The sequence below is a fragment of the Nicotiana tomentosiformis genome, chromosome 4 (genome assembly GCF_000390325.3).
Source record: "Nicotiana tomentosiformis chromosome 4, ASM39032v3, whole genome shotgun sequence".
Lineage (NCBI taxonomy): Eukaryota > Viridiplantae > Streptophyta > Magnoliopsida > Solanales > Solanaceae > Nicotiana > Nicotiana tomentosiformis.
In genome coordinates, this window is record NC_090815.1 from 125,316,466 (window position 1) to 125,388,554 (window position 72,089).

A 72,089-nucleotide genomic window follows, 5' to 3' on the forward strand; every position below is an offset into this window, starting at 1 on the left:
TTGAGAGGGTTTTTGAAGAGATTACTCAGGTGAGCTTCTTGTATTCATTTTTCTTCAATAATGATGTTTCCCCACTGATTTCTCACCCAGTTGGTGTATTTTTTAGGTGAAATTTGGGGGTTTGAGGCTAGGGATTTGGAGAGTGAGATTTGGGGTTTTGAAGGGCCATTTGGTGTCGGATTTTAATAAATTTAATATTGTTAGACTCGTGAGTGAATGGATGTTCATATTTTATGACTTTTACCCGATTCTGAGATGTGGGCCCGGGTTTACCTTTTGGGGCGATTTTTTAAATTCTTGCTTTAGCTTTGATTTCATTAATTAGATTATTTTTTTATAATTGTATTTATGGTATGTAATTGATTTTGGCTAGATTTGGGCCATTCGAAATCGGATATTCATGGAAAAGGCATTGTTACCGATTGATTGAGCTTACTTCGAGGTAAGTGGCTTGACTAACCTTGTATGGGGGAAATCCCCTTAGGATTTGGTACTGTTGTGCTATGTGAGTGTCGTGTACGTGAGGTGACGAGTACGTACACAGACTATTTGTTGTAAAACCCGATTTATTTTTACTGAGTAGCAACTTGTTTTCCTTTAATTTGAGTTATACCGTTTAAATGAGTATTAGTCTGTTTTCATTCTTAATCGAGTTATACCAATATGTGTAGTTATCCTGTTTAGTCTAATATCGCATGTCTACATGCTTTAACTACTTATTTGAACTCTGTGAAGCATGCCTAGTTGATTTCCTGTTTTTCCTTGTTCTTTATCAATATAACTGTAAAAATCTTGTCGTTAGCTGTTGTATTTATCGGTTTGAGATGTGTGTTTACTTTCGAGACTACGAGGCGGTACCTCGAGAGTTCTCCCTATATATTTACTTTTGAGACTACGAGGCGGTTCCTCGGGAGTTCTCCCTGTACATTTACTTTTTAAACTACGAGGTGGTTCCTCGGGAGTTCTCCATGTATATTTACTTTTGAGACTACGAGGCGGTTCCTCGGGAGTTCTCCCTGCATATTTACTTTTGAGACTATGAGGCGGTTCATCGGGAGTTGTCCCTGTATATTTACTTTTGAGACTACGAGGCAGTTACTCGGGATTTCTCCCTGCATATTTACTTTTGAGACTACGAGGCGGTTCCTTGGGAGTTCTCCCTGCATATTTACTTTTGAGACTACGAGGCGGTACCTCCAGAGTTCTCCGTATATATTTATTTTGGGACTACGAGACGGTATCTCGGGAGATCCCCTGCTATTTACCCATGTGTGTTGTATTGTTGCCTTGCTGTATTTTCTTTTGTTAAATTCTAGTCTCTTATTATACTGTATATTCTTCTGCTTTATTTATTATAAAAAAAACGCAACTACGTATATGTAACCTGAATAGAAAACAATGAGTTTGCCACTCGCTACTAAAGATATGTGAACCTGCCTATGCGTTCAAGATGCTTTAATACAGACTAATTTCATAAATCCTCCTCGTCTGTTTCAATTTATCTAAACATATTTTATTTTTAATTCGTGTCAAAAAGAATGATCTATTTTCTTATTTGGAAACAATTTCCCTTTATGCAATGATTTATAGCACACAAAATATATGTGCTTCAATTTACACCACAAGTTCAAAAGTTTTCTATCTTTTCTTAAACTTCATGCCAAGTCAAATTGGTTCACATAAATTAAAACGGAGGGAGTATTATAAGATCGAATATTTTAATACAATGTCAAACTAATACTAGTCATCAAAATGAGTCACTGCACTAGTAAATATAATTGAAACTATACAATAATTCTAGCTCATATTAAATTTCGAATATTTAATTCTCTAGCCTTTTAGCATCTTTGGGTTGTGAGAGAGTTTCTACGTGTTTCTTTTTTCTTTTTATTACTCTCTCAGTCTCATATTATTCGCCGTATTTTTCTTTTATACGCCCTTAAGAAATATTAATTAGGAAAGAGATTGGACTATTCTATCCTTATTTATGTCATAAGATATAATTTCTATTCATTTAATATTTTTTCTATTTATGTGTTATCTCCATCTTCAAGAACAATTATTACTAAGGGTAAAAAAAAAAAAATCAATTTTATCTTGAACTTTTAAAATAACAAATAATTTGAGACAACTATTTTTAGTAACCACGACTGTTAACATGAGACGGAAGGAGTATATATATTTTCAAAGTATAGTTAATTTTAAAGGAATACGTACACAAATATTTGTGGTATTTCTTTTTCCAGATTCCTGAAATCAAAGAATGGATGATGTGGGACCTCTTAAAAGAATAAATTGCAAAAAAGGAGGGTCCGAAATATTATAAATATATATAGTGGGGTCCTCAGTTTGTTGAAAATACATGAAGCTGGTGGCAAATGCAGATGCAGTTAGCATTAGCACCTAATTTTTCTTTCCCCATTTTATTTAAATTTTTTTTTAGATCCCATACAACATATAGGTCATGGATTCCAATAGTGGAAGTGATCATTAATAATCGTATTAGATTAGACTGTACACATTATATCCCTTAAGATGCAGATCCTTTACTGTACCCTACACGAATGCAAAATATTTTATACAACCGTGACTCTTTTTTTGGGTCCCCTTTTTCAGTACATATATGTGTGGGCGCCGTGCAAGCATTTGAAATATCTACCGATTAATCATCACATTTTATTATGACAGTTATCTATATATTAATAATACATTATATTAATATATGTATGCATAGGCCAAAGGCTAATCTGATGTTATTCCATACATATGATAAAAATAAGAAGTTACAAAAGAAAAGGAACAATTTTATGACAGAGTGATGTGTCATTTATATGTATAAAAAATAATTACCTAATACTTGTAATATTTACTCCACACCTTAATGGTGTAGGGTTTGCACCGTTAATGGAAGTCCTCTCTTTTTCCTTTTAATCTTTATATTTAAGGGCACATCGGAACCCAACAGATAGTACTAGAAGGAAAAAGGTAGGGATTGTGGTTTAAGGGGGTAGTACACAAAATAGTCCTCAAAGTGGACCATCTTAAATTTTTGGCCCGCGTGCCTCATTGGCATAATTTCAAGTTTAACAAGTGTTGTTCCTTGCATGCTCAATGGATAATATTTTTAACTTTTGACCTTGAAATTTTACCCATAAAACAAGCACAGGTCAAAAGTTAAATATAAATAATAGTTAGAAAGGGATCAAACGTGTAAAAATACTCTAAAAATTTTGGTGATTTAATACCATGGGGCACTTGAAAAGCCAGAAGACACTAGTGATGATTTGGGTTGGATTTCAAATGGGCTTGTCTTGCTTGAAAGAGCAATGAGCCCACTTCATAATAGTTTTCCTAACTAGCTAAACAAAAGAAGCAATGTCAAAATTACGAGAATAAATGGTCATATTTCCTTTACATGATTTGGGCTCTAGTTATTTTTTTTTTGGGCTGCTGGCCTGATAGTTTTAACATATGCAAGCACCTAATGTACCTTAGTCCTTACGGGCAGTCGGTAAGTTGAATGAATCTAGTTTTATATTCTTGAAAGCTCTTTCGAACGAATGAATGAATCGAGGATTAGGCTAGCAGGTAGTTGATCCTTTTTTTTCCATATCTATATTTCTTTTCCATACTTATAGTACTAGTATTAGTTTCATTATTACTATATGTTGTTGTTTTTAATTCGGTTATCTTATTTTTATGGCTATTCTTTTATTTCTATTTTTTTTAGTTGAGGTTCTACCGAAAACAAGCTTTCTACCTTTACAAGGTAGAGTAAATTTTGCGTACATATTACCCTCCCCAAACGCTACTTGTTGAGCTATACTGGGTATGTTATTATTGAAAACTTGTTAGACATATATTCATACTATATATATTTGCATATAACGCCATAAAAAAGTAATGGATACAGTGTTATTCTGCAATCCTCGATCCAACACACTGTTGGAAATTCAGCAATAAACGACCAAATTAACCTAAATTTTCATAGTTTAACCTTACCTGCAAGCCTAAAAGCCTAATAGACAACAGACCTAACCAATTTAGACCCTCCCCATGCTATCTCAAATTCTTTAACCAACTTTTCTGGTAACATATCCACCCTTTTTCCTTAGCAGTATTAATTGCTGACCAAGACTTGAGCCAAGCAAAAAACCCTTCAAATGACATCTCCTTTTGCATGTCAACAGGAATTGGATTACCTTCTGAACCTAACACCACACTCTCAAAAGGAAACGGCAGTGTTCTGTACCTATCGAACAGGAATTTAGCATTTGGGTGCCAATAAGCAAGTGTTGAATCAAGAAAACTCTTCATTTTTTGATCAAATTCAGAGCTCACGCTCATCGTTGTGTATCCCCATACTGCTATTATACCTCCTGGTTTCGTTAGCACACGATTTGCAATTGAGTAAAACCTGTTCGAAAGATTTAAAGCAAATTTAAACAGACGTTTTAAGAAATCTTTAATGGGATGCTCGAAAGGGAGCCCTGGAACAACGTACAGCAGTAGAGTTGTGTGCATGTTACCTATGGTTTACGGGTTTGAGCCGTAGAAGTAGTCACTAATACTTGCATTAGGGTAGTCTGTCTATATCACACCCTTAGGGGTGCGGCCCATGCTTTGTGCCCCGGGCTACATTTTTTTAATGGGATGCTTTGATAGCTGTATAAATGTCTGTTATTATACTGTATTTGTAAAATATTTCTGGAGAAGAAAACAACGTATAGACAGAAATGTAGAAGAAGTAAAAATTAATCCGAGCCTACTAAATTCACATTGTTTCCCTAAGTAACTTAATCTTCTCCTAATACCCGAGGTTGTGGATTATTTCCTCTCAAGATAGAACGGATTACACCCTGGTGTAGCAGTACTTCAAACCCCACTGTTTCGATGAACACAAATGGCGGCAGCAAATCACACTTACTGTTACTTTGTTGTAGTTAAAATAATGCAGAAAGGAAGAGGAGAATTCGGAATTTTCGTAAGGAAAATCTGAGGGAATGGTCTTCTATTTTTAACCAACAGGTTGAGTTTAAATGAAGAGATACAACTCTTCAGAAAGTTTGTCATGACTGTTTACGTAAAACGGCTATAACATAAATGGCTATTTACGCAAAATAAAACAGGAAATCAAAACGCGGAGGAAAATTAATTTTCCGTTACAAAAATGGATAATTTGGATCAAATAATATTACATTAATATTTAATATTAACAAATAAATTTGGTCCAAAAAATTAATCAATCAATGGATCTGTTTACGTAAAACGACCATAACATAAATGGCTATTTACGCAAAATAAAACGGGAATTCAAAACGCGGAGAAAAATTAATTTTTCGTTACAAAAACGGATAATTTGGATTAAATAATATTATATTAATATTTAATATTAACAAATAAATTTGGGCCAAAAAATTAATCAATCAATCGATTTGACCGAATCCGAAGCCGAAGCCGAGCCGAGCGACGACGACGACGCGAGGCTTGCTTTCTTCTCAACTTTTTAAGAGCTAGAAGAAGAGCAATTGTATATATACCCATCAAAAGTCTTTTCCTCCTCCAATATGGGACAATGTCCCTCTATCAATGAGGAAAAATCAAAATTTTATTTTTCCCTCCATTTCTCATTTACCCTTTTTAAGCTAAAATAAGCTTAAAAAAATCCAACAATCCCCCACATGAATGGGGAATGGCTATATCACGAAAATATGCATGAAAAACTGTGTGATTCGCAAGTAAGGATTAATCGCATCTGGATAAGTAGGATTCCCTTTAAACTTTTCGTAGTGAACTTATGTCGGATATACTCGGTCAATCGGTAGATTTGATATCTTTGAACCGTCGAACTTTGGTGTATACCTAGACAACAATAAGTCACACAATCAACCATTTACCGTCTTTGGTTCTCATTGGTGTTTTCGTTTCAGCAATGAACACCGTTTGGTTTCATAAGCACGTAGAGAACTGGCCTTACAAAATTCTCCTTGAAGTGGCTAACACTTCACCCTTAACATAGGTGATTTCTAAATGTGTCATCTCGTAGATACACTATTTGATATACCCCGTATCAAATTTAGAAACCATTAAAAAGCCTTAATACTTTATCCTTGGTATTGAACATTTTCTCATCATGAGAATGGACCAAAATTTTAGTTAACAATGTTGAACCGTCATTAATGACTTTGTTTGATCTCCTTGAACCTAGATCTTGGGATCTCCAGTCTTCTAGGTAGAGTTACCGCCACAATGACTTGTCCTCGGCCATAGTCTCATTCCCCTCGATGACTTCTCAACTACCTCTTTAATTAGGCATTTCGTAAGTGGGTCCGACACATTATCACTAAAAAATTTTGGTGGTTTAATACCATGGGGCACTTGAAAAGCCAGAAGACACTAGTGATGATTTGGGTTGGATTTCAAATGGGCTTGTCTTGCTTGAAAGAACAATGAGCCCATTTCATAATAGTTTTCCTAACTAGCTAAACAAAAGAAGCAATGTCAAAATTACGAGAATAAATGGTCATATTTCCTTTACATGATTTTGGCTCTAGTTATTTTTTTTTGGGCTGCTGGCCTGATAGTTTTAACATATGCAAGCACCTAATGTACCTTAGTCCTTACGGGTAGTCGGTAAGTCGAATGAATCTAGTTTTATATTCTTGAAAACTTTTTCGAATGAATGAATCGAGTATTAGGCTAGTAGGTAGTTGGTTATTTTTTTTCCATATCTATATTTCTTTTCCATACTTATTGTACTAGTATTAGTCTCATTATTACTATATATTGTTGTTTTTGATTCGGTTATCTTATTTTTATGGCTGTTCTTTTATTTCTGTTTTTTTTAGCCGAGATTCTATCGAAAATAAGTTTTCTACCTTTACAAGATAGGGTAAAGTTTGCGTACATATTACCCTCCCAAGACGCTACTTGTTGAGCTATACTGGGTATGTTATTATTGAAAACTTGTTAGACATATATTCATACTATATATATTTGCATATAACGCCATAAAAAAGTAATGGATACAGTGTTATTCTGCAATCCTCGATCCAACACACTGTTGGAAATTCAGCACGACCAAATTAACCTAAATTTTCATAGTTTAACCTTACCTGCAAGCATAAAAGCCTAGTAGACAACAGACCTAACCAATTTAGACCCTCCCCATGCTATCTCAAATTCTTTAACCAACTTTTCTGGTAACAAATCCACCCTTTTTCCTTAGCAGTATTAATTGCTGACCAAGACTTGAGCAAAGCCAAAAACCCTTCAAATGACATCTCCTTTTGTATGTCAACAGGAATTGGATTACCTTCTGAACCTAATACCACACTCTCAAAAGGAAACGGCAGTGTTCTGTACCCATCGAACATGAATTTAGCATTTGGGTGCCAATAAGCAAGTGTTAAATCAAGAAAACTCTTCATTTTTGGATCAAATTCAAAGCTCACGCTCATCGTTGTGTATCCTCATACTACTATTATACCTCCTGGTTTCCTTAGCACACGATTCGCAATTGAGTAAAACCTGTTTGAAAGATTTAAAACAAATTTAAACAGACGTTTTAAGAAAATATTTAATGGGATGCTCGAAAGGGAGCCCGGGACGTACACCAGTAAATTTGTCTCTATATTTTACTGGTCCGAGCCGTGAAATTAGCTATTAATACTTGCATTAGGGAAGACTGGGTATAATATCACACTCTAGGGATGCGGGCCATACTTTGTGCCTCGGCTACATTTCTTTAATGGGATGCTTTGATTACTGTATAAATGTCATATGTTTAAGATCATAATAAGTTAGTTAAACCTTGGGAGGTCGAACCAGTGAACTGCAGTAGCAACTGTGATCAAATCAACAGAGATTTCACTTCTAGCTATAGTCACAAGTTCCTCGTCAGAGATGGAGAGTGGAGTGTGAAAATAGTGAACCCGGGGGTGTTGTAGTGCATGATTTAATTGGGCTTGGCTAACATCTGTTGCTATAACTTTTTTGTAATCCTCTGGGAAAAATAATAATCTCGCACATGAATAATATCCACGACAAATAATAATAACACAAGAGAGTAGCAAAGACACTAACTCTTTTAATGGGTAAAATATAATACCCGAGCGGAGTAATATAACCACTATAATATTACAACTTAGTAGTGTCAAGAGACAACTACAATCTTGAAATAAATAACACTCTTTATTTAAAACACTTCACTACAATATTACTCACACTCACTATTTAAATATTTATCTCACAGACTACAATCTGTGGATTACTCTCTCTAACTTCTATTGCTTCTCTCTTATTTTGGTGTGATTGAAATGAAAAATGGAGGTCTCTATTTATAGTAAGAGATGCCATTCAACTACTACAAAGAAGATGTCTTGTTGTTGATTTAGTCCTATAATTTTTCAACAAAATTAGGTACCTCTCATTTTCTTCAACAAAGTTAGGCACCTCCCATTTTCTTCAATAAAATTGTCAACAAAGTTAGGCACCTCCCATTTTCTTCTTTGTTTTTATTTAATATGAGCCCCACAAATCTCTCCCTTAATTTTAATTTTTCTTTTTCATTCCAAGACTTGATCTCAATATCTTAAAATCCTCAAACTTAAGAGGTTTTGTAAAGATATCTGCAACCTGATCATGAGACTTCACATATTTGAGTTTGACTTCCTTCTTGGCAATGCACTCTCTGATGAAGTGATATCTTATATCTATATGCTTGCTTCGATCATGATACACCAAATTCTTGGCGAGTGCCTATGCAGATTTGTTATCAATACAAATCTCTGTAGCTTCAATTTGTGGCAAATTGAGCTCATTCAATAATCTTCTTAGCCAAATAGCATGACAGGTACATGATGTTGCTGCTATATATTCGGCTTCACAAGTCGAGAGAATAACTATGGATTATTTCTTTAAATTCCAAGAAATAACAGAATCACCCAAAAAAATACAAAGCCAGTTGTGCCTTTTCTATCATCAATATCTCCCGCATAATCACTATCACAAAATGCCATAAAGTTAAAATCATTAGAAGAAAAATTAAATAACCCAAAGTCGATCGTACCTTTTAGGTAACGAAGAATTCTTCTAGTGACTTTCAAATGGGTGGAGGTAGGAGATTTCATGAAGCGGCTTACTACTCCAACTGCAAAGAGTATATCTGGCCTGGTACAAGTCAAGTACCTCAAACTTCCTACAAGACTTTTAAAAAATATGGGATCCATATTTTCTCCTTCATCAAACTTGGACAATTTTGTCCCACTCTCCATCGGTGTGTTCACGGGGTTGCAATCGAGCATGTTGAACTTCTTCAAGATCTCTTTTGTATAGCTTTCTTGAGAGATGAAAATTCCATCCTCCATCTGCTTCACTTCTAGGCCCAAGTAGTATGACATGAGCCCTACATTTGTCATCTCGAGCTCACGAGACATATCTTTCTTAAAAGCTTCTAACAAACTTGGGTTATTACCTGTGAAAATAAGATCATCAACATAAAGACAAACAAGTAAGATATATCCATTAGTATTAACTTTAAGGTAAATATCATATTCATAGAGACAACGAGTAAACCCATTGTCTTGAAAATACTTGTCGATGCAACTATTTCATGCTCGTGGGGCTTGCTTTAATCCATATAAAACTTTCTTCAACCGCAACACTTTATCTTCGTGGTTTTTTACCACAAAGCCCAATGGTTGTTCAACATAGACTTCTTCTTCAACATAGCCATTCAAAAAAACTAACTTGACATCTAGTTGATGGATCTTCCATTTTATTTGCGCCGCCAAAGAGATAAGCAAACGAATTGTCTCCATGTGGGCAATAGGTACATAAACTTATTCATAGTCAATGCCTTGGCTTTGCTTGTAGCCTTTATCCATAAGTCGTACCTTGTATCTCTCTATATCTCCATTAGTATTCTTTTTTACCTTGTATACCCATTTAACTCGAATTGCTCGATGACCCTTGAGAAGTGTTGTTAACTCCCAAGTGTTGTTCTTCTCTATTGACTCGATCTCCTCCTGCATGGCCTGTCTCCACCTTTTGTCTTCAACAGCTTCATCAAAGTTCATTGGTTCACTATCAGCAAAGAGACAATATAAAAAATCAAAATTAGTAACTTCCTATGTGTCCTCATAGAGTTCTTGAATACTCCTTGTCCTTTGCAGTTGTTCATTTGAACTTTCTTGAGAAGAGGGAGATGCAACATTTGTTGGAGAAGGAGATGGAGTTGTATCCTGCACAGGTTCCACGGTCTCTAGTTCTTCTTCATCACCAAATTATGGAAGAAAATCATATGAAGTTTCTTCCTGAGCTTCCCAGTTCCATGCCAATTCTTCATCAAATTCAACATCGCGACTTACCACCATCTTGCCGCTACTTGGGTTGTATAGCTTGTAGCCTTTTGAACTCGTATCATAGCCAACAAACACATGCTTGACACTTCGATCATCAAGCTTCGCTCTCCCTTGATGTAGCACATGAGCATAGGCTATGCTCCCAAAGATTCTCAAGTGCTTGACACTTGGCTTTCTTCCACTCCATGCTTATTGAGGGGTTTGAACTCTAACATTCTTTGTTGGAGACCTATTGTTTAAATAAACTGCACAAGATACAGCTTCTGCCCAAAATTCCTTGGGCATATTTTTAGCTTTTAACATACATCTAGCCATATTAAGGATCGTTCGATTCTTTCTCTTTGCAACTCCATTTTATTGGGGTGAATAAGGTACAGTTAGAGGGCGACGAATTCCATGAGATTTACAAAAGTCATTAAATTCTTTTGAAGTGAATTCGCCTCCTCTATCGGACCTTAAAGCTTTTATTTCATAGCCACTTTCTTTTTCTACAAGTACTTTGAAATTTTTAAAAGTAGCAAAAGCTTCAGATTTTTGGTTCAAGAAATAAACCCAAGTCTTTCTACTAAAGTCATTAATGAAAAGTAGAAAGTATTTACTTTTACCAAAGGAAGGTGGATTGATTGGTCCACACACATCGGTGTGAACAAGCTGAAGCGGCTTGGTTGATCTTGACATGGCCTACTTTGGAAAACTCCTCCTTGCATGTTTTCCAAGAAGACAAGCTTCACACAATTAATTGGGATGGCTTATTGATGGTATCACATGCACCATGTTTATTTCTCCCATTGATTTGAGCGCTTCAAAATTTAAGTGCCCAAATCGCATGTGACAATACCATGATTCATCTTGCACATTAGCCTTCAAACACTTTGCATCAATTGTCTTAAGATTCAGAGAGAATAATCTATTCTTAGTCATATGCACTTTAGCAATTAGAATTCCACTTGAATCCCTAAGCCAAAGATGCATATTTTTCATGTGGATGTCATATTCCTTTTCAAGAAGTTGGCCCAAACTTAAAATATTACTTTTTAATTTTGGGACATAATAAATATCTTGAATTAACTTGTAACTACCATCTTTACAGGAGATTAGAATCGTACATATCCCTTCAATTTGAATCTTTGAGGTATCTCCAAAGGACATATTACCTCTCACCGTTTTATTGATCTCCACAAACTTTTGTTTGCATCCACACATATGATTGCTTGCTCCATTGTCCAAATACCACGATCTGCAATCATCCTTGTCTTCTTCCTTGAGTGCCATCAACAGCATTGACTCAACTTCTTCTTTCTTGTTGTCAACAAGGCTAGCTTTTTTTTTAACATTGCTACGATATTTTCAAGAGTAATGGCCAAATTTATGATAATTATAGCACTCAATTTTTGATTTGTCATACCTTTGTCCATTATTTTCTTGGTAGTAGCCACGTCCTCTTCCTCCTCTATGTCCACGACCATGACCTTTGAATGTCTGGTGGATTTTAACTTCATTGTTGAAGTTGTTAGCGTTGCTTCTTCCTCTTCCATGACTGCCACGACCTCGTCCCTGTCCATTCCCTCGATAGCTCTTTTCACCTCCATAATCTTTGAAGGATGCCTGAGTTTTAAGAAGTTGCTCCAATGCACTTCTTGTCTCCTCTTGATCTTTTCTTCATAGGCATGTAAAGAACTCTCCAATTGCTCTACCATCATAGAGTCTAAATCTTTAGACTCCTCAATAGCACACACCACAAAATCAAATTTAAGTGTTAAAGTGCGAAGGATCTTTTCTACCACACGGACATCTTTTATGTCCTCCCCATATCTTCTTAATTGATTTACAACAGCCTTCACTTTTGAACAATAATCTGAAATGCATTTGCATTCTTTTATTTTTAAAACTTTAAAATCAGCCCTTAGAGTTTGAAGTTTTACCTTTCTCACCTTGTCAACTCCTTGAAGAGAATTTTGTAAAATCTCCCAAGCTTACTTTGAGGTGGTAGCATCTGTCACCTTCTCGAACATGGCATCATCTAGACATTGATGGATGAGCGTGAGGGCTTGTTGATCCTTCCTCCTTGTCTTTGCAAAGACATCTTTTTTATTTTGTGGCAGAGCTTCTTCATTATCGGGTTTTGCATACCCTCTATCTACGATTTTTCACACATCCTGAGAGCCAAGAATGGCTTTCATACTTAGACACCATTTCTCATAATTATCTTTTGTGAGACGGGGGTACTGAAAAGACAGCGTACCATTATTTGTCATGGCTCTGATACCACGTTGTTGGAAAAAATAATAATCCCGCCCAGGAATAATATCCACGATAAATAATAATAACACAAGAGAGTAACAACGACACCAACTCTTTTAATGGGTAAAATACAATACCCGAGCGGAGCAATATAACTATTATAATATTACAACTTAGTAGTGTCAAGAGACAACTATAATCTTGAAATAAATAACACTCTTTATTTAAAATACTTCACTACAATATTACTCACACTCACTATTTAAGTATTTATCTCACAGACTACAATCTGTGAATTACTCTCTCTAACTTCTATTGCTTCTCTCTTATTTTGGTGTGATTGAAATGAAGAATGGAGGCCTCTATTTATATTAAGAGATGCCATTCAGATACTACAAAGAAGATGTCTTGTTGTTGATTTAGTCCTATAATTTTTTAACAAAGTTAGGCACCTCCCATTTTCTTCTTTGTTTTTCTTTAATATGAGCCCCACATCTACTACCCGAAAAATAAAATAAATTACTTGCTACAACAAGTTAAAATATATTGATAATTTAAATGAGATAGGGAGGGAACTGACTCCGATGGCAGCTTGGCCGTTGCTGGGCCGACATCCCAAACAAGACAGTGGTGGGTGGAGCGTTGAGCCAGCATTGAAAACCATTCGCCGGGATAAGTTGGCCGTACATCGGAGTAGACCTGCGCAATTTGGATTAAGGGTGTGTTTGGTACGAAGTTTTCAATTTTTTATGTTTGGTTGGCTTAAATATTTTGAAAATCCTTTTTCTCGTGAACTCATTTTCCTCCTATGGGAGGAAAATATTTTCTCTTCTCTTGATAGAGAAAATATTTTCCAAAGCTATTTTCCAACCTTACTCCCATTCCCCGTTCCCACAAACTCCACTAACCCACCCCATACCCCCACCCCAACTCCACCCACCCTAACCCTACCCCCACCACAACCCACCCTAAATAGAAATATTATTAATAATATTTTCTTTTCATGTTATAGATAGAGTATTTTTTTTTCATTTTAACAAATGAGTATTTTTCTTTTCATGATATAAAAAAAAGTTTTTTTTTATTTTAACAAAAAAAATACTTTCTTTTCATGATGTAGAAAAAATATTTTTCTTTCATTTTAACAAAATGATGTAGTAAAAAGTATTTTCTTTCATTTCAACAAAATGATGTAGTAAAAAGTATTTTCTTTCATTTAAACAAAATGATGTAGTAAAAAGTATTTTTTTTTGTTTCAACAAAAAAAGTATTTTCTTTTCATGATGTAGAAAATTATTTTCTTTCATTTCAACAAAATGATTATTTTCTTTTCATGATGTAGAAAAAGTATTTTCTTTCATTCAACAAAATGAGTACTTTATTTTCATGTTATAGAAATAGTACTTTCTTTTTTTAACCAAAAAATAGTATTTTTTAGTTATGGAGCACAAATTTCAACGTTGTTTTTGTGTAAAAAAGTAAAGCAACACATTAGTTTCTTTGGGTTTGTATGACTTTTTAAAAGAACTAGTTTTAGGGTACGTGCATTGCACGTGTGTATTACGTCTTGTAGTACGAATTTTTAAAAAGCACATAAATATTATAAAAGCATGTGTATGAAGTATTTATACAGATTTGAAGGTTAAAAAATGCAAGATCAATTATCAAAATATAACTAAATTTTAAGTGTTATGCTATCACAACTTGTTAAATATCATTTGCTCTGTTATAAACGGGTTAAAACAAAATAATTAGCTTGAACTTTTTGCTTTCATAAAATGTTTAACCTTATTTTAATATCAAGACTAAAATCTATTGTGAAATATACTACAAACATGAAAATATTACTAAAAATCTGTCTAGTGTCAACAAATGTTAGAGACCATCAAATGTCTTACTTGTTTTATTTCTTAAAATGACATCAGGTAACCGCCTGTAGTACTCCTATAAATTAAAACCATCCATAGTACTCCTATAAATTAAAATCATCCATAGAAATAAAATACCAGAAATAATTGGGGAAGATTTTTTTTATATGTAGAACCTTCAACTACTATCCATTACATGAGAATATTAAGAGAAAAGAAAAATAAATGGGCAAAATAAAGTATTCTGCCAACGAATCCTCCCCAAGTTGTTTTCACTATTGAAAAATCTAGATGCAACATAAAAAATAAATATGACATGTTACCAATAGATTCTATTGCAAGTTATTCTAATTACAACAAAAAAGAATCTGATCATAGGGGTAGCAATACCAGATAAATTGAAATAGTTACTAATTTTTTTAATTCTTTCACTGGTAAATACGTTTTTACAATGATAGTCTAGCTTTTTTGTCCTTTAGTATCTCGCCAATTTATCTTTTAAACAATCCGTATAATTTTATTTTTCATTTTCCTTTGTCGCCAATTTGTCCATATTAAAAAAATAAGAAAAATAAAATTTTCACCCATTAGAACTATTTGCTTCACAAATATCGGCAGATAACAAATGTTGAAACTTTAAGTTTCTCTTATCACATGTTCATTTTATTATTTCAAGATTTTTGTGGTTGCTTCTTCCTTACATATTACTTTAAGAATGCCAATAAATTGAGAAGTGACATAACATAAACATATACTTCGATGCTATAGTAATACGAAACCTCATATTGAATGTCACAAATTAGATAATTTGACAAAGAACATTCTAATTATCAAAAATTGATATTTATGCCAATATAATCACCAATTTTAGTATATAAATGACATAATGTGGCATGAAGGCTAGGGGTATCAATGGATATTCGAAAACGGACTAAATCGACCGAACTGTACCGCATAGAACCGATTTTTAGGTTTCTTTTAAAGAAATCGTAGGTTTTTATATAAATCTATAATCGCACCGATAATTAGGGTAATTTTTTTATTTTATGAAAATAAATCGAAAAAAACTGAACCGTACCGAATAAATTTTACATGTAAAAAATATATTTATATAGTAAGTTTAAAAATAATAATGCATTAAATTTTTCTTTGGGCCTTAGAATTATGAAAACTGTTACAAGCGAACAAGTAATTAAACTCAAAATACTAATTTCTAAAACCTATTATGCTACTTCTACTTAAACTAAGTTATTTCAAGTATCTTCATTAGCAAGACACAAAGTATTCTAGCGATTATGAGTAACAAAATATAATGTATCGAATATGTTTCCTTTCATATAATTTAGATTTATCTTTTTGAATATTTAATCTTCTATAGACTTTATTGTTGAGTCCCAACTTGGTTAATATCTTTCCACTCGTGTGATATATATTTTCTTTGCCTTTGCTTGCTTTCTTTTACGTTGTTGTAGAATAGTTGATGGATCTATACTCTAACCATCTTTCATTTTTTTTAATTCATCACCCTTTAAACAGTAAAAATATCTAGAGAGTTTTGCTAAGTCCTATAAAAGAACATATGTTATTGCATTCTACTTCTACTGGTAAATTTTACATGATATTTAAAAAAATACCGAAAATTAACCGAACCGTACCGATACCGAAGAGAAACCGACATGATTGTGACGGTTTCGAAAAGTCTAATTTGATTATACATAATAGAATAACCGAAAAATTTATATGATACAAATTTTATAAAATAATCGGCTGAACCGAACCATTGACACCCCTAACGAATGCAGAGATAAAAAGTAAAAAATATATGAAAGAAATTAGATCAATTAGAGAGATTTACTGCTCTATAATTTTTCTTGCTATCCATAATGGTTTCCGACCTATCATCACTCTCATGAAAACACACATAAAGATAGAATTAGCAATTTAAAATTCATATTGATTATCCAAATAAAGTTCCAGTGAAAGAAACGGTAAGATATTTTGTCTACCTAAATAACGAACATAACCGGATAACACGCAAGAAACGCATAAAAAAGGAACTTGAAATAAAGTTTAAAAAAAAAGATTTTTCTATATACACGCATGCTGGCTATGAATGGAGCTTTAGGGATATCAGATTGATATTCATGTCTAATAGAAAATAATCATCTAACTCCTCTGAATACATATTCTTCATATCACAACCACCTAGTTATCCAATATTCTACCACCTTTCTTGTATGGACAAATAATAAAAATCTGTTTGTACACAAAAGAACATAATTAGTTTGTTTTCAAGATACAATAAATTAAATTATCATACATTATTTCTAAAATCAAACGCAAAAACTCACAAAAAAACTCAAAACAAACTAAATGTACATAAACGGAGAAGATTTGAGGAACAAATGAAGTACCTAGGCTAATTGGAATATGACCAGAGGGGAAATCCTTCAAAAGAATAGTGGTTGGTTAACGCAATTATGCAACTAAATCAACAACTTAAAAAATAATACTCCTAGACCGAAAAGGAGTTGAAAAGTTATCAAAATTTTGACCTAAAATATTTAGGACGTTGTATTCAACCTATAAATATATACTCATTACATGATGTCTATACAAGTAATTACCGTATCAACTTATACCTCAGTTTCAATATTTTTCCCTATTTAAAGAGCCCTAAACTTTAGTAACCTAAAATATCTAGAAAGACTTACTCGGTTAAAACTGTTATTATCTTTCTTTAAAATATTCAATACACAAAATTTAGTAGATTTAAATGACTAAATATTAAGAAAATAATGCAATAGCTATTCCTAAATAATAGAAAAATATTTAAATAACTATTTTGTCTAGTATGAAATATATTTTTAAAGGATAAAAAAGACGAACAATATTTCGTTAATGGCCTTCATGCTTTTAATGTAATATAGATAAATGAGAAGATAGAATCTGCATTGGTGCCCAGATTCAATTGGAAAAGTGAAAATTGTTTGTAAAAATGATTGTTAAAAAATGTTTATTTAATGGAATATTCTAATTCTTAAGGATATTGAAAGAAAAAGCAAAAAAGAGAATGTGTTTAGGACAACTAAGATACTGCCGAATATAAATGTTGTGAAAAGTGCAATTAAATTTGATGTTATGACTTTATAGTTCAAATAAGGAAAGATTTAATAATTAAAAGTTTAGTTAATTTCAAACACCTAAATATTAGGAAAATGATTTAAATGACAATTTTGTCTAGTATAAAATTTATTTTTAGGGGGTAAAAAAGGCGACGATATTTCGCTAAGAGCGTTCATGCTTTTAATATAGTATAGATAATTAAATTTTGAAGAAAATTCATGAAAATATTGGGTATTTAGGGGAAGGGGGAGGGGAGATCACATAAAACATATGGACTTGCGGGAATGGGGGGAGAGCGGGAGGGGAGACCACATAAAACATAGGGACTTGGGGGAATGGGGGAGGGGGAGGGGGAGGAAGGAGGAGGAGGGAGGAGAATATCATAAAAAATTATTTTCCTAAAAAATATTTTCTACTCTCTAACCAAACACTAAAAATATTTTTCCGGAAAAGTTTTCATTCACCAACCAAACAAGAAAAAATACGTGATAAAACCACTTATTTTCCATGAAAATATTTTTCTTCGTACCAAACACACCCTAAATCTTCTATTTGATTTATTTAACGGATTGATTATGTGATTTTCAAAGTTTGGTGATTGAAAAAATATAGGCCACAAGTCTATATATTGAGGATGTCTCTACAAATTATATTAATCTTTTCTAATTTTACAAATTTTAAGAATTTAAGTTATGTTTTAGAAAAACTTATTCATGTTCAGAATTTAGCTTTGATTGTGCTTCTACACTTGTATGACCCTTTGATTCTTAATATTATTCTAACCCTTTTTACTTTGTGTTCTAATTTTTTTAATCTCTAACCTTTTTTACCCTAAGATTTTGTTTTAACTTAGAAAAATAATTTTACCCATATGATGAATTTAAAAAATAATTGAATTGGATTCTCTTGCTAAATAATTAATTGAAAGATTTAATTATTTGGTCTTAACAAAAAATAATTTATTTTATGTTGATTCAGATTCGTAATATTATTTCATCTCTTGTTTTGAATATTTAATCGTAATATAATTTTATCCAACAAAATTTTTATTTTTAAAGAGTAAAAAGATCGATACGACATTCCACTTTTAGATCTTTATGCTTACAGAATCATTGGTGGTATTGACTCTTACCAAACTTTTTCCTTTCTCTTTGTCACACATTTATATTCTTAAATATTTTCTTACTTGTTCATTAATAATTGGGTATATTTTTTAATATTACATAAAAAATTAATTAAAAAAATATTATTTGAATAGGAAAGTTGTTCAAATATAATATAAAAATATATTATCATAGGGATATATTTTTTTTTCTCAATTTCAACGGTTTATGCAGTCTATTTAATATTATTTTTATTTTTTCTTGGTTTGGACACTATGGAGTGGTAATATATTGCTAATACGGAGGGTTCTACTGAAATTAATTTTAATAAACCTTCCTACATATTTTTAACAAGAATTTAATAGATAAAAATTTATTAATATCAGAATCTTAAATATTAAAAACAATTAACATAGAAGGTATTTAGTCCAAAATATAGGCTATTATAGTTAGTCATGTCCCTATGAGTTTTTCTATTTAATGTTTAGGTCTATTTTGATCTATCAATATTGTATTCATGCTTTTATAATAATATAGGCTCTCCTTTTTTTAAACGGATCTGGACAATATAATACATTCTCAAATTAAATTACTAATAGGACAATACGCTATTTTCAAATTAAATTAGTAATATAAATTTTTAAGAAGTATATCCTAAAAGTAAAAGGATTACACAACTTAAAATATGTCTCTATCTCGAAAGTAATTATACTAATAGAAAATGTAACATGTTACTAAAGATATTAAGTTTATATGCTAACACGTAATATTATATGTGTAAGCCCGAAAATAATTATATACTTTCTATATTTGGGTATCTTGAAGAGTTTGTGGGGAAAACAATTTCCTGTGCAAACGATGATTCCCCAACCACACTTTATTTTAGACTTTAAATTTTAGTTAATTTCAAATTCTAAGATTTTAACGTTTGACAATTTTATCCAACATAGAGTTATTTATCAAAAGATATCTTAAGGATATTTTGGTCCACTAACATTGTACTTGTAAATATTGCATTGGAATCTTGTCATGTAGGATTACTAACGTGTAGTATTATGTCCTAAAACTAATATGATTATAAGGCTAATGTCTAGAATTTCTGTTATGTCCTTTCATTATGAGTTATTATACTTAATATTATAATGTTATTTTTGTAAACCAATATTGTATATGTGTGTATATATATATATATATATTAGTCTTGAGGTACGCCTTTACATGTGTGCCCATTTCAGCAAATACATAGTTTTTAACTACATAAACTATTATTAAACAACGTTTATGAGTTATAAAGCGTGATTTAAAAGTTTAAAAAGTGTAAGTGTTGAAAATAATAGATATTAATCCCATTTTGCTAGCTCTCTATAAAGGAAACAACTATGCAAGCAACATATGATCTTGATAATATCACCACAAAGAAAAAGAAGACATGAATTAAAAATATTAACTAACGGAAGAAGGATTATAAGAAATTGTGAATGCTTAATTAAAGCATCCTATTAAATAAAATTATTAAATAATATTTTGACCCATTTATTACTAGATGAACTATTTTAAGGCTTTGCGAATAGCGGAAATTGAGATTGGAGAATAAAAATGTCAACATTCAATTTTGTGGGAGGTTTTTTGATTTTTAAGGGGAACTTGAGGGATGACAATAATTGTTATCCTATATAAACTAATAAACACTACGGTGAAAATTACAGTGTTGCCTAAACTTAAATACAAAATTGTAATTCGAACGTTCTTATATTCACATAAATCCTCGTTAAACCCTAGTACAAGAACGTAGACCAGCATAGATCCGACTGTACATAATTTGCTAAATATCGAATTATCATATCGAAATCAAAAATTTTAATATTTGGTATTCGATATTTTAATATATGATATAGTATTTGGTATATTTTTATTAAAAAAATTGGTATTTTCTGTATTTAAAAATAAAATACCGAAATACCAATACCGTACTGAAATATATACTAAGCTACATAACACACATATTATTAATTATAATATAACTATTAAAGTTCTAAATTTTACTTTCCATTATTTTTTTCTTTAACCTTTACCACCTTTTTTCCACTATACTTGTCTTTTTCCCTTTTTTTAATTGCCTACTTATGCTTCAACTTTTTTTTTTTCGTTTAGGTTTAGTATTTTTGATTTCTAGCTTTTAAAAAAATAAAATTATATTACAATATTTTATTTTCATATTTATGAGTATCTTACTTGGTCTATGGCTTTATGCACTATTTAATATTCCAACCTAACAAATCAAAGTTATAGAATTTTAAGAAATTAAATACCGAAAATAGGCAAGGGAAATGTATAAATATACCAACGGCAGACAGAAACATAGCAGTCCTAAAAGATATTACTAGCAGTTGAGCTAGAAGAAAACCCTTAGTAGAAAACAAAGAAAACCCTTAGTAGAAAACAATGAGGATTAGAGTGGATGAACACATTAGAACCCTAATAGAGAATGGGGTTAGAAATCGTCACCGTTCTATGTTTGTCATGATTGGTGACAAATCCCGTGACCAGGCATGCACTTTTCGTTCCTCCTTTTTATCTGCGTAAATGTTGTTAAAAATTTGAACTTGATTCTGATTCTTCACTTTTTTATATAACAGATTGTTAATTTGCACTACATGTTGAGTAAAGCTCTAGTGAGGTCACGGCCTACTGTGCTTTGGTGCTATAAGGACAAACTTGAACTTAGTAGGTTGGTTCTCTACTTATTCCGATTTTTTTTTTTAATTATGGATATAGTCGTTTTTGTTAATTTTTGCCTTTATTAAAATGTGAATTTGTTAATTCTATATGGAAGTTAGATTAAAACAATCCCACAAGTGTGGTCTGGGGAGGCTAGTGTGCACGCAGCCCTTACCTCCTGCCTTTAATAAGTCAGAGAGGCATAGATTAAAATTTGTAATTTGTATAAACTGCCATGGATTTTATTTGACATTAAGAAACTGTGAAAAATCTATGGAGCTGCTTGACCAAAATTCTTGACTTTGTTGTAGCAGTTATTCTGCATAGTCGAAGTTTGATGTTAGGGAATATTATTATTAAATATTGGAACTTTAGTCACTGCATCCTATGCTTTTATTGGAGTTGTTTAGCCTTTCAGAGATTTATATGTCAATATAATGCATTCTAGTACTTTTTATTATTATTATTATTATTATTATTATTATTATTATTATTATTGTTATTTTGGATAATATTGCCCTGCCATGAGTTTATATGGAGTAACATTGTCAGTGACGATTCATATAGTTGACCCCAACTTGTTTGGATTGAGGCGTAGTCGTTGTCTTGAAACTTTAGTCACTCTATTTGTTGCATGAAAAGTTAGTTTCAGCTTTATATCTGGAGTAAATTTACTGGCAAATTTTCAGGCACTGGAAGGAATGCTAGGGTCATTCTTTTGTGGAGGTTGTTATATTGGGTTGATTATCTTGCAAGTGATTAGTGAGGACTTTGTTCTGTGTTTTTTTCTCACTGCGTTCATCTCAGTTTGCCAGTGGATGTTATTTGTCATTTAGACAGTTTGTCAGTGATAGAGGCAATCGTCTTTTTGCAGTCACAAGCAGAAGAGAAAGAAGCAAGTGAAAAAATATATGCAGAGGGGACTACTGGACCCTGAAAAAGTAGAACCTTTTGAACTTTTCATTGAAACGGGAGGCGTCAGCTATTGCTTGTATAGAGATTCAGAAAGAATTCTAGGAAACACTTATGGCATGTGTGTACTACAGGTAAATGAGAGGTTTTAAATCTCCATGAACTATTTGCAGCAAATCGACTTCCTATTTCCTCTTTTAAGCCTCTATGTAAATGTAATCATGATCTTTTGGAATATTTCATTTCTTTTCCTCTATGATGTTCTAGGATTTCGAGGTTTTGACACCCAATCTTCTTGCGAGAACAATAGAGACAGTTGAAGGTGGTGGGCTAATTTTATTGTTGATTCGCACTTTGTCCTCTCTTAAGAGCCTCTACGCCATGGCCATGGTACACTCCAGTCCCAACTGCTCTGCTTTCTAGGCCGGAAAACTTTGAATAAGTAGTAGATTCATGATGTCCCTTCCCTTTTTACTTCTTATTTGTTTTTTTCTTGCTCTTTATTGTAAAATAAGATTTCAACTGATCTCTCTCACACACACACACAAGAAGAAGAGTATTTGAATGAAGAAGCTACTACTGGCTTGCAGATTGCTAATTGGTTTTCAATGCGTGCTTAATCGTAAGACTCACTGTAGTTTTGTGAAAATGCAGGATGTTCACAACAGATTTCGTACGGAATCCCATGCACACGCTACCCCTCGCTTTAATGAGCGTTTTATACTCTCTATTGCATCATGTGAAACATGTATTGTCATGAATGATGAATTACAAACTCTACCAATCTCCTTCCACATGAAGAATATTACTGCTGTTCCAATTCAAGAGGTAAAGTTCTTCCTGGATCGGTTCGATCATGAGTCGTACTATTTACTGTTTTCTATATCTTAGATGATAGGCATTGATTTAGATGATAGTCCATATAAATTATAGTTCTCATATATAATTACACCATATCAGATGTTGAACTGTGAAAGAATTACTATTTCCGGAGTCACTTTTAGTACAAGGTAACTATCTTTGATAATCTCTTGATATAAGCATTCATGATTCTTTCTTTGATAAAGGATTCTGAGGGGCTTTCAGAAGCAGAAAGGGAATTAAGGAATTTAAAAGAACAATTGAATGAAGACTTCCCTGTTGGTCCTCTTATTCGTAAATGCTGTACCTTGGACCAGGTTAGTTACTTGAACTGTAAAAGTTGGCATTTGTTTTTTCAATTGTTCTCTGAATATGTCATTCGTAGCCATTTACTAGACTATGTGGAACTAACCCCAGGATAAGAGTTACTTGCATGCAAGGTAGATGTTTAACTGAGTTATTGTATAGAACACAAGATTTTATTTTCTTGATAAGGTTGTATAGAACACAAGATTAACAGGAGATAATGACTTGATAATTGGTAAAATTTACATTTACGGTGGACACTTTGTCCTTTTCTTTTGTGGCGTAATGTTGGATTGGTTGCAACCACTGGTAACTAGGATCACTAAGTAATCAGACAATACGCAGTTAATAGGAGGATTTTTAAAAAAAAAATAGATAGCATAAGGGGATAGTTCTTTGGGATTTGAGATTTCGGAGGAACCTACAACATTGGGAGATAGAAGAGTTCCACAACTTGATCGAGTTATTGTATGGGTGGGATTCGTCAAATAATATATCCGATATGTGGAGGTGTCGAGAGGGTAGGGAGGGTATTTTCTCTGATAAATCTTTTTATAAGAGGCTGCTAGAGAGAGAGAGAGGGAGGAGCATATTTTTCCTCTTCGCTCTATTGGGATTCCCAAAGCACCTAGAATGGTGTGTTTCTTCGTGTGGTTTGCAGCAAGGGGTTTGATTTTGACAGTAGAAAATCTAAGGGGAGGATTATTCATGTTATTTGGTGTTTCATGCGCAAGAGCTTGGGCGAAGATGTAGGTGATCTCTTATTGCATTGTCAAGTGGCTAATCGGTTGTGGAAGTTGGTCATTACTTGTTTGGGATACTATGGGTGATGGCAGGCGCAGTGAAGGAGGCGTTGCATATTTGGGTTCGCATGAGGGGGAGTAGGAACCCTAGGTCATGGAGCGTTGCCCCCTTAGCAATCATGTGGGTTATTTGGGGAGAGAGGAATAGGAGGTCATTTGAAGAGGTGGAACAAGATTTTAGAAAATTGCAATATAGTCTTTTGTTTCTCGTTTATTTTTGGTGTAATCATGAGGTTCCGGTTTGTATAGAGGATTGGGCCTCTTTTGTGGAGAACCATATTTTGGTATAGGTTCTCTTCTTTTGGTATATGGCTTGTATACAGGGTTCACCCCAATTGTTAATAAAATTATTTACCTTATTAAAAAAAAAGTGGGTGCTGTAGTAAGTACAACCATACATAAGAACTTGTCCAAAACTTTGAGCTTGTTGATTTAAAGCTTAATCATTATTGGTGCTTGTACCGGTTTTTTTCCTTCTCTGTTTGAATAATTCTTTTCCTACTTTTTTGGATTGAAAATTAACTGTCAACAAGTCAAAATTGTGAGAGTTGTCAGCACTTAAAAGATCTAATATGATTTTTTCTTAATTTTTGATGAAATCACCAAAAGTAGATTTCTCCATCCAAAGTGTTGATAATGAATGCAGACTAAAGAAGCCGCTGGTTGAATTGTGCAAATCCTTTTGTTGTAGAATCATGCAGTTCGGTTGGGCCAATCGCTCATAAAATAAAGCTTCACGACTTTTGATAAATAGAACAGAGCTTCACTCACTAAGTAAAAGAATATGACTTGCTGATAAAGAAATATCGCTTTGTGGGCTTTGAATCTTGAAGTTAGTAATTTTATTAGCATGTTAAGTCCTCCTTGCGTCAATTATTATCTGTTGGAGTTCCTACATTTCCCTTTCATAAAAAATGACTTCTTGTTCTTCCATGCTTTCATTAAATAAATCTTTAAGTCTTTTCTAATTGTTTAGTAAATTTTTGAAAGAACCATTTTTACTAGCTTAAATGGATGGATTCAATATCTAACTTTGTAATACCGAGTTCAACATAAATAGCAGTTGTCTGTCCACCGCAATTTAAACTTTTTTGTCCTATTACTGTAAGGTGCTATTAATCAAACAGTATGAAATAGGGAAAAGCAGTGATCACATTTCTTGACGCTATCCTGGATAAGACGCTCCGAAGTACTGTTGCTCTGCTTGCTGCTCGTGGCCGGGGGAAGTCAGCTGCTCTTGGGTTGGCAATTGCAGGGGCTGTTGCTGCAGGGTAAATCTGGTTTTGGTTTCAATATTCATTCCTCTCTGTGATCCTACCTTTTTATTGGATAACGGTGGTGTCCGGGCTAGCTTGCGCGGACCTCGATTAAATACACCAGATACCCGCTACCCCCACCCGCAACAGGTACCGGGCAACTCTGTCCCTCAAGGCTTAGACAGATGGGAAGAAGTAACCTAGTATTTTTTGTCTCTACTGGGGTTTGAACCTGAGATCTCATGGTTCTCCGCCCATTTCATTGGCCACTAAGCTACACCCTTGGGTTCCTCTGTGATCCTACTTTGTGCTTTACTAACTTCTATAGTTCGCTATTTCAGGTATTCCAATATTTATGTAACAGCGCCTAGTCCTGAAAATCTGAAAACTCTGTTTGACTTTGTCTGCAAGGGTTTCGCCATGCTCGAGTACAAGGTAAGAGGCAGATATATCTGTTTGAGCAGGGTCGATTTTCAGTCTCTATGAAATCTATCTTTTCCAGGGATGTTATTTTTCCTTTCGAGTCAGCCATTTGGCCCTTCAAGTCCTTTTAAGTGAGAAAATGCTTCCCCTACTGAAATATGCGTAAAAACATAAACATGGTATAAGATTTTCTTAAAGTTCTCGTGTAAGGGATTTTTCCCTGTCTCACATATAGTTGGTATCTGTGATTGATTTCACATTCTGCTGATGGTATATAGAGATGTTGTAACTTACTATATGCTTATTTTACAGGAACACCTTGATTATGATATTGTGATAAGCAATAATCCGGAGTTTAAAAAATCTATCGTGAGGATCAACATCTATAAGCAGCACAGACAAACAATTCAGGTCAGTAATATTGGGGAAGAGTTATATCATGATAATGGCTCTTCCATTTCCCAAGCTCATTCGTGCGGGAATAATCCTGGAATCTGATATCACTTTCTGCACCTTCTGTTGTCCCTGAACATTAGATGGCATTTTGAAAGCTTGCTCTAATTTAATTCCTCTTGGTGGTGATTTCTGTATGCTGGCTAGATTTCTTGTATTTCTCTCTTGTGCTACTGTGTTCTCTTAAGGTTGTCAATATATTGGTATTACTAAACTATTATTTTTCCTATTCTTACAAACATATGTATCTTTTACACCCGTATTGTTCATTATTTGCAAAGCGTTTTTGCAAGTATCCGATCATTGATGTACTTTATCATGTGTAATGCAATTAATTTTCCTTTTGTCTGAGTTTCTGATATTCTCTGCATCATTTATGCAATGCCAGTATATACTACCACATGAGCATGAAAAGCTATCACAAGTGGAATTGTTGGTGGTTGATGAAGCAGCAGCTATTCCATTACCTGTTGTCAGATCTTTGCTTGGTCCATACCTCGTCTTCCTTGCATCAACTGTGAACGGGTATGAGGCAGTGTTCTGCTTAGTTTCCTTCTAGTAATGTTATGCTCTCCAAAGAACCTCCTTTGCCAATATATGTTGCTTCTTGTAGTTTTGTTTCTTACACCAAAGAACCTCCTTTACCAATATATGTTTCTTCTTGTAGTTTTGTTTTTTACTCACTTATACGGCAGAAGAATATTTCTGACAGTCCTGTGTGTTTACCCTGGGGTTAACGGCGCTGATGATGAATCTATTCCTGTTATCTTTTTAAAAGCTATGAAGGTACTGGAAGATCCTTATCATTGAAGTTGCTGCAGCAACTAGAGGAACAAAGTCAGAAGTCCAAAAGTGCAGACAATGCACTTTCAGGTATTTCAGCTCCAGTTTTGCTAGTCATCACTCGACTTATGGTGCGTAGAGTCCATGTGGCCTGAAATAATGGTATCAGGAGGAACTAGGTAAGCAAAGAAAACTGAGATGAGAGAGCAGTGCTATTGGGTTCGGAACTCCTTATAGTTACTAAAGGCCAGGAGATACATCTGGAATTGTGCCTGTTTTTGTTAAATAACATAGTCTTTCTTATCTTAATTCATGCCTTAAATTGTGCCTTGGGCAATGCAGGTCTATGACTGAATGTTTGCAACTAAAACCAAGTATTTTGGTGAATAAAGCTGGAGTTATTCAAAGTATATAATTATAATACATGCTTTTAAAATATTCCAACTCCAATGTTCTTGCAGGTCCACCTGTGAATTTAAATGATGGAAAGTTTTCTATGACTGGACGTTCCAATTTAATTAAATGCTGACAATACGCTCTTGTCTTTAAAAATATATTGCTTTCTCTCAGGGCTTTGTTCATTCATAAGTGTCACTCTTTTTCTATGATGTACTTTTGCCTCTCATGATTATCCATGTTTGAAGTAGTGGTATGATCAACTGTCAAAGGTCTGTGCAAAATCTTGTTTCTTTCGTCTAGTTGTTTAAACTCTAAGTTTTCCCCTCAAATGTAGGTCGGCTTTTTAAAAAGATAGAATTGAGTGAATCCATTAGATATGCATCTGGCGATCGCATTGAACGATGGCTTAATGCTTTGCTCTGTTTGGATGTTACAAATACTATCCCAAGTATCAGAAGGTAAAACATCTTTGGCTTAACCTAGTTCCTACAGAAGTCAACCATGCTTTATCTCCAGTTACAATTCTCCTATTTTCACCAGGTTACCACAACCGGGTGATTGTGATCTCTACTACGTTAACCGGGACACACTTTTCTCTTATCATAAAGATAGTGAGTTATTTCTGCAGGTAAATCACCTTTCCTCTTGAAGTAATGTATTGTTTACAGTTAGGCTGATTTTTGCTTGGTCAACTTTGATATATTGTGATCCTTTTGCATTGAAACATTTGCAGCGAATGATGGCCCTCTATGTTGCTTCGCATTACAAAAATTCTCCAAATGATTTACAATTGATGGCTGATGCTCCAGCTCACCACTTGTTTGTGCTACTTGGTATGATTAAAACCAGTTGATGCTTTTTCAATAGAACATAATAGATTAATTGCGCATTAAGTAAATGCAAGAGCGCCTAACTATTGTTTTCACAGGTTCTGTTGATGAATCAGAAAATCGTCTTCCTGATATTCTGTGTGTCATCCAGGTTAGGGGTCTTGTTTGATAAGTCAATCATGTAAGGTTGATTTCTTAAGTCCTTTCTGATAAGGACAGTACTCGTTGGCCTCGAACAATGACATTGTCTGTGTTTATCTCTCATGATATCATAAGCCTTATTTGTTAGAGACACGAACTTTGAAGATTTACTTGATATAGATTACTTTTTCTTCGTGCTTTTTTTTTCTGGTTCAATTTAGTTCTTCTGAGAATTAAACAGGTGGTATTTATTTCAACTTAACAGTTTCTTGGAATCAAAGAAGCAGCACTAAGAGTTTTTGATCTATGTCTTAATTTGATTTAAACACACAGGTCTGCCTGGAGGGGCAAATCACCCAAGAGTCGGCTAAAAGAGCTCTAAGGGAAGGTCACCAGCCCTTTGGAGATCAGATACCTTGGAAGTTCTCCCAGCAGTTTGCTGATGACGTATTCCCAAGCCTTTCAGGTGCCCGCATCGTACGCATTGCTATACATCCGAATGCCATGAGGGTAATGCTTACCAATTCAAAAAATTATGAAAAACTTCTGAGACTTCCCTCTAGGTTTATCTTTGTCATATTGATCTCCTTCGTGGTTTAAGATGTTAGGGAACCTCCTTGTTTCGCATTAAAAGACAAATAGTTTGATATTGGAAGAAGAGACCTAGGAAAAGAGAATAAAACTTTCAACTTCAAGAATTTCATGCTATATTTTTTACTAATTTTTAATTACCATTCTTCATGCACTTGATAATATGGCAGGGGTACTTCTATTAAAATTGCATATACTGTTGTATTTGTCAAATGTAACCAATTTAAACCTAAAAAAGTTAAATTCACTTACATGTGTAAAACCAATAGAGCCATAACATTACATCCTAAAGAATAGATTACAGTATAATTATAGTACTTAAACAAAAACCTTAAGAAGGCAATAACAGTGTTGGAGGAAGCGTTGAAGCGGTAAAGCAAAGGGTAGTCCGCTTCAGATGACTGAGGCGAAGTGGTTTTAATGAAGCGAGCGCTTCGTCCACTGAAGCATGAAGCGTGTGCAGCTACTTCAGCGAGGGAGGCGTGCATTTTTTATTTTTTATTTTAAAAAGGTGGATTTTTTTTAAGAAGGTGGACATTTTACTTTTTTTACAGAGAAAAGGAATAGAATAATTTCTTCTTCTTTTATTTATTTGTTTGTCTTTTTGTTTTACTTTGTTAATTTAATTGAATTCTTTAGATGGTTCTATTTCTTCTTTTTCAGTTTGTTAATTTAATTGAATTTATTTATTTGTCTTCTCTCTTTTTTTTCACTTTGTTAATCTAATTGAATTTTTAAATTATTCTATTTCTTTTTTTAGTTTGTTAATTTAATTGAATTTTATTTATTTATTTATTTTTCTTTTTCTCTCTGTGTTTTTTCATGTGCTCTAAGGTTTATTTTGATATACTTTTTTATTGCACTTCACTTCAATGAAGCTACTGCTTCGCTTCACGCTTTAAGCGAAACAACCCCTTGTCGCTTTTTTTTTTTTTTTGCTTCACGCTCAAAATCACTGAGCAACAAAATGTTTATTGGTGACTAAATACAGAAGTTCTTCTCGGTCTGCTTAACCCATCGTCATTATTAGTTGATTTGTTCTATCAGGAGGAAGATTGTTTTACATTTTGTTATTGTTGAAGAGATTAGTGAAGGTTTCACACCAATTTTGTAGTATAAAAAGAGTTTTAAGGGGAGATTTGTTTGCCATACAAAATTTATCACTGATAATTAAAGCTGCATATAGATAGATTTGGAATATGACAGAAGTCTTGTCATCTTAACCCATCTCATTGAAATAAGGTCTGCATAGTTTGTGTTTAAAAGCAGACATGGAGGGAGGTTTTTGATAATTTTCGATCATTTTATTCCTTACTTTATCAGCATGTCTAACCATGTCTCACTGTGGTGTTGCAGATGGGTTATGGTTCTGTTGCGGTTGAACTCCTAACCAGGTAGCATCAAATTTCACAAGTCTCACATCTTCCGGTTTCCATATGATTTTGACAGTTGCTTTGATCACATTTGCTTTCTATAATTTGTGAAAGATTAAGCTACTCCACAGGCTGATGCTTGTTATGCATACTGGTGCTGCATATATATATATATATATATATATATATATATATATATATATATATATATATATATGTGGGGGGGGGGGGGGGGGGGAGTGTAGTAGGTTGGAACCATAACAACAACAAAAACGTATCCAATGTGATCTCACTAGTGAGGTTCGGGGAGAATGGTGTGTACGCAGACCTTATCCCTACCTTGTGTGAGGTAGAGAGGCTGCTTGTGATAGACACTCGGCTCAAGAAAAACGTTTTCAAACAGGTTTAAAAAATACAAGAGTAAAAAAAAGTTGAGATGAAAATACTGAATAAAAGAAAGTATTGACAACAAAAATAGTAAAGGTAACAAAAGTAAAAGAAACAACAGTAGTAATAAATTTGAAGCATAAGATAATAATAACATAATAATAATAATAACACTGATAAGACGAAGAGGGAGCAGATAAGGTGCTCTAAACTAGAACCATGTCTCCCACAGAAAAGAGAGAAAATGCTCGACTACCTACTAACCTTCTACTCCATGTTCTCTTATCTAGCTTCATGTCCTCGTTGAGCTAAAGATGTGTTATATCTTGTCTAATCACCTCTCTCCAACTCTTCCTCGGTCTACCTTTACTTTTCCTTAGACCTATCACTGCCAACCTCTTGTACTTCCTCATTGGGGTATCAATGCTCTTCCTCTTCAAATGCCCAAACCATCTTAGCTTCGCTTTCCGCATTTTGTCCACCACGGAGGCCACTCCCATTTTGCCTAGTATATCTTCGTTGCTAATCTTATCTCTCCTAGTATGCCCACACATCCATCTAAGCATCTTCATTTTCGTTATTTTTATCTTTTGAACGTGTGAGTTCTTGATTGGCCAACACTCTGCCCCATACAACATAGTTGGTCTAATAACCACTAAATATAACTTACCTTTAAGTCTTGGTGGCACATTCTTATCACATAGGACATCAGATGCAAGTCTCCATTTCATTTACCCCGCTGCAATACGATGTGTGACATCATCGTCGATCTCCCCATTTCCTTGAATTATTGACCTAAGATACTTGAAGCTTCCTCTCCTGGAAATGACATGTGTATCAATCCTCATTTCCCCATCCGCTTCATGTGATGCGTCATTGAACTCGCACCCATGTACTTTGTTTTAGTCCTGCTCGACCTGAAACCTTTAGACTCTAGGGTTTATCTCCAAACCCCCAATTTATCGATAACTCTGCCGCGTGTCTCGTCAATCATTACTGTCATTTGCAAATAATATAGGCCAGGGTACCTCCCTTTGAATATGTCGAGTCAATTCATCCATCACCAAGGCAACTAATTATTTAAAATGGAGACAACTTCTCATCATCTGGAAGCTAACATAATAAACCTTTTCCCTCCCTCATGCTATCAAGGTAGCTTTTGGATAGCAAGAAGCCCTATTCTCCCACACATTGAACTTAAGAGTAAACTCTTTGTTTTACTGTTATCATTCTATAAAAAAAAAGAGTTATCTCTTTGTTTGGGTAATCATTAAGAATAGTTTGTTCATGGGTAATCATCAAGAATTTCATGAAAAACTATATAAAGGAAAAAAAAGTCAAGTTAAAGGGACTATGAAGCTAAATGGTAATCACTTCAGATCCCTTCAATCCTCGGAGAAGCAAAATAGAAAGAGAGGTTTTAAGTAGAAATGCCCTAAAGAGAAAGAGAGTTCAAGTCATTATCACACACTTTAATCCTCCGGTGAATGATGTGACAATTCTAAGTAATTCCATCCTTTCAGTTCATATGTTTATACTGAAAGTAAGCCCATTTACCCTTTATTTCTCCCCCGTTATGTTATTTTCTGATTTTTCTCAATTTTTACTAAACATAAATTACTTCAATTTATTGTAAATGGGCGGCATTCATCTTTCAGTGATTACCATTTGACACCAAAATATTGTTTGAATTTGTGGCTTTTAATTTTTATGAGCTCTAATGTGAGAATAGAGAAACTTGAACTGAAACATGATTGGAGCTGGCGGAGCGGAGGAATTCACAAGGGTAGAGAAAGAAGAAGGCGGGAGGGATGAGCGAAGAATAGAGGAGGGTGTGTTTGGTTTTAATTTATCTAATGAAAGGACAGAAACGTCCTCACTTTTGATAAGGATGGTGTTCGCTACTACACTCATGTAGGGGTCGTTTGGTAGGGTGCATAAGAATAATGCTGAATGGGTTGTATTAGTAATGCTTGTATTATGTATGTTTGCATTAGTTATGCTGACATATTTCTTATCCATTGCTTGGTTTGATTTATTAAAGCATTACACAATTTTTAAAAGAATTATTTGTTTACAAAAATACCCTCGTAACCAGTTCATCACTCTATCTTACAAGAAATATATGCTGAGGAATGTCTTTATATGATAATGGCGTGGGCTATAGCACAATAGTGTGTTAGCAAACACCAAACACCCCCTCCCCTCCCCCCCAAACACAGACACACACACGCATATATACACATTGAACAAGAAACTCAAATTAACCTCTGCTAATTCCGTCCTATAAAAGAATTAGAAAGTACCGCTCTCCACCCAAATCATTTGATAAAATTATCTATGGTCTCAACTTCTGTGTCGGTGCCCTCCTTCCACCCCCCTCAGTTGAGAAATTTTCCAAATACACCATTTTCCGCAAAGTGTATCTCCTTCATCGATTTCAGCTTCTCCAAGTATCTCTGGTGTTTATCAGAACAAGCATTATCTCATTCATTACACAACTTGTTAATGACAGTCTTAATACATGCTGAAACCACTAACAACCCCGGGCCCCAGGTGTTGCTTTGGTTTCACAATGGACGACAGAGAGAAGGGAAAAAAACATAGTGGATAAAAATATTGGGTTTAAATTTAGGTAGAAAGACCAAAAAGCCCTCTCATTGTTATTATTTAATGTGTTGGCAGGGTATTTAAGGAAACCTGCTACAACCATGTAGTAGGTTAGCGAAAGTCGTATATATGTATATGTCTCTCTCTATATATATATGCAGCCCATCAAAAATTAAAAGCCAGTTCTTCTCCACTCTGTTTTTTTCCCTTCTATTCGTCGTTCACGTAGTAGGTTATTGCTTATCTTTCCTACATAGATTTTTTGAGGCACAATAAGTTAATTTACTGTTAATAGGTACTTTGAGGGTCAGTTGACTCAATTATCTGAAGTAGAGACAGAAGATGCTCTGGAGACTCCGCAAGTCAATGTAACTGAAGCTGCAGAGAAGGTATTCCTATTTGATCTAATTTTGCAACTTGTGCTTTAGGTTACGGGCTTTCCTGTTATCATTTGGGTGTTCGAAAACTGCAAAAGGTACTAATTTTTAACAATGTTAAATCATAATACTATTACTCACTGAATCTGTCGTTGCTTCATGTTGATGTGGTTTGTCTGCATAGCACTTTGTAGTGCATGATATATCATGTTAAGGCCTTCTGATTGACCATTATCTGTAATATGGCAAGTGAGATGGTTGAAAAATCTAGAAAACTTCTATTTGGAATTAGAACCTTTTTAGGTAATTGTTCTTGAATTCAAACTACCTTCCTTTCAGTTCTCTTTGCTCGAAGAAAATATAACATCAAGAACAGATCTTCCTCCTTTGCTTGTCCCATTACGTGAAAGACGGCCTGAAAGGCTCCATTACCTTGGGGTCTCATTTGGACTTACATTGGATCTCTTCCGCTTTTGGAGAAAACATAAGTTTGCTCCATTTTTCATAGGCAATGCCCCGGTAAGTCTCGGAGTCCTTTGTTCCTGAAATTCTCTTTAGATGTTTGCTATTGAGGACTAATTGTGATCAAACATATGATTGGATAACATATGATTGGATGAATCAGAACAGCGTAACTGGTGAATACACATGCATGGTCTTGAAGGCATTGAAAAATGATGATGTTGAAGCTGCTGGGTCAGATGCGTGTGGCTTTTATGGTCCCTACTACCGAGGTATCAGTTGCTTTTGTTCTTCTCGAAAATTTAAAGGAGATGGAAGAATCTTTTGCAATGATAAAAAGGAACACAAATTTTATGATTCCTAATATATGTTCCCTAGTTTTTTTACATTGTCAAGAGAGTAGTGACTTCTTATTACAAGCAACCTCTGGAATTATAAAATATCTCATCGAGGAGGTGAAAATTGTCTTCCTCACCCCGGTTCAAATTTTGGAGAAAACAGAGATATACAAGTTTTCATGTGGTGCCCCCTCACTTTCTTATCTCCCTTCCTTTCTATCCGCTTCCCGTCAATCTAACTACCTGCAGATCTTGTAGTAGCTAATATTTATTCTATTAGTTCTTTTCTTCTTCTTTTTCTTTCGATATATTGATGTTGTCTATAACATTCTCAGAATACAAGCGAAGGTTAGTCGAACTGTTGGGTTCTACCTACCGGAAGATGAACTACAAGCTTGCTATGAGGTAAAATTGAATATTTTGGTGTTTAGTTAATATGTATGTCTCTTTACATATTCTTATGATGGCCATAATCGTGCAGTGTCTTTGATCCGAAGATCAATTTTGTCGAGCAGGACCCTACTGCTTCTGCTTCAAGTGAATTCTTAAACTTCATGAAGTTTGTTTTGGAACCTCATGAGATGAAGAGGCTTGAAGCTTACTCAAATAGCCTAATTGACTATCCCTTGGTAAGAAATGAGTTGCTTAGGGAAGAAATACGTTATATTAAGTAGTGAAGCAAGATATCATGTAATACAGTGTTAAGTCGGTGGACGTCCTATTACCAACAGTCACATTATAGAAAGAACCTGAGTACTTTGAGCCACTCAAACAACCTGATTGACTTCTCCTGGTTAGATCTCAATTGGTGATGAGATGAAAATATGCTATATCAAGTAGTGATAGAATATTCTCTGGTGCACTATTGAGATGTATGTTTCAGTATCTACAATCATATTGAGCTTGTGATTAAGAAGAAAAACATAGTGGTAAACATGCCTGAACAACTTGAAACACCAAAAAGAGCTTAAAGTTGTGCATCTCTCCAATTTGAAACACCATTAATCAACTGGAATTCACTTTTAGGTAACTCATATTGGTACATATTACTTTTGGCAACAAGAAAATTCTGAACCAAAAATGATATGTGAAATATGTCTGTTATATTTCTTTATAATTTAATAGCAGGTGTATCGTTGTCCTCTCTTTGTCTGTTTTGTGTCTAGGTCTTCAGTTATAAAGGTTGAAGTTCTAATTTGATACATGGGAAGAAAATCCTATAATTAGATATTTGATATCTAAAGAATTTTAAGCATGGAGATCACAAAGGGTCATGTTATCCGGTGCATAGAATTAGAAAGACCAATAATATAACAGGGGAAAGAAATAAAGGGATAAAAGATGTGGCCGCCGCACAAAAACCCTTCAAAAGTGCCCAATATTTTGTGTGTGGACATAACATCTAAGGAGGATAAAACTACCTTTCCTTTAATTCTGCGATATTTAAATATCTCAAAAGCGCCTGACATTTGGTTTTTTGCATATTTTCCATGTTAAATATTTGCATGAGCTATTTTTTCACAGATTCGAGATGTTGCTCAAAAACTTGCGCGCATGTATTTTTTGGAGCATTTGCCAGTATCACTTTCATATGCCCAGGCTTCGCTTTTGCTTTGCTATGGCCTGCAGCACAAAGACATCCCTGAAATAGAGGTGTGCTTGCTTGCTAGTGTTTATTTTAATAGTTTATTCTACACTGTCAGACCGTGGACAGTGAAATACCCTTCTCCTTTTTGTTTAGGCGGCTAGTTTTCCTTTGCATCCAAAATAAGGTACTTTCATTAATGAATTCCAGTGCTCTGAGTTTACTCTTTTTAATTCTTATTTTACAGGGAGAAATGAATTTGGAAAGGCAGCAGATATTGTCCTTGTTCATGAAAGTCATGAAGAGGCTTTGCAAATACCTAAATAATCTAACATCAAAAGAAATTGACTCAACTGTATCTCAGCTTAAAGTGGTAAGTAGATGAGTTATATTTCACTCTCGCGTACGTCCTATGCTAAGAGCAGTTGAAATAATCTAACATTAACAAGCGAACAATATCTGCATGTGTCATAATGCTGTGTATCAATTAGTCAACATAAGCAAATATTCCAACACTTCTCGTGTTAGTTTGCCTCGAAATATGAACAATTTAGTTTTAATCAAAGAGCAGTTGAGGCACTGTAACTGCTTATCTTCTGCTCATCTGTCTTTGCTGAACATTCACTTTTCTTGCTTGTTTTTAGATTAAGATGGAACCACATTCTATATCTGTGGATGAAGATCTCTGCGATGCTGCAAAGAAAGTCCAGGTTTGAAAATGCTTACTATCGTCTCTGCAAGTTTTCCCCCGCTTGGAAAGTTCTCTACTTACCTAAGATCATATGTAGGATGAGATGAAAGCCAAGTCGGACGGTTTGTTGAATCCAGAACTATTTCAGCAGTTCGCTATAGTGGACAGAGAAGCTGATTTTGAAAATGCTCTCCAGAATGGTGGTGGGAAGATAGTTCCTGGTGGTGTAATCAGTGTAAAATCCAACAAATTCAAGCTTGAGAAGCATTCCGAGCCGGAGACTGAAAAGAGTGGCAAGAAAAGAAACAAAAACCATTCTGGATTAAAATCAAGTAAGAAGATGAGGAGTTGATCTTGTTGGCACACTAAGTTCTTCCCTCTCGTTTTCAATACTACTACAACAACAACAACAAACCAAGTGTAATCCCACAAGTGGAGTCTGGGAAGGGTAGTGTGAATGCAGACCTACCTTATGACGATAGAGTTACCTTTCGTTTTCAATGCCAACTTCATTTCCTCGGCAGTCTCTCTTATTAATTTATGGCAAGGGTTGAGTAGAGCGCCATTATGCATCTCGCTGCATATTTCCATAGAAATTACAACCATCACCACTATTTATGCATGATTTATAGGTTCATCCCAATTTTGTGAATTTATCTTGGCAAATGTAAAATATTCTTGGAATATCTTTTGACTATGTAAATAGGATAGGGATACTAGTTGTCTTGTCCTTCAGTCTTATAGAAGCTCTCCTTGGCGGAATTTTCAACCCCTCTAAATTGACTCCAATTTTTTAATTTTATTTTAACACCTCATCTTAGCTTTGGTCCTTTTGGACACTTCACCCTCATTTCTAATGTGCCGTTTAAACACAAAAAAAATCTTGTCACATGGGGTGAGTTCCCTCACCTGGTAAGCATGTGAGGGTGTATTTTGTATCTTCCCCTTCCTAATTTATATGACACTCTTTTATCTTTAGTCAGTTCTGAAAAAGTAATATTTTTTTATATTTAGTAACTTAAATTGGGACGGAGAAAGTATATATTTTTGTATCATTTTAATGGTAACAAAATTACTGTTGTTTATTTAGGTACATATGTCGCGTAGGCTCCTAAATTGGCGTTGGCTTTACTTCTATCTTAATTTTTTTCTTAGATGAGAAAATATGCATGTTGAGTGTATACTTGGTAACAAAATTTCAAGTTCCTGCAATAAGTCAGTAATGACAGTGATTGCGATAAAGATTTTCAACTCATGTCTTTTCTTTTCTTTTTTTTTTTCCTGCTTACTTTTGGGCTTTTGGCCCAGTTACAGTCCCAGCCCAAATCATGATCATGTTTATTATGGGCTTCTCGCATATCCCACACATTCTTCCAATTCTCTTTTTTTGAGGAATTGGAATACTTATTATTAATACTAAGAACTAGTCGCATTACATGCCATAGATATGCCACTTACGGCATTATGATTGCCAAGTTGAGCCAACTTAGTACATATATTATCCGAAAGTAGTCTGACATAGGAAGTTCCACCTCTATCTGCCAAAAACTGAGTTTCAACAAAGGGAGGAGGAAGAGCAAAATTCTTGACTTGGTTTAGGTTGGACTGCTTGGAAGCTTCCTTCGCTAAAAGGTGCGACACTTGGTTTGCTTTCCTAAAATTATGCCTGATTGTTACCTTCTCCAGTTGAAGCATCAACCACATGCAATCACGAATAATGGTATTTTACGTTGGATAACCACGATCAAGGCATTTGAGCACATCATTTGAGTCTGTTTCGATTTTCAAGGGTTTCAGCTGGAGATCCCATGCGAGTTTAAGGTCATGTTTCAGAGCCAATAGTTCTGCCTGGAGAGGGGTTGCTGCATGTGTGTAATTATTGAAACCAACAACCCAATCTCCCGAGCTGTTGCGAATTACTCCACCTAGACCACAATGCAACTTCTTAGCTTTGAATGCCCCATCTATGTTAAGTTTGTACCAACCATCAGGGGGCATATGCAATCTTATTCTGATGGCCTTCTTTGTATTTGGGTTTGACTCCTTGTCTGTGAGGAGTTTGTATTCCATAGCCTGTTGAAAAATGATCTTAGAGGACGGAGCATGGTTAGTATTGTTATGATTGTTATTGTTTCTATTCATCCAGATATTCCAGATAACAAAAGGAAAAAGATCCTCCCAGTCAAGGTATTTGTGTTTTAACATAAGATTCAAGTTTTTTTATTACAAGAAGCCAGTGGGTTATACCATTGAATGAGAGGTGAGTAATGCCTAAATTCTTCCAGAATGCATTAGTCATAGGAAAATGTGCATAATGGTCTCATCCTCAATCTTGCACATTGGACAAGTAGCGTCAATATTCATACCAATATGCCTAAGATAAGATCTACATGGTAGTTTATCATGAAAACACCTCCACAGGAGAAATTTTATCTTGTTGGGACAGTTGAGATGCCAAATCCAAGTGAAATCTTTGTCAGTTTCCTCATGACCATCAATAAGAGTGTAACATGATTTTATAGTAAACCTGCCATTGCTACTAAGTGACCAAATAGGAATGTCAGGAGTATAATCATATTGAGGTAGATTTAAGGTCATAATGTTATCAGTAATACAATTGGGGAGGTCAAAAGACAACTTAGAAAAATTTCATAAATTCTTCTTCCTTGGATCTCTAATTTTTAGATTGTGATCACTCTTGTTGAGAGGCCATTGAATGGAATTTCTTAGACAAGAAGTGTTAGGAATCCATCTGGAATTCCAAATGTCAATCACAGACCTTTCATTGATAGTCCAAATGATCCCTTTATTATAATAGTACCAGCCTTTTATGACAACACTCCAAATGAAAGAAGTGTTAGCTTTCCTGGCCTTCGTAGCATGATTAACAATAAGGAACTTGGACCAAGGAGAATGAGGAAAGTTTAGTGGTCTCCATGTAAGACCTGTAAGGAGGGACAAATTTTTTGACTTAGCCTTCTTGATTCCCAGACCCCCTATTGGATTTACTACTAGTAACTACCTTCCAACTAACCAAGTGGAGTTTCTTATTACTTTAAGTGCTATCCCATATAAAATTTCTTTGGATTTGATCAATAACATTCAGAATTTTTTGTGGGAGAAGAGCATATTGCATGGCATGATTGGAAATAGTATTGAGGGTCAAGGAGATAAGGGTAGTTCTACCGGCCATGCTTAAACACTTTGATTTCCAATTAGATAATCTGTTGCGCATGTTATCAAGAATGAATTAATAATCAGCGACTTTTGGCTTCTGTCGCAAAATAGGAAAGACAAGATATTTACCAAAGTTGTCACTGATTCTCATATTGAACAATTTAGAAATATGCTTGGCAGTGTCGTTCGGATAATTTTTTGAGAAAATAATTTTGGATTTGGAATAATTTATCTTATGGCCTGATAAGTCACAGAACATATTGAGGCATATAGGGTCCCAATTCCTAATATCTACTTGATGACTAATGTATCTAGACAACATTTCCATGCACAGTATAAAGATATACGGAGACATAGGATCGCCATGCCTTATGCCTCTGCTAGGACTAAAAAAGGCAGCCTTGGATCCATTTACTAGGATAAAGATGTTACTTGTAGTAATACATGTCATGATCAGCTTTGTAATCTTGGGGGGAACTTGAAATGTCTAAGGGTTCGATAAACGAAAGACCGCTCAAGTCGATCAAAAGCTTTTTCTAAATCAATTTTAAGGATCATAAAAGCTTTGGAACCCTTAAAGTGATTGACTTTAGAAAGGATTTCATGAATAATGATAGTATTGTCACAAGCCCTTCTATTTTTAAAAAAAAATGACTTGGAAGGAACTAATGATATTATCTAGAAAAGGCTTTATCCTGTTAGAAATGATCTTAGTAATAATTTTCTAAATAGTATTACATAAGCCTATGGGTCAAAAGATTTTTAGGTTGTTAGCATTAGGAATTTTAGGAACGAGACATAAGTAGGTATTGTTGATAGATTCAGGAAAGGATTGCGTAGCGAAAACATTGTGGCAAAATTGTAGAACTGATTATCCCACCACTTTCCAATATTTTTGAAAGAAGAATGGGTGTAAGCCATCAGGTCCTGAAGCTTTAAAGGGTTTAAAGGAAAAAACAGCCCTAATGACTTTATTATCCAGTAGGGAATAGTCTAATAAGGACAGATCTGGATTATTGAAAGAGACTGGGTCATTAAGGATTTTGGACCAATTTGTTTGAAGATGAGAGGTTGTGAATATTTCTGAAAAGTATTTCAAAGTGTGATCCCTCAAGGAGTTGTGATCATCAATCCATTGACCTTCGTCATTTTTAAAACAAGTAATATGGTTTCTTCGTCTCCTATTAGTGGCAGTGATATGAAAAAATTTAGTATTAGCATCACCTTCATTAAGCCACAAAATTCTAGATCTAAGTTTTCAGTAGTCTTCTTCTAACTTAAGGATATTATTGTAGTCATACATTAAATCTTGTTCTAATTGTTGAAGAAATCTACTAGTAAAAAATTTAGGAGAATTTTGAATACCGTTAGGTCTCTTTTTTCTGTGAAAGAGATCACCAAAAGTTTTTCTTTTCCATTCCAAAATATCGTTTCTAAAAGATCGAGCAGCATTACACCAGTCATTATCTTTCCAACTAGAATTAACCACATTAATGAAATCAGAATATGAGCACCAAATTGTCTCTAACCTAAAAGGTTTCTCGTAGTTTCCATTAGGCATAGAGTTCAACTTGATCAACAAAGGTCTATGGTCTGAGTGGGTTTTGGGCAGGTGGGTAACTGAGGCTTCAGAAAAAAGAGTAGCCCATTTATCATTACAGAACACTCTGTCTAATCATTCCATAATTAGACTTTTTCTCTTTTTTCTATGATTTGACCAAGTGAATTTACTTCCTTTAAATCCCAAGTCAAAGAGGTTACAATAATTTATGCTGGACCATAGTTTGCATGACCTATTGAGACTGATAGGTTTACCACCAAATTTCTCCTCAACCATTAAAACGTCGTTAAAATCACCCCTACTAACCACGGGCCTTTATATAGGAGTCATAAATATTTTTCAAGTTCTTCCAAAGTAGATTTCTGATAGTCTTACTACTACTAGCATAAATGGAAGAAAAAATCCAAGAGTAGCGTTTAGGAAGTATCTCAACCATAGCATGGATTTCCTGGTCTCGCCTAATAGAATTTTGGACAGTGACCATATTGTGATCCCACAGAATAACCATTCCTCCTGATCTTCCCTCTGCGGGGACCTCGATCATATCCGTAAAATTAAAATCATTAAGAAGGGAGGTATGAGTAGACATCTTAGTTTCAAGTAAAGTAACCATGCAAGGCCTATGTGTGTCTATCATATCTCTAAAGTTCCTACGGAAGTTCTCATTGTTAGCACCCCTAGTGTTCCGAATGATAATAGTTGTAGCTCTATTCATCCTGGGATTTGGATTCTGTAGGTTGACACTCCCCTCCTTCCCCATAGGAGAAGATAGGTTTCTCCATTGGCATGGTATTATGATTATTGCCAACTTTCCTACTGTTAGATCTTGTGGTGTCTTTATGTTCATTGTGCACCTGTATAGTGCAATTGGACAACTGAAGACATACCTCAAGTCGTGCCTCGCCTAGAAGAGTGAGACTTTGACTTCGTTTATGTTTGAAAACTTGATTCTCAACCTCCTGTTTGGAGGAGGTATCTCCTCTGGTTCCTCTGTTACTTTTTTTCTTAGTTCTTGAGCATTGGGTGGTTGAGGGGGGTGCGTTTTCATGGGGGCTGGGTTGCTATTTTATTTTTGAGTCTGTGCCAGGTAGAAGTGGGAATATATTGGCGGGGTCCTTCGATCCTAATGGATTGGGGTCCTTCGGTAGGAATGGATTGAAGGGAGTAGGAAGGTTCCAAAGGTTCTGTATGTTCTGGATTAGAATTGTGTCCATGTTCGTGGCTAGAGGACTCAAAAAAGTGTTCAAATATTGTACTAGACACTTGGTTAATATCAACCAACACTTGTTCATTGCTAGGATTATCAAGAGATAAGTGTTGTTGAGTTGGAGGGATATTAGCCTTGTAGGAAGTATCGTCCATATTATCATTATTAAGACTAATAGTCACGTTGTTGTTCCTACTTTGAGAAGCATCATTGGCTTGGTACAAATGATTTTTATCCCTATTATCATTAAGTGTAGTATTTGCATTAGTAGTAGGACTAAGCTTGTCATTGTAGGATCCAGCCACATGGTTGTTATTCTTATCTAGTGTGTCCTGCCAACTTGACATGCATTGGTTGGTTTCATTAAGTGGATTTACCTTGTGGGTGATATTTTCCAAAATAGTGGGCTGGTTATTAGAAGGTAATTTAGAATTATTATTTATATAATGATGATCAGAATTAAATGAACTAGAAATATTAGCAGGGATTGAGTGAGATTTCCTTATGCCTATGTCATGTATTGGGAGAGGATCTTTTCCTTTGTATTTTAGTTTTTGAGTATTAAGATACTTACCTGTGGTAGCATCAAAGATTTTAACATTAATACCTGCATCATGTGTGTTCTGGATTGATTCAGACTTTGTTCTTGGAGGATTCTTCTTTCTTTTAGAGAACACCACTGTCTGCCAATTTTCACCATCTGTTTCTTTTGACATTTGTGGAGAGCTTTGTTGCAACGTATTATTTCTTGATTTTTCTGGAACAGAGTTGGGACACTGTAGGGATGAATGACCTAATCTTCCACATAGTTTGCATAAGAAATTGTCACCCTCATATAATATTTGTTATTTATGAGAACCGATGAAAATATATGACTTCACTGGCTGATCTAAAGCGATTTCCACACAAAGTTTTGCATAACGTCCTCTCAAGGTTGCTGATGTACATGCATCAATTTTAGTAAACGCCCAATTTTCCTTAATATAATGGCATCATAAAACTCAGTTGGTAACTGTGGGAGACGCACCCATACAACGGCAATTTGTTGTTTTGCCTGAGAAGCAACAAAGTTTGGTATCCATTTTTGTATCGAGAGGAAATGCCCATTTATGAACCAGGGGCCATCGTGTAATGCCTTGTTCATATTTTCCTCTGAAGCGTTCATTATCTGGAGTTTTATCCGGCAGATCAGGAACATCTTCCTTGATGAACTTCTGTAGACATAACGTAGTTAAGTAGAAGAACATCTTCTGCTGCCAGCGTTTGAAATCAATCCCGGAAAATTTTCCGGGTTTTTCTGCCGGTGCCAACGCCGGTGTTCGGCTTGTCGTTGCGTTGGCAGTCGCCATCGGAACAGCTTGGTTTTCGTTTTCAGTCATCATCTTTTCTGTAAAAGAATGACACAAACAAACGTTTAATACACGTTTTCAAACTGGAGTAAAAATCACGTAGATTTTAATATCCAACAAAACGCCACGAAGGCTTTACTCTCCAAAACGGGAGTACACAAAACCACAAAGGTTTTAGTTTGCAGAATAATAAGAATAACACAAGTACAGAAATAAATATTAAATTCCTTAAGATTGTTATTCCCGGTCAATATTCCTGTATTTGTAAATATTAATTCTGCAAAATATAAGTTAACGTAATGAAACAATAATAATGAATTCGAGCCCACTGAATTCACAGTGTTTCCTTAAGGAATTTAATCCCCTCCTAGTACCCAAGGTAATGGATTATTTCCTCCCAGGATAGAACGAATTACACACTGGTGTAGCGGTACTTCAAACCCCAGTGTTTCGGCGAACACAAAGTTCGGTAGCAAATCACACTTACAGTTGCTTTGTTTGAAGTTTAAAAACAATGCAGAACGAAGGAGTATATACTCAGAAAAACGTATGAAAGTTCTGAGAGGAAGGAATGCAATGTATAGCCAATTTGTTGAGCGAATTGTATGTTGAGTTTTTGAGTTGAGTTTTTCTTCAACATTTGCTGCTCATATATATAGCAGCCAAGAAGGAGTGCAAGACCAAACGTCCACCCTTCATGGTGGATCAAGCATTACATATTTGTGGAGCAAGCACTTCATATTTGTGGAGCAAGCACTTCATGGTGGGAAGACCATTATCCGGCTGCCAAATTATCAATACACGGATTGGAAAATATCCGTTTACAAATACGGATAATCTTACGTTAATATTTACTATTAACAAATAAATTTGGTCCAAAAAATTAATCAATCAATCGATCATTTGACCAAATCCGCGAGGCTTGCTTTCTTCTTAACTCTTTAAGAGCTACAAGAAGAGCAATTATATATATACCCACCAAAAATGTCTTCCACTTCCAATATGGGACAATGTCTCATTGTTAAGAGGGGGAAACTTAAAATTTTACTCAAAATTTCATTTTCCCTCCATTTCCCATTCACCCTCATTTTAAGAATATTACATCTTAAAATAAAACCTCAACAGGAACGGTAGTAGGATTTTAGATAGAAGGTAGACCTTCTCTCTCTAGTGCTATAACTCCATTCTGCCAATTTACTATTATATAGAACTGAGTTAAAAATGGACGAACACCGGTAAAATGGTAATTACAATTGTTTGTCATGTGCACTTTTGTATTTTACTTTTCAATATCAGCCATTTCATTCTCCTCATTTTCATGACATGTGTTGCTCTTTGTATTTTTATCTTCCACTTCCATTTTCCATTTTCCACTTCACTAGCAGCCATTTAGTTATTCCTCCTTCTTCTTCTACAAAAAATGGTATGTTCTTCTTCTCTGTTTTTTTCCCTCTTCTTCATTTTGCTGTTATTTTCTTTTTGATTTTTGAAGTGTTGCATGTGAGTAATTTCTTTTACTTTAATAAAATTTTTAGATTTTAACCTAAGATTTGAAATTGGGGTTTTAAAAATTCAATGCAACTAAGCAACTAAATAGCAAATAGGATTTTTTGGAGCGCAAGAGGAATAAACGGGTGAAGGATGCAAAGAAGCTGCTTTTATAGTGATCTGTGTGCGGCTCACATTGAGAGGTAATAAATGAACTTCTTTTTTCCTGAGAAAACTATTAAGAACCTTTTTTTTTTTTTTTAATTTTCATTTTCATATCGATTGTCATTATTTTTATTAATTGGTATTTCATACTTATATATGAAAAAGTGGATTGTACTTACGAATTTCAGACACATTTCTATTTCATTTATAAGAAGATGGTTTCAAGATGACAACCTCATAAACATGCTTCATTCAACTCTTTTTGGGGCTGAAATTGGGTGTTAATTTGATTTATACTTTTGTCATGTTCTATTCGTGTCTTCTTCTTGTGTACTTATGATTTTTATTTTTTTTATATTTCCTGTTTTCTTACCTATTTTATACATGCATGTTCTGGTTTATCACTGATTTGCATATGTCTAAGATTCCATAGATATTATTAGTCCAGTTCCTTCTCCCCTTTCTTTTACTGCTCTAACTTTATTGTTTCAAACTTTGCTGAGACTGAATTGAAAGATGAGGGTGCTATCTTAGTTGCAAATGCATTAGAAGATTTGAGCTTTCCTCGGATAGGGTAGACATGAAAGTTGATAGCTTAAGACTGTCCAAATAAATGACATTGTGTGTTTCTACTTCGTTTTTCTACCTTTATTGAGCGTCAAAAAATTACATAGGGACATGTATCCAACTTAAGTTGTTGCTCTCTGTGTTAACCCCCTCAATATCATCTGGTCTTTGAAAAAGATCCAAGAAGCATAATAATATTATGATTTATGTGAGGATAAAAAATAATATCTTCTACATAATAAGAAAAATATATTTATTATTACCTATTGGATTCATTTCTTGTGTCAATATTGTTGCTTATTTAATGAATCTAATTGTAGATTAAATTACTATGCTTTTAAAGTTAAAGTTTTAATCAACTCAGGTTATTGCACAACAGGGATAACGGAGATCGCTCTACTGATGTTTGATAAGATGCTTTCTGAGGATCTTGGCTCATGGATGTCAATTATATATGGATATTCTGAAAAGGACTTGTAAGGAGGTAACTAGGTTAATCTACATTCATACAGAGGATTGTCTGAGCCTTGATATTGTCACTTTTGTTTATCCTAGATGCCTGTAAAGAATTTGGTGTGTTTTGTTTAGGAAAGGAGTCCATGATTCTACTAATTAGTTTTACTACTGTTGATATATGTGTCATAGGTGTAGAAATCTTATTAAGGATTATACTCTTTTAATGGGAAACTCAATGTCATTTAGAAAGCCCAAAAAGTTCTCTCCTTGAGGCTTATTTTTTCCTCTACTTTACATGTACGCATAATTCAAACATATATAAAAGGATAAGGTATTTACTAGGATAAATACTATTGTAATCAGTGGCGGATCTACATGTTATTTTTGGGTGCTCAAGCACCCATTATCTTTAACAAGATTTAGTAAATTTGTATAGGTATTTATAAAAATATTTAGATAAATATTGAGTTAGTACCTATAACTAAACTCCTTTATCCTCTTCTTTCAAAATTTTTATCAGTGAACACCCACGACTTTAAAATCCTGGATCCGCCACTGACTGTAATGAGATGGCATAAAAAAGATGTGATGTGTATTAAACTATCACATTTAACTTTTTGTATCATTCTACACAATATAGATAACAGTCTAGGTGCACTGCTCAAGCTTGCGAACCTTTTCAATTATGTGTTAAATATGAAATGAGATTTTAATCTATATCATTGACCTCTTAGATGATAATCTTATGATATTCTTATTTATCTTTTAAAAAAAGATTAGTATGTCTCCTGATTGCTGGTAATTTAAATGCATAGTTTAAAATTTATAATGGATCCACATGCAATTAAATAGTTGACTGAAGTATCATCAGGTGTTCAATAGATTACAGATGAAGCAGACACATACTCCAGAAATTGAGCAACCTACATCTATAAATGATAAGTGTGTGTATGTATAGGTAGCGATATATCTCTTGCTATATGTTGAGCATTGTCTGAACTCACTTCACATTCACAATTGCACGAAAATAGCAATGTGTTACTTTATTGAAGTATCTTACCAGATTTCTTTCTTTTTGTATTTCAGAATATGCATATCATAATATTAATCAGATACTATTCTAAGATATACAATAACTAAGATTAATGACTAGATAATTTCCTTTTGAAGTGCTACAGAGATCAACAACTCCAAGTCTGTTTTGAACTTGGGGAATGCATTTTTATGAATGTAAAACCAACTTCTTGACATCCTCTTAAAATATGTACTATTTCTTAAAGTAACATAGTTCTCACAGTTTTAAATCTTTAAAAAAATTCATCTCTACAGCAAAAGTTTACTTGCAATGTGAACTGTGCAACAGTTTTACCAGCAATGTGGCATATGTTGTGTTTGAAAATTGATGCACATGTCAAGGGTGTGAATGACCGGCACACTCGAATCTATTAATAAGTTTAAATTCTTAAAAAAAAAAATGGCTTGGTATTTTGTTTACCCAAACTAACAGTTTTGTGTTATCATATAGAATAACGATACTTACATCTAAGCTACTCCTGCTGGAATCTATAGTCCCTGTTACTGTGAACCTTCCCGAAAAAAATTTAATATAAATTTTTTGAAAAGTGTGGGAATGTAATTAGTACAAAGCTGCTTAATTTTGAGGGACATGATGCTCTTGTGTATTTGATATGCCTTTATCAGAAAGAGAACTTGCAGGACTCATTTGACGATATGTTATCTTATTTGTCATTGCCTAGGAGAAAACAGAACGATCTTATTGTACTATTTATAGGAAAATCACAACTGGGTGGCTGTAATCTTAGAAGTTGTTGTTCTTGATAATTTTGAGAAGGCATAGGAAATATATGCTGCTGCAAAACTAAAGCATGGAGAAGGTGGAGCCACATTGAAAGAAAGAATAGGACAAAGAGATAGTAGACAAATACTAGGAAGTGCTGCATAATTCCTAAAGATTGCGTTGGTTTGAGAAGATGATGAGAACAATCTCAGTTAAATATCTTGACTTAGTTTTTCAGTCCAAGTGATGTTTCAACTGGAATTCTTTTCGTGCTACTACTTTATCTTTTACATTTATCCAAACAAGCAAATTTTATATTCTTTGGCATTTGAAACCTTATATTTGCAGGTTACTCTACCACAAGAGAAAAAATTCAAACTCTTCTTATCCTCAAAGATCTTCATCACATGTATTGGAGAAAATAGTTTAAGATAACTTTTGCATATGTTGCTAAAATAACTTATTTACATATATTAGTCATGTTGGGCCCGTGCATAGCACGAGTTTCCCTTACTAGTCTCAATCTATATGACAGTCTATATATTTTGGATGTCTCTACAAATTATATTAATCTTTTCTAATTTTACAAAATTTTAAGAATTTAAAGTTAAGTTTTAGAACAAAAGGCTTAATTTTATATTGGTAAAAAAATAAACTCGGTATGTGGATTAATCAAACCTTGACATGTGTCAGGAGCATTAAAAGGTTGTGGAAGGATGAGTCTAAGATTAGTCAAGTTTAGAATCCTCAATCTCATATTATGTGTCATGTTTCTCTTTTACACGCCCCTTAAAAAATATTAATTAGAAAAATGATTGGACTATTTTACCTTTATTTATGTCATATGATATAATCTCTTTTCATTGAACATTTATTCTATTTATGTGTTATCTCCATCATCAAGAATAATTATTACTTAAAAAAGGAAAAAAAATAATCAGTTTTGTCTTGAACTTCTAAAATGACAACTAATTTGAAACAACTATTTTTAGTAACCACGACTGTTAGTATGAGAGGGAGGGAGTATTTGATAACGGGACCATTAGTACTGTAATTTTAAAAAGAGTGGAATTAATTAATCCGGAATAAAGCAAGATTTGGTATACCTCACTGAGCAGTTACAAATTATCAACGTACTGTGCGCAAAACGTAGTTAATCGATAGGTGAGATATTAGGGGAAATCTTGCTATTTAAATCCCATTTCCCCTATATATATTGTATAGCATCTGAGAAATCATTTTACAATTCCCTCTATATAACTGCATTGTGCTCGAATCAATCAGAATGTGATCTGGAAAATGAGTAAGAATTGTTTTTCATTTTCTTTATATTTGATTTCTTTACTTGCTGTTATTATCAATTTTTATTATTTATATTAGAGAAAGTGAGTCAAGTTGATTGTTTGTGCCCTAAAAATACAAATTTAACTAATTTGGCCCTTGAAACCAATTTTTGGTTAAATAACTTTTGCATTAACATAGTTTTCTATATCGAAGAAAATTTCATATATTCCGCAATTGGTGAAATGATAGAAAAATCAAGTTGAAATTCTAAACTGCATGTTAAACCAAATACAATCACATAAAATTAAAATTGTGACAATGATAGAGGACCCCTTGAAAGGTGATATGAACTGCTAAGTAATGAAAATGATGTTAAGCACTTTGGCAGTGGCAACTTTTATGTTTAAAATTCAATGAGATACTATTAAATAAGTAGCAATTAGAGTCTCTCGAGAGTGGATAGGTAAGTTCTTTTTTGAGAAAATCAATATGGATCTCTATATAAATAGCCAATCGGATTCCTTGTTTACTTTTTCTAACCAGTTAACATAAATATACTGATTATACATAGTTATATATACATTACACATGAATTATACATAGATTATATGTTCGCTGACTATTTTTACTTTAAACAATTTGATATGTTGTTATTTAAGTTAATTCTTCAAAAAATAATAAGAAAGAAAAGGGGTGGAGAGATGGCCTGTGGGTGTTTCTTAAATTTTTTTGAGTGTCGTGATGTGTGGAATTTGTTATGAAAGAAGACATAAGGAAAAGATGAGGGTGTAAAAAGACAAGAGAGGAAAGAATGGGGAACAAACGTGTAAAGTGAAAATAAAGAGTGTATGCGATAGGGATCAAAGTGGCTAGGGAATTAGTTAGAGGAGAGAGATGGTTTTTGGTTTTTGTATTGTTAACAAGGAAAAAAGATGGGACCATAACGATGAAGACACAAGTATTTTACAACTTCTTTTGCACTTGCTTTTTTTTCTTTTTTCTTTTTTAGAAGTAAAGGTCAAATAATTTGATAAATTGCAAAATTCTGATATCAAATTTCGAAAATTGGTAAAAGCTGAAATCACTCAAACTTATTTGGTAAAACATTTATGATGCGGGCCGATGAGGTTGGGTTGATTAGGACTGACATGCTTTTAGGTACTTATTTGGTAAAGCATTTGTGATGTCTACGACCGAGGGCGGGCCGGCGAGGCGGATTAAGTAGGACTGACAGATTTTTAGGTTGACAAACTTCTGAAAAAAGAGTACACATATCACCTAGCCGAATTCCACATTGGAATGATATAGGAGAGATAAAAAGTTTTATAAGGCACAACACAAGGCCAAATAGTACACACGTTTTTAGGCTCGATGATAGTGTAGCCCAATAGACAAATCTGTGAGGTCTGTTCGGCAGCTTGGAACGTGAAAACATTCCCATAACTTGTAACATTAGAAGAAAGTTTAAGAGCGTGAATACTTAGGGGTATACAAACCGAACCGAAAAACCGCACCAAACCGAAAAGTCAAACCAAACCGATTAAAAAATCCGACCTGGTTTGGTATTGAGTAAAAAAATTCTAACCAATCCGACATATAAATATATAATTTTTATATATAATTTTAATATTTTATATAGAATTTTCTTTAAAAAATGTCTAGAAATATTTGGGATTCTTTTGCGGGGTATAAATTTTAATAGAATATGAAGCGCTCCATATTTATTGACCTTAAATAATGGGTTGTATGATTACTTTCTTATCAAGTGTTACTGAAATGCGTTTATCTCTTTGTTCTTCCATATTCATATCATATGTTAAGATCTATTAAATTCTTATATCTTTTTCGAATTTGAAGTGATTGTTAATATTTAGGTATCATATTAATTTTTATATTTAATTACTAGATTCGATTAACCTAAAAGTGTACATCAACAAAAAATTATTGTCAGTCGACTAAAAAAATAACTATTATGTGTTACTAATAGAATTCTCCTATAAGAATATTTTAATCGATAATATGTTTGTCAATTTTTTATATTTTTACTAAATATATATTTACTTATCAAATATTTAACAAAGTAAGATTGAAATAATATTTAAGTAACAAAAAATCCGAAAACTCGAAAAATCCGACAAAACCGAACCAATCCAAACCGATATAGTTGGTTTGGTTTGATTTTGATAAAAACCAGACCAACCTGGTCCATGTACACCCAACGAATATTATCGTAATTCAAAAGAGATGGTATTGATGTCAAGTTTGATATCTAAATTCTAAAGTTTCTCATTCCATACTCTCGAGGAAACATAACAATTAACATCCAACATCACAAAATTTTCATCATCATCATCATGTCATCTTCTACATACTCTCCATTTTTTCAAGAAAATCAACTATATACATACTTAACCATGCATAGTACAAAAAAACTAGACTTCTTGCATGATCGAACTCGACGAGAAACCATAATATGGTTGGTTATAGTAAGTTGGATAAAATGCTTCTCGAAGTTTATTATACTTTTCAAGATCGAAATTGTGAATCTTAATTAGCTTCTTTTGCTTCACTTTGAAACGTCTTTGGAAAAACCCTTCAAATGTAGGCTCTTTTGATGTTCTTAGGAAGAATCCATAAGCAAGGGCAAAGTGAAATGAGGTAACAAAGAAGCAAATGGGTTCCATTACATCCCAACTCAGCTCCCAAAATGTTAGCCTCATAAAGCCCAATGTTTGAAGAATTAGAAAGCCCAGCCCACAATAAAGTTCGCCTTTGACTAGTGATTGGGCCTTTTGATCAATTAAGGCCTTTTGCTTTTCCATATTTTCAAGTTCTCTTCTTCTTGGGTCGTTTGATGATGCTATCGATTCTGATATTATTTTGTCCATTGATTTTGCCACCTGTAACACATCAAGCGCATCATAAGATTAGTTAATTTATATACTTTTTTTTTTTTACACCATTAGGTCAAATATATGGCGTGGGTCTATTTCAAACATTCTCCACCTTAACAAAAAGAATAAGGTTTGCGTACACATTATACTTTCAAACCCTACATCGTAAAATTATTATTATTATTTTTAAATTCTCAGGGAAACCGACAGTCGCTACCCTTCGGGTGTGCACTAGGTAATCATGGCTTGCAAATCATATAGAAAATATAAATCGTACTAGACAAGCCTTGTGCGACGAGCTCTTGCTGAGGAAACTGCTTGTAAGGTAGATCGATATAGGTCTCTCATGTGGGATACTATTCAGCCAACCTTGCGAGCATGTTGTTATATATATATATATATTGTAGCAGAAATCATAATCCAATAAATTGCTTGACTTTCTAATAATAAATGATAATATAATATTTTTTTAGAAGAAAGACACAAAATAAAGAAAGTATAGAACTTTTACCTGATGGGGACGGAGCAAAACGACGTCACTAAAAACGATGACGCTGCCTGACTCGTCCAACATCTTTGCAAACTCCAAACCCTGTTCTCTGTTGCTACAAACTTCACTACAGATCTCAACAAATTTGGAGTAGGAAATGGAGTTCATCGGTATCTCTCTAAGTCTCGATCTCACTTTCTCCAACTGTGAAAACCTCAAAATTTTCCTAGCATCATTCACCGTTATTCTTCCCATCGTCTCCGCCGGAAAATCCGCCGTCTCCGTCGCCGGAGCAGGTGGAGCTAGTCCTTCGAATCTAATCCTTTCTCCGGTAACATTCATAGACCTCAATTTTTCTCTCAATTTATCTCCCATAGGAATAGATAAAAATTCCGGCAGTCTAGCTGCATGGTTGATTTCTCTTTTTTGGAGGAACCGGCGGAATAAGGCGGAGTCAATAGACTCCGGCGACTTCGCCGGAACTGGCGATATTTTGCTGGTTTTGGTTGGTGTGGAATGATTTTGAGAATGATCTAGACCCGTTACCGATGGAAGTGGGTCCCTCTTCAGGGTATTGTTTAGGCGTTTCGCTAAAGCCCGACGAAGCGCCATTTTGATGAGTTTTGAGGAGTGAAGAGTGGGAATTGAAACGGAAAACTTATGATGGTGTTGAGTGGAAGTAAAGGATGGGATTTATATAGTGTCTTAAGTTGGAGGAAGACACAGAATATTACTAGAATATTTAAATGGAAATTATTTTCTTTTTCCTTGATTAAAAATTTCCTTCTACAATTAAATGAAGTAATGGTGTAAAAAACAATTCCTTCTATGTATTGAGAGTGTAAAACAATTATATAATTAAGATATTTATAAGGTAAGGAGCGTGAATATTTTGATAAGCATTAATTGGTCTTCCGATTAAAATAGTAAATTAACCTATTATTGCATGTTAAAATTTATTAAATATGTATATTATTTGTGCATATAACTTAAATTCAAAAATGACATGGATACGCATAATATATATATATATATATATATATATATATATATATATATATATATATATATATATATATATATATATATATATTATTAAAAATTGGGTAGTTTGCAATGTGGTTAAGTCAAGTGGCAAACTAAAATAAAGCCACTTGGCAATTTTAAGTCATCAATGATAATTTGGAATTATAAATGAAAACATAATTAATTAAAGTAGTATTTGAATGAGAAATATTTTTTTAATTATGATAGGAAATATATTGACCTATGTTGACTAATCAGAACTATATTATATTATTAAATATAGATTTTAATTCGAAAAATAAATAACATAAAGTAGCTTATTTAGTACAAGCTTTGTATATGACCTTAAGCTACAAGCTTTGTATATGACCTTATTTGTGTACAATATACATTACTGTAGGTATCTTTAATTAATATTTTATGTATAATTCAGTTATGGTAGGTTTTTTTTTGTTTTTTTTAGAAAGAATCATAGGGATTTTAATTTGAAAAACAAATAGCATAGGGTAGTATAATTTAGTTAACCTATAATTATGGTAGAGAGCGTATGTTGACTAATCAATTAAAGATTGATGAATAAGTATTCTTTATTTAGTACAAGCTTTGTATTAGACCTTATTTGTGTACAATATACATTACTTTAGGTATCTTTAATTAAAGTTGTGTGTATAATTCAGTTTCTATATCTATATTATATTAAAAGTTGGGTAGTTTGTAATGTGGTTAAGCCAAGTGGCAAGCTAAAATAAAGCCACTTGGCAATTTTAAGACATCAATGATAATTTGGAATTATAAATGGAAACATAATTAATTAAAGTAGTATTTGAATGAGAATTTTTTTTTTAATTATGATAGGAAATATATTGACATATGTTGACTAATAAGAACTATATTATATTATTAAATATAGATTTTAATTCAAAAAATAAATAACATAGAATAGCTTATTTAGTACAAGCTTTGTATCTGATCTTATTTGTGTACAATACACATTACTTGCCACAAACCAATTTACCCCTCGTTGGGTATCGTGATAGCACCTAATCTTAGGGACTAGGTAAGCCTAACATTAATTGAAACAACAACATTATTTAAATAACATTTAACAATTTGAAAATAGAAATCTCTTAAAAATTTAACATTCCCAAAACCGGTAGTATAAGTTATAAGCTCTACAGAGTGTTTTCTAGAAAATTTCTAAATACAACTGTCCAGAAATAAGAATAACAGTGCAAAACGAAAACTTGAAGGTGACTCCGAAGCTTGCGAACACAACATCAGGTTTACCTTGAGTCTCCACAGCAATGACCCGCACAGCTACTAACGAACAATACCTGGATCTGCACAAAATGTGCAGAGGTGTAGAATACGCACACCACAGTGGTGCCCAGTAAGTATCAAGACTAAGCTCGGTGGAGTAGTGATGAGGAACAGTCTACATAAGGACTATGCAATATGGCTCACAATACAGTAATGACAATAAGAAAGGAAACAACAAGTATCAGCGAAATACCATAAAAATGACATAGAAAAATGAATGGAATACAACCTAAATTCGGAATCACAAATACAGCAAGGACAAGTAATAACTCAGCAACTACAACTGCTTTTACATCAGGTTATAGTCATCAACTCCACGAGGTACCGAACCTCGGACAATCATAACTCACGGGTCTCAATACCTGAACCCTAACACTTGGCATCCTGTGCCCTCATAATACCTTATAACCGCACTGACCACTCACGTGCCAATAGAACCAGTATAACATAGAAGGCAAGTAAACACACATGAGTATCTATGCTCAACAATATAGAGAACACCTCACATCCGATAAAAGTACTTAACTGCGTGTATGCTTGTGCAAGTGTCCTAACATAGTCCATACCAGAAAATAAGCATAAGGAAAAAAAAGAACGGACAACACGTAAAATATTTTCTCACAACTTTAACATAATAAAGCTCACATAGGTAAGTGTACCACTACACAAATATCAACAACAAGAATGCCCCCAGGCCATCACAATCATCATAAATCAATCCCTGACACAGCCCACCTTGTTTCGCCACATGTGCAATAATAAAGTAAGTGCACGCCTTGTCTCGCCACACGTGCATAACAATGTTCCCACCTTGTCTCTCCATATATGCAACCCACATATATATATATCCCGCCTTGTCACGCCGCATGTGCAAATATCAATAGTAACAATAGCACGACAGAAATTTCGTGCAACCCTATAACAACAACCGCACGGCATAAACCTCGTGCATCACAATAACCACAACTGCATGGCAGAAATCTCGTGCATCACCATAACAAGTACAACAATAACAATGGCAATAATATAGAGTACGACAAGTAAATCAACTCAAGAACTTTAAATCACAAGAAATAGCAGACCAATTCGCAAGGAATAACCAAAGTAAAGAATGCTAGGCGTAAAAAGATCAGCTCAACAAGGAAAAACTAATATGTAGTAACGATACCACAATATATATTTCAACAACAGGGAAGCTAACATGAGTCAAATAATTCCAAATAAAACAAGTTGACTAAGATATAGGATATCTAAAACTTCTTTTAAGGTTGAGGAATTACGAAGGATATTCAATAATTCAATTAAGGATAAGCAGCGGAAAGATAATCATAGCCTTAATTAAAACTGAACAAATTATAGGATGAGATAATAATAATTCCAAATAAAGATAAGCAGTTATGAAAAGATAGCATGACAATAGAGGAGGTAAAATCTTCAGTTAAGTAAAATAAGAGTCAAATAGGCAATAAGAGTAAATCCTGAAAATAATTAAATTTTAATTAAAGCATGTAGAGATGAAACTAGTAAATAGGAATTAATCATATCAAGAACAACTTCATACTCAGTGAATATAAGGACCTAAGAATCCTAAAAGGCCAACCTTTCACAAATAAGTCCGAGCATGCACTCGTCACCTCGCGTACATGGACTGCAATCAACATAGAAGACTCAAATCCTAAGGAAAAAATCCCCCACACAAGGTTAGGCAAGATACTTACCTCGAACCAAGCTCAATCAGTCCGTAAGAATGTCCTTTTCTCAATTATCCGACTCTGAATGGTCCAAATCTAGCCAAACAAAATTGCATATCATGAATACAACCATAATAAGCTCATCTAATTAATGAAATTAATATTTTAACAAAAATTCCGAAATTCACCGTAAAAAGTCGACTCGGGCCCACTCTCGAAATCGGATAAAAATTACAAAATACGAATACCCATTTAGTCACGAGTCCAACCATATAAGAATTACTCAAAACCGACCACAAATCCCTTTTCAAAACTCGAAATCTTTATTGAAGAAGTTCTTCAAATATTTCTCAATTTCAACCCCAAAAATCCAAAATTAAATGGAGAAAATAACTATAGATTAATGGAATACAACCAAAAATGAGTTAGGAAACATTACCCCAAAGCTTCCTCTAAAAATCCTTTAAAAAATCGCCAAATTCCGAGCTCTCAAGTCCAAAAATGAAGAATGAAATCAAACCCTCGAATTTCTCTTTTCTGCCCAGACGTGACCGCACCTGCGACATAATTAGCCGCATCTGCGCAACCGCAGGTGCGCATGTCCAACCGCACCTACGCTTCCTCTCGCTTCTGCGTTCCAGAATCCGCTTATGCGGAGCCGCTGATGCGCACAAATTTTTCGCACTTGCGTAGACTGCCAAGTCCAGCTTTTCTCGCACCTGCACCTCCATCTTTGCACCTGCGACCATTGTACCTGTGCCCAAGGTTCGCAGACGCAATTACACCAGAATGCAGACTTCTTCACAACCACGAAAAACCATCCGAAACTCGTCCGAAACACACCTCGGGCCCCCGGGACCCCGTCCAAGCATACAACCAAGTTCCATAACCTAATACAAACTCGCTCGAGGTCTCAAATCACATCAAACAACGGCGAAACTACGAATCGAACCAAGAATCGAACCAAGAATCGAACTTAAGATCTTTCAAATCTTCCAACTTCTAAAACTGGCGCCGAAACCTATCAAATCAACCCGGAATGACGTCAAATTTTGCAGGCAAGTCCCAAGTAACATAAAGGAGTTGTTCCAACTCTCGTAATCGCATTCCGACCCCGATATCAAAAATCTCACTTCCGGTCCAAATCTCCAAAAATTCGACTTTCGCCATTTAAAGCCTAAATCAGCTACAGACCTCAGATTCATAGTCTGGACACGCTCCTAAGTCCAAAATTACCCAACGGAGCTAATGGAACCGACATAACTCTATTCCGGAGTCGTCTTCACATAATTCCAACTACGGTCAAAATTCTAAGACTTAAGCTTCCATTTTAGGGACTAAGTATCCCAAATCACTCCGAATCATCCGGTAACTGAATTGAACCATGCACGCAAGTCAATACACATAATACGAAGCTGCTCAGGGCCTTATGCCACCGAACGAGACTTAAATTCTTAAAACGACCGGCGGATCGTTACATTACTGTAGGTATCTTTAATTAAAATTTTATGTATAATTCAGTTATGGTAGGATTTTTTTTTTTAGAAAGAATCATAGGAATTTTAATTCGAAAAACAAATAACATTGTGTAGTATAATTTAGTTAACCTATAATTATGGTAGAGAGCGTATGTTGACTAATCAATTAAAGATTGATGAATAAGTATTCTTTATTTAGTACAAGCTTTGTATCAGACCTTATTTGTGTACAATACACATTACTTTAGGTATATTTAATTAAAATTTTGTGTATAATTCAGTTTCTATATTATATTAAAAGTTGGGTAGTTTGCAATGTGGTTAAGCCAAGTGGCAAGCTAAAATAAAGCCACTTGGCAATTTTAAGACAACAATGATAATTTGGAATTATAAATGGAAACATAATTAATTAAAGTAGTATTTGAATGAGAAATATTTTTTTTAATTATGATAGGAAATATATTGACCTATGTTGACTAATCAGAACTATATTATATTATTAAATATAGATTTTAATTCGAAAAATAAATAACATAGAGTAGCTTATTTAGTACAAGCTTTGTATCTGACCTTATTTGTGTACAATATACATTACTGTAGGTATCTTTAATTAAAATTTTATTTATAATTCAGTTATGGTAGTTTTTTATTTTTTTTATTTTAGAAAGAATCATAGGGATTTTAATTCGAAAAACAAATAACATAGTGTAGTATAATTTAGTTAACCTATAATTATGGTAGAGAGCATATGTTGACTAATCAATTAAAGATTGATGAATAAGTATTCTTTAATTAGTACAAGCTTTGTATCAGACCTTATTTGTATACAATATACATTACTTTAGGTATCTTTAATTAAAGTTTTGTGTATAATTCAGTTATGGTAGGTATTCTTTTTTGAGAAAGCATCAATTAAATTTTTATTTTGTATCTTACGCATTCTTTTTAAGTTTAAATAATAATTTTTTATTTGAAAAATAAATAATAAAAGGTAGTACAAGATTTGTTGTATCTAAACTTATTTGTGTACAATATAGATAATCAAAATACACGTCTTGACATTTACACATACCTTTTATAAAAATTAGGTTTTTAGAAAACTAATTTTTTTTTGAATTGAGATTGAAAAATCAAGTTTGAATTGATAGGAGCTAATTGCTAAAAAAATATCCGCTAGCGGACCTTATTAATTTTCCGCCGTGATTCATTATTGAATATGTAGAGAATCTATATCTGTATATTATTAAAAGCCAAAGAAAAAAGTACCACATTAAGTCAAGTGGCAGTCTAAAAAAAATTCACATGACATAAATAGTTATTTAGTTGAAAATTAGTTATTGGTTATTATTTTTGAATCTAAATATCTATAAAATTCCAAAACTAAAAAATAAAAACTACCCTTTCAAATTGGGGAATAGTTATATATATATATATATATATATATATATATATATATATATATATAAAAGAAGTAAAATAATTCTGTGATGCCAAGTGGCATAATCATACGATGACCAATATAGATTTTTAGGACAAAGCTCCAATAAAGTTGAAGTTTTAAAGTTGTTTTAAAATAAAAAAACTAAATTAAAAAAAACTTACCAATTCAAATTGGGGAGTAGTTTCAAGTGGCAGCCTTAAAATTAGCCATATGTAACGTATTAATTAATTAATTAATAACTAAATCAGTCATATGGCATACCCAGAAAAAGCCACATATAATTTATTTTTTAATTAATAAATAATAAATAACTAAATCAAAATATTAGAAATTTTATTATATAATACTTAAAAATATTATTAATAAATTTAAACAGTTTAAAATTTTTGAGTATTAATTTAAAATAAAATAATATTTATATCAAGATTAAAAAAATCCCACATTGATCTATATTATATTAAAGGAATACAAAAGTTAATTAATGACTATGTAATTAGTTTTCTTTAATTTCATTATTTTGTTTTTGGGTACACTGCATTAACTACTAAATTCTCAATTTTGTTAAAAGAATATGATGTAATATGCTAAACAAAGTCAGACCATCGTTGGACATAATTAATATTTTTCGCGTATAGCGCGAGTTCTAATACTAGTTATTTTATAAAACTTAAATGAGTGTAATATTCTCTATCCAATAGAAAGAATGACTTGATTTGGTGCGTCGATTATTTAACCTTATAGTGAGTTTGAAAACTGTTTTTTTTCAATTTTTAAAAAATCAAATCAAGATGATAAAAGTAAAAATAATGTACTTAATTAGTCTTCAAAAAGTTGCAATAAGAAAGATTGTCTTCTTAAATAGTACTGGTAATATTTTTGTACAAAAAGAGTATTAACTCGACTTTTTATTTAAATAACTCATAATTGTCAAAAATTACGCATAGCGGGAGTCATGACCAGACTTTTATTTGTTTATTTTCCATCAACATCCACGACGTGTGGGCAGCATGCACTCATGCCTTTTATTGAGCCAAACATGTTAAGGCGTACAAGTGTCTAATTCCTAAATTTAAGTGTCGTTTGGCATTTCTTCATTTTACCGTGTCTACCGAACCAAAAAAAAAAACGATAATTGGACACTATGGAAGTTGTTACTCTAGTTAGAACAGTCTTTAAATACTAAACTCAATTAGTATTCCATTAAATATTACTCCCTCCGTCCTAATTTATATAAAGTTGTTCTGATTTTGAGAGTTAACGAATTATTCTTTGATCGATATTTTTCATATGTCTTAAATATTTAAAATTATTAATTAATGTGATTTAATAGCACTTTTTAAGTTGAATCTCGAAAAACAAACAATATCACATAAATTGGGATAAAGAGAGTAATAATTGGAGTATCTTACGATTTGATTTGGAAGGCGATTACATGTCGTTTCATTATATATCATAGTGTATTGTATTGTCTTATTTTGATGAAAATAACTTTTGGATAGATTGTTCGTTTGTTGTCATTTCATGATGTCATGCACCAACAATATGAATAATGAACTTGCAATATTACAAAAAAATAGTAGTGTACGAGGTAAATAATTATATAAAAAGATATATAGGACAAAAATCTAATAATAAGGAGGGGCAAGATGATAGAAAAAAGTAAGGTAACGACGCGACACATCAAATTAGCCGTTATATAAAGTGCACTTTTCATTTTATGTAACGATGATTTTAATAATACGATACAATAAAATTTAAGTAACAATCGAAGAAGTCGGGCACAGGAAGATCGAAACTAAAATACAGGAAGTAGTAACTACTAATCTTGGATATTTTCGAAAAATAACAATTTTAACTTTTTGTTTTCTAAAAATAGTGTTTCGTGTTGATGTATAAATGACGTTCAGAGAAAAACCAAAATTTGACTTCCTCGTGGCCGTTGCATGCATACAGCCGTGGAGCTGGAAGTACAATGGTGACAAATGTTTTACTAACATTTAAGAGGACCAATGGGTAATACTACTAGTTCTTCCTCATTAATTTCTTCTTTTAATTTGATAATATGGGATTGTGAGTATACAGAACTGAAATGTTTATATATATATATATATATATATATATATATATATATATATATATATATATATATATATATATATTTGGTGTATGGAAGGTTTACATGGCGTAGCCAGAAATTCCATCAACAGTGTTCAAATTTTAAACAAATCAATAATATTTTTAGGCAGATGACTGACGTACCAAAAATTTTAAAATAAAACTATGCAACGTTTAGCCAAACAATAAAAATACTTATAATCGAACTATATTTTATAAATCAAAATTTAACATAAAAAAGAGTACAACAATAGAAATTTTACTAATAAAAGTAAGCATAGAATTAAAGGAAAGAGAGAGTCGAGAGGGTTTGTAGTCTATACTCTGTAGAGAGATTTTGTTGAAGAAATTTTTATAGAACTTGACTTTTAAATTATAATTTTTTTTAAAGATATACCTTTTAATAAAAAAATTACTTTTAAGATTAATTGTTTGTCTTTATATAAATTTTAAGTTTTAGGAGTTATTTTATTTTAAAAAATTAGATTTAAAAAGAGTCAAATAGACCATTCGTGCAGTCGTTTTCGTTTAATTCTGGCAAGCGAAATGGACAGATAACTTTGAATCCGTGACCAATATATTATTGTGAACACCCTAGATCGGTGGACTGCCTCATTCAATTATGTTAGGGGTGTTCAGAATATAATATATAGCTATATAAAGTAATATTTAACATATATACGCAGTATATATAATTTTCCGACGAGGGTGGTCAGTTGACCCTTGGCATAGTGTGGCTACGCCACTGGTTGAGATTCCAATGCAAGTATCATATATCCAATAATAATCTATATATAAAAGTTGGACTAGAAACCCTAAAGAAATAGTAACAAAGAAGAAGCGGATTAATTACACAAATTATTACTCAACTTATAATATAATTGCAGGAAAATGAAGATGAGAAAATATACGCTTAATGTTGTAACTGTGCTGGAATTCAATTATTGTATACCACATGATTTTTGACACTTGAGTTTCTACTGCCAAAGAGCTAAAATATAAATAAACAAATAAATGGAATAAGCATCATATCTGCTTTAAGATCAAATCATTCTTCAAGGTCGACAGAATCTTCTTTAATTTGCTGATGTGTGGAAATTAAAGATGAAATGGATCCGACTCTAATTACTATAGCACGCGCGATTAATAAGAATTTCTTCAATAATACTATCTCCGATTTAATTTATGTATCTTATTTTGACTGCACGCGAAATTTAAGAAAATAAGAAAGACTTAATTATAAATCTTATAGTCTAAACTAAAGATGTATGTAATGTACTAAAATTTTCTTGAATCTTGTGGTCTCAGCTAGGGGTGTTCAAACCGAACCGGAAAATCGTATCAAACCGAAAAGTCAAACCAAATCGATTAAAAAACCCGACTAAGTTTGTTTAATTTGGTTTGTATTGAGTAAGAAAATCTGAACTAAACCGACAAATAAATATATAATTTTTATATATACTTTTAAGACTTTATATAGAATTTCTTTAAAACATATCTAGAAATATTTGGAGTTCTCTCATGAGTCATGGGATGTAATATTTAATAGAACTATGAAGTTCATTCATTTTTTATTTACCTTAAATAATGGGTTGTATCACTTTTCTATCAAGTATTATTGGAATGCATCAATCATCTATTTGTTCTTTCATATTCACATGTCAATATTTCTTATATCTATTTCGAATTTCAAATGGTATTTCGATAGTTTAAAATTAAATAGAACATATCATTATTTATGTATCATATTGATTTTTATGTTTAATATATTATTAATTTCGTTTAACCTTGAAAGTGTACATCAATGAAAAATTATTATTAGACGACTAAGAATAAAATAATTATCATGTGTTACTAAAAAAGATTCTCCTATAAGAACATTTTAATAGATCACATGTTTGCCATTTTATTCAATTTTTACTAAACATATATTCACTTATCAAAACTTTATCTATAACTTTAATAAATTAAGATTGAAATAGTACTCATGTAACAAAAAACCCCGAAAAACACGAAAAATCCGAAAAACTCGATAAAGCCAAACTGATGTAGTTGGTTTGGTTTGATTTTGATAAAAATCGAACCAACCCGATTCATGTACACCCCTAGACTCTCAGCTAAATATGTGTGCAATGTACCAATATACCCTCGAATCTTATGGTATTAAATATACCATGTGAAAAGTTGGAGTTAATTAAAGAGTTATTAAATATAAAAAGAGATATTTTTTTTGAAACGGATAAAAGAAGAAGAAGTAAGACACATAAATTGAAACTGATGGAGTATTGCTTTGTCTAGAGAATTCTTTAGGGAACCTTCACGATTTGGAAATGCAATTACACACATTTCTTTCAGATTTGGATTTTGGAGTTATCTTATTATCCAATGTTTAATAAGAATATGATTCTATCTCCAACCAAAATAATAATATCGTTATGTGCCCGCATTCGATCCGAAAACAAATTGGATTTAAGTTATACATTTACAGTGTAATAATACTTTCTATCCTATTAATAAATTTCAATCGTATGTTAGTTATCATTTTTACTAGATTATTAATTACTGCTTACACCCTAATTATATAATAAATAATTTGATTGCATAAATATATTTTTACACAGTTAGTCCTAGACCAACTCATTAATTGACAATGTTTGGTGGAACAATCACGTTTAAACAATTGAAGAATAAGAACATACAGGACAGTAGAATGTGAATTGGGCAGAGATTCCAATGCATCCCCCAGTAGATAGAATGAATCAAGTACTTGAAAGAATTGACGTGTTTCACATATTAGAATTTTTGTTTGCAAATATGGCTAAAAACAGGCGATTTAACAAAAGGAATTAAAGAATCCCCACCAATTTGGAGAATCATCCGAAGTTGTAGGATTCCAATATTGGGTGTATTGTGATTTGTGAAGAGATATTCTCAGACATCAAGTGGGATGTCTACTACTCTCCCATTTTCTATCTTTAGCTATTGTTTGCTTTCTTGCACTGATATTTGCCTAACTCCATTTCAGATAAAGTTAAATAAAATCAAGTGTAATGTGTACGCCGACCTTATCCCAATCTTGAATTAAGGTAGAGAGGCTAATAATATACATGTTACAAATATTGATTGAAACTGAGCCCTAGACCTAATAAAAACCTAAAGAAATACATGTTATATAAGAATTGTGGGCTGCCAGAAGCTAGCGTAAGACATTGGCACGTCTTGTAAAACCTTCCCAAAATGAATGTGTTTCTACTTTCTTGATGAATAGTGGCGTAGTGGGAATCCCCTATGGAAAATTAAACCTGCCCGTTTCCTTTAGAAGGAAACATTAATTATTGATGCTTTATGAAAGTATGCAAATTCGAAAAAAATGAAGCTATCAATGACTCCGTTGTATAATAATAACAGTGACTAAAATTGAAATATAGTTCTCTGTCATTTTAATATGAGCAATAGTGATGTTGTGTATAATTTGTAAATATTTAAGTTTTAATTTAACAGGAGCATCCAAGGTTATGGCCTAATGGCAATGAAATGGAATACGAACTACGAGGGGCTATGTTTATATCACAATTCCCAACGGGGTAATAACAGTAGTTTATTTCTTTTCATCTGTCCAAACTTTGGTAGACACGATTACGTACATGTTGCTGGTCGGCAGATGCAAAGTTAGGATTTTGAGTTTATGGGTTCTAGATTTAAAAAAATACAGCTTACAGGGTTCTAGATAAATCATATTAAGTGTATTTTTAACACAAATACAAGATCTGAACCAAAGTTACTGAGTTTTGTCGAACCCGTAAGTTAAAAACTAGCTCCAGCCCTGCTAATCAAAGGTAGCAGATATAAAATTAATTGAGATGTGCACAAGTTAGCTCGAACATTATTATAAGTAACAAAAATAATTTAAAGGATGAATCAAACCAATTTAGCTTCTTGATTAAAATGACTCGAGATATGTGAAAATTGTAGAATAAATTATAAAAGCCGAAAGAGACTACGTAATTACCTACAAAGTTTTGACTTTTGGATCTTTAGATTTCATTGGTAGAATTCAGAATCATCTTACAAAGTCCGCGTAAGCCCACTAATGTCACAACTTTTTTCGTGTCTTATTTGTTGGAGTATTCAACAGCGACAGGACTTTGGGGCTAAAGAGGTACGCCATTTTTTTGTTGGCAAAAATAAATTCTTTATAACCCAATCATCTTCCACTTACCTACTAAATATTAAAATTTAATGACCAATCGTCGTAGCGGAATGATTGAGATCCCATCTTTAATAGAGATTTTAAGTTTGAGCAGTGAAATAAAACAACATTTGATTGGAAGTGTTTTTCCTTCTTAGTGTGTATTTTGCATAAATCCAAATTAATAAGAGTCAGTAGCTTTAAATACGAGATGGTTAATTATATTAAAATAAAATAATTAAAATTGATATGTTATGACGTGGTTTAAGTAAGAATGCTTGTGTTTCAAATACAAGGTGAGTTTAAGTTCCAGATGTCATATCTCTTCAAGCAGTAAGTTTTTATAATTTAGTTGTAAGAATGCTTAGCTCAGCTAATTACCTCTTTAACTTATCAACTTTGCATGTGTTTCGTTCGTGTTTGTCCAAATTACTCCCCTGATCCCTTAACCTTTAAAAAAGAAAAATAAGACTAAATCGGTTTTCATGCCTTATTTAGAGGGGGATTTTGGATTTGAATTTCACGGATTCCTACTGTAATCTTAAATTAATATACAATAATAATTGGGTTTTCAATCGTATATATATATATATATATATATATATATATATATATATATATATATATATATATATATATATATATATCGACACACCTTATTTTATGTTTCTCTAATTTGATTAAAGAATATCTAAATGTTCGTTACTTGATCAAAACACTAAAATAAATTCCATGCTATAGTTTAAAGATGTTGAGGCTATACGTATAGCTATCCACAACAAGAAAGAGAATCAAAATTTTTGAAATTTTAAAATAAAGAGAGCTAGATTTAAAGGGGTCAATACTGTTTAATTGTTGTTTTCTGCTTTGGATTATATGGCATAATTAGTTCAGTTAGAGACACAACAGATATAATTGACCTCGAGGGAAGAATCCAGAAATTAAGTACTCCAAAATGGAGTACATAATAATTGGTAATTCTCTTTACTTTGTTAGTGGAGAATTAAGATGATGCGTTCCTTGTGGCCAATCATTTAAGCTTAGTGCTGCAGAAAATGGAAAAAATATTATGTTTAGCGAATGTACTTTTCAATAATTCTCGTCCTCCAGTTTATTTTGTGTTTATTTATTTTACTCTAATAGTCAAAGGCAGAACTAGAATTTAAGTTAATTTAGGTTTTAATTTTTAAGAATTTTACCATTGAGCTCATTTTATTTTTGAATATGGATTCATAAATTAATATTTGTTAGAATTTTAATAGTTTTCTATATTTATTTTCATGTTCCTCGTCAAATATACTGAGTTTAGTTGAATTTTAACTTGAACTCCACCGGCCTCTACTGCTACCCGAATCAATAGGAAAATTGTCTTTTCGAGAAGGTTAAGGTTAAATAAACTTCCCGTTTAATTTTCACCATATTTAATTATATTTGATTATTCTTCAAGCGGGGAAATGTGATCTAGGGCAGGTTGCTAAATAAGCTCAAAGGCTCAATTAGAGGCGTTTGATTTTGAAAACTTCTTTTAGAATTTTCTAGTTATATATACGCCGTTTGTTCAAGTTGGTTGTCCACTATACTAAAAATTAAATATCACTATTATTTTACCGTTCTATACCTATTAAGCACTACTTATTTTTAATTTATTTTCCAACATATAATAAATATAGATGATACAGTAAATTAAATTACCATATTATTTACATGATAAGTCAATAGTGGACAAGTAAACTTGGACGGAGGTGTATATGGTGAAATATGATATGACACGTGGTCATCTAGAGGAATGACATGGTCATCCCTTCTGAAAACCGAACGTAGCCATTTCACTTGTCATCGGATGGGATAACATTCATAAAGGTGTATTAAATGCTCTGCGCCCGGTAACATTGAATAAGGAATATTCTGCAGCATTAAGAGCAACGGCCCGTTACAGAGAATTTGACATTTATATTCACCATTACATCTTCATCAATGACCCTCATAATTGATATTAAAGGAGGGCACGATTCTAGGACTTCCTTCCCTAGACACAGCTATAAATAGTGAACCCAGTTATCATTGTTGGGGACACGAAATTTTCTAGCAAAACTTACACCACATTTTATACAAAACTTAATACAATCTTACTTTTTCGCTTTTTAATCTCATCATTGTTGTGCCCGAAAACCTTGTTCCCGGAACTGTCATTTCTGTTATTTCATCTATATTATTTTAAGGCTATGTATTGTATATTTCTTCAATTATTGTATTATTTTAGGATCAAATTAGTTCACTTGTCTAGAAATCATGTATAAATTCAATTGTACCATTTTACGGGTAAACAGTTTGGCGCCCACCGTGGGGGCCTAGACAGTCGTGCAATTAAATTGATCCTTGCATTTTTTTACTAATGTGATTTAATTACTTTGTCTTAGAAAAAATCACAAAGAATGGCAGATAACACTGTTAACAACACGTACAACCCTGAAATTCGAGGGGATCAGCCTCATTTCGAGGATTCAATCAGTGACACCCGCAATGAGAGAAATGATGCCATGCTGGTGCATGACAGGCAGAACCCTCGACAGGTTCGGGAGACAACTCCCGATGATGCTGATGATCATGTCGTGGATACGGTAAGGGTCTTGCAAGAGCAACAAGCGATCATTCTAGGCTATCTCACGCCGCAGAATAAAGTTATGACGGAGCTGAGGCAGGCGATATAGGGGGCTTCAAATAATGCAAACAGACGAGATCCAATTCCTCTCGGTATTCCCGTAAACCAAACAACTCAGAGAGTCGACAATAACACTCCCAGGGGTGAAGTTGGCTCCGACGGGGTTGGGGGGAACGGACCCGGTCTCAACAACGAGAACAACCCGAGTGCGACACCAGAACTAGGAAAGTAAACGCCCGCATGGACTAGATCCCGGGTGTGCCACCAGTATTGAAAAGCCCAGACTCGAAGAAGTATACTCAATTGTCGTACAAGCCGAGTGCGGCACCAGAACTAATCCCAAAGCGGTTCAAAATACCTGAAATGCCAAAGTATGACAGGACTTCAGACCCACAGGAGCATATTACCACCTACACAACAGCGGTAAAAGGAAATGATTTAGCTCCTCACAAAATTGAATATGTGTTGTTAAAGAAATTTGGAGAAACTCTCATGAGGGGAGCTCTAACGTGGTATTCATTATTACCCGAGCATTCCATAGATTCCTTTGAGATGCTCGTAGATTCTTTCATCAAGGCTCATGCCGGGGCCGAAAATTACAAGCCCGGAAGGCCGACATTTTCAGGATCGCATAGGGAGAATCCGAATTATTATGAGAGTTCGTTACCCCCATTCCAGAAAGAAAGAATGTTACTCCCGATTGTCCCGGATGAATGGGGAGCTGAAGCATTCACCAAGGGATTGAATCCGAGAAGCTCAGACGCTTCCCGGAATTTGAACGAGACCCTGCTTGAGTTTCAAGCAACAACTTGGGCAGATATCCACAACCAGTACGAGTCAAAGATAAGGATCGAAGATGACCAAATCAGTTCTACATCATCGGCCAAGGGATGGGAGAAGAGCAGAGAAAAATCAAAGGATGACTATGATGCGAACAGACGGACTTCGAGGGGCCGGTTTTTGACTTACGAGCAGACTGACGGCCGTGGTAGAAACTTTCGTGTAGCAAACAAGTTCACCGTTGACAAAGGGGCCGATCGTGGTCGAAATAATAGATCACTTCAGGATAAAGAGACGTCAGGGTCTCGGGATCCTTCTTACCCCAAGTTATCGGAATATAACTTCAACGTCACTATAGTGGAGTTGGTGTCAACCATGAGAAACATTAAAAAAAAAAGCACGATTCTTGAGACCTATGAGATCTGATTCCATCTAAAGGGATCCCAGCATATGGTGTGAATATGATGGGATGAACGACCATCGAACATGGGACTGCCGACACCTTCGGGAAGAGGTGGCAACACTATTTAAAAATGATCACCTCAGAGAATTCTTGAGTGACCGAGCTAAGAACAATTATGGTCGTAACAGAGATAACGCGGAACCTTCAAAAGCAGGAGAAGAACCCCCACGCCAAACGATCAATATGATCTTCAGAGGGAATGGGATTAACAGGGTCACCTTTTAGGCAGCAAAAAAGACAAAAGTATCAATAACTCATAGTAAAAGACTCCGGGAAGACGATATCACTTTCACGGAGGAGGACGCGGATGGATTGTTGTTACCGCACAACGATGCACTGGTAATTTCTTTAAATATGTTGGATTTTATGATTAAGCGTATTTTAGTGGATCCAAGAAGTTCGGCTAATATCATACAATGGAGAGTATTGGAGTAAGCTAAACTCACTGGAAGCATTATTAGAACAAAAAAGCTCCTCGCTGGATTCAACCTTGCGAGCGTAACGACCCGGGAAGAGATTTTGCTGCTCACAAACGCTGAAGGAGTAATGAAAATAACTCTCTTCGAAGTAGTAGATAGTGACATGAGATACAATATTATCCTGGGAAGGCCATGGTCACACGTGATGAAAGATGTACCCTCAACATATCACCAATTATTGAAGTTTCCAATGCCCGAAGGAATCAAGCAGATAAGAGGTGATCAACCAGTAGCAAGAGAGATGAATGTAATTTCGGTTTCCAGTAGCAAAGGGAAGGAGTACACGCCATAGCAATTATAGGAACCCATACCTATTCCCGTGCTAGAAGAAGTTAACCCGGGAGCAGAGTCGTCAGAATATTATCAGGTGCCGAAATATTTCCAAGTTCTAAAAGAGACGAACGCAACAAAGTCCATGGCGGAGGAACTGGAGCACGTTGCATTGTTCGAAGAATTCCTAGAAAGAAAATTTCATTTAGGGACAGGACTGCACCTGGAGCTCAGGTCTGGTTTTATTGAATTCCTTAAATTTATTACTGATTTTTTCGCATGATCACACGAGGATATGACAGGTATCCCGACGGAAGTAGTTGTGCACAAGCTGAGTTTGGATTCCAACGTACCTCCGGTAAGAAAAAAGAAATGCCCTAGTGCCGAGGCCAGGAATAAATTCATTAAAGAAGAGGTAACCCGCTTGCTAAATATCGGTTCGATCCGAGAGGTAAGGTATTATGATGACCCAAAAATGTCATCTTTAATTTAAACGTTCATTTCTGTGTTCTATGAAGATGTTGAGAGCTTACCTGCTATGAGTTCTGTATCACCTGAATAGTTGATGTTAATTGTGTTCCTTTCCTAGTAATATATTGCTTATGATGCCACTGTCAGTATTGTTTTCATGTTGTGTTACGTTGATTGAATTATGTATGTGTTGTTAGGGGTTATTTTGGTGTTACTCTGACAGGTGGATAGGCCCAGTTACAGGGGAGACTCTAGCGAAATATTTGAAAA

General features: G+C 33.7%; 2 protein-coding genes, 2 long non-coding RNA genes and 1 pseudogene across 7 annotated transcripts; 2 read left to right on the forward strand and 3 right to left on the reverse strand.

Annotated features, from left to right (window-relative positions):
• Positions 1 to 6,966: 6,966 nt before the first annotated feature.
• On the reverse strand, positions 6,967 to 13,487 carry LOC104108013 (uncharacterized; annotated as a pseudogene).
• Positions 13,488 to 21,048: 7,561 nt separating this feature from the next.
• On the forward strand, positions 21,049 to 37,731 carry LOC104108012 (RNA cytidine acetyltransferase 1-like). Its single transcript, XM_009616968.4, has 26 exons — positions 21,049 to 21,249; positions 21,339 to 21,430; positions 22,295 to 22,466; positions 22,600 to 22,722; positions 22,987 to 23,160; positions 23,400 to 23,510; positions 25,440 to 25,573; positions 25,900 to 25,993; positions 26,294 to 26,392; positions 26,823 to 26,959; positions 27,213 to 27,307; positions 27,951 to 28,074; positions 28,157 to 28,244; positions 28,350 to 28,449; positions 28,545 to 28,597; positions 28,921 to 29,097; positions 30,535 to 30,572; positions 33,844 to 33,937; positions 34,265 to 34,444; positions 34,551 to 34,659; positions 35,061 to 35,130; positions 35,207 to 35,354; positions 36,250 to 36,378; positions 36,558 to 36,683; positions 36,955 to 37,020; positions 37,099 to 37,731. Exons 1-26 carry the CDS (start codon positions 21,145 to 21,147, stop codon positions 37,351 to 37,353), a joined length of 3,093 nt encoding a protein of 1,030 aa, XP_009615263.1. The 5' UTR covers positions 21,049 to 21,144; the 3' UTR covers positions 37,354 to 37,731.
• Positions 37,732 to 38,360: 629 nt separating this feature from the next.
• Positions 38,361 to 44,095, reverse strand: LOC138909102 (uncharacterized). The gene is made up of 2 exons (XR_011415626.1): positions 43,554 to 44,095; positions 38,361 to 39,074 (listed from the first exon to the last, which is right to left on the reverse strand). It is a non-coding gene; the product is annotated as an uncharacterized lncRNA (long non-coding RNA).
• Positions 44,096 to 45,728: 1,633 nt separating this feature from the next.
• On the forward strand, positions 45,729 to 49,158 carry LOC138909101 (uncharacterized). Of its 4 annotated transcripts, none has more exons than XR_011415624.1 (3): positions 45,729 to 45,986; positions 46,880 to 46,999; positions 48,497 to 49,158. It is a non-coding gene; the product is annotated as an uncharacterized lncRNA (long non-coding RNA). The 4 variants fall into 4 exon arrangements; XR_011415622.1 differs by having other exon boundaries at positions 46,895 to 46,999; positions 48,497 to 49,086; XR_011415623.1 differs by having other exon boundaries at positions 46,895 to 46,999; positions 48,729 to 49,086.
• Positions 49,159 to 52,314: 3,156 nt separating this feature from the next.
• LOC104108010 (calcium uniporter protein 4, mitochondrial-like) lies at positions 52,315 to 54,118 on the reverse strand. The gene is made up of 2 exons (XM_009616966.4): positions 53,459 to 54,118; positions 52,315 to 52,953 (listed from the first exon to the last, which is right to left on the reverse strand). The coding sequence occupies exons 1-2, from the start codon at positions 54,047 to 54,049 to the stop codon at positions 52,486 to 52,488; spliced, it is 1,059 nt and encodes a 352-aa protein (XP_009615261.1). The 5' UTR covers positions 54,050 to 54,118; the 3' UTR covers positions 52,315 to 52,485.
• Positions 54,119 to 72,089: the final 17,971 nt, after the last annotated feature.

Bases quoted from the DNA above. Each gene is read 5' to 3' on its own strand.
- LOC104108012 (XM_009616968.4), top strand. From the start codon at position 21,145: ATGAGGATTAGAGTGGATGAACACATTAGAACCCTAATAGAGAATGGG. The intron at 26,960-27,212 runs GTATGAGGCAGT...TCTTTTTAAAAG, and splicing joins CTTGCATCAACTGTGAACGG to CTATGAAGGTACTGGAAGAT. The intron at 36,684-36,954 runs GTAAGTAGATGA...GCTTGTTTTTAG, and splicing joins CTGTATCTCAGCTTAAAGTG to ATTAAGATGGAACCACATTC.
- LOC104108010 (XM_009616966.4), bottom strand. From the start codon at position 54,049: ATGGCGCTTCGTCGGGCTTTAGCGAAACGCCTAAACAATACCCTGAAG. The intron at 52,954-53,458 runs GTAAAAGTTCTA...GATGTGTTACAG, and splicing joins TTTTGCTCCGTCCCCATCAG to GTGGCAAAATCAATGGACAA.